The sequence below is a fragment of the Brassica napus genome, chromosome C2, assembly GCF_020379485.1.
Source record: "Brassica napus cultivar Da-Ae chromosome C2, Da-Ae, whole genome shotgun sequence".
Classification (NCBI taxonomy): domain Eukaryota; kingdom Viridiplantae; phylum Streptophyta; class Magnoliopsida; order Brassicales; family Brassicaceae; genus Brassica; species Brassica napus.
Genome location: NC_063445.1, coordinates 47,392,076 through 47,464,164, shown reverse-complemented (window position 1 = coordinate 47,464,164; position 72,089 = coordinate 47,392,076). Strand labels below are relative to the sequence as shown.

At 37.1% G+C, this 72,089-nt stretch overlaps 2 protein-coding genes, 1 long non-coding RNA gene, 1 other non-coding gene and 1 pseudogene across 4 annotated transcripts; 4 read left to right on the top strand and 1 right to left on the bottom strand.

Annotated features, from left to right (window-relative positions):
• The first annotated feature begins 8,452 nt into the window (after nt 1-8,452).
• On the top strand, nt 8,453-11,489 carry LOC111202691. The gene is made up of 2 exons (XR_007319990.1): nt 8,453-11,192; nt 11,260-11,489. It is a non-coding gene; the product is annotated as an uncharacterized LOC111202691 (long non-coding RNA).
• Nucleotides 11,490-28,095: 16,606 nt separating this feature from the next.
• Nucleotides 28,096-29,973, top strand: BNAC02G34250D. Its single transcript, XM_013839847.3, has 4 exons — nt 28,096-28,333; nt 28,499-28,680; nt 28,830-28,899; nt 29,378-29,973. The coding sequence occupies exons 1-4, from the start codon at nt 28,255-28,257 to the stop codon at nt 29,764-29,766; spliced, it is 720 nt and encodes a 239-aa protein (XP_013695301.1). The 5' UTR covers nt 28,096-28,254; the 3' UTR covers nt 29,767-29,973.
• Nucleotides 29,974-43,083: 13,110 nt separating this feature from the next.
• LOC125582534 lies at nt 43,084-46,461 on the bottom strand (annotated as a pseudogene).
• Nucleotides 46,462-46,974: 513 nt separating this feature from the next.
• LOC111203200 lies at nt 46,975-47,427 on the top strand. The gene has a single exon (XM_022696711.1). The coding sequence runs from the start codon at nt 46,975-46,977 to the stop codon at nt 47,425-47,427; it is 453 nt and encodes a 150-aa protein (XP_022552432.1).
• Nucleotides 47,428-68,713: 21,286 nt separating this feature from the next.
• Nucleotides 68,714-68,820, top strand: LOC125582695. The gene has a single exon (XR_007320151.1). It is a non-coding gene; the product is annotated as a small nucleolar RNA R71 (small nucleolar RNA).
• The last annotated feature ends 3,269 nt before the right edge of the window (nt 68,821-72,089 follow it).

Sequence of the window (72,089 nt, the reverse complement as noted above, 5' to 3'; positions counted from 1 at the left end):
GGAACCGGTGTTGGTGATGAAGGTGCCGGAGTCACGCACGGAGAGGTGGACCAGCCTGCGAGCTCGTTCGGGGTCTCTATGTCCGGGTTCTTCGACTTTGAGCTTTGAGGATTGTTGGGATTATTTCCCTTAGTTTTATTTCGAGGTTTGATGTATCTAGGCCGAGTGTGGCCGTATTTGATTTATGTGTGTTATGGCCTTGCGAGGCTATGTGAACTATGTGTTTGAGACCGGCCGTTTGGTGGCTTTGGGTCCTAGCCGTTTTTTGCGGCTTCTATATAATTATGAATGATTGACATTCTGTGCGTTTTAGTTTATACTTCTGCCAAGTGTGGGGGAAAGATACGAGTAGTCACTTCGTATCTTAACTCTTAGTTTATCGTCTTGTTCGTTTGCTCTTACTGAACGAGGGCGTTCAGAAACGTTTAGGAGTTTCGCGAACTTTCTTGAGCGTATTAGATAAAGACGATGGGACATGTTTTTAAGATCTCGTATCATGTCTTGAGATGTTAGTGGACCAGTAGGACTGGGTTTAGGGCAAAACCTAGGTTTACTTTCGGCTCTAAGGCTGTGCGACGACTGATCGGCTCTCGTTTTGCCTGTGGGCGATTTCCACCTGGTTCTTTCCGATTTAAAGTCCGTGACTTGGCACCGGCTTATATGACTTGTATGGAACGAACCGAGCACTCTCCAGAGACCATCTGGAGTGCTGACCAAAATTTCGGATTTCTTGTATAGCGCGCTATGGTATCCTCGTCGGATGTAAGAGAACCTTTACTTTTACGAAAGGTTAGACTACGAGTTCTTTTTTTAGAACGTTTTGGGTTTGTCCGTCGGGGCCAATCGATGGGCAATTTGGTTTGTTTTTTATTTTATTTTAGAGTCGCGAACGGACCGTGTGTTTGGATAATATCTCTCGAAAATATTTACGACGTCTCGCTTTTTCCGAAAGGTATATCCTTTGTAGTGAGAAAGTTACGATCTTCGTTTTTAGAGAAGATGTATTTGGTCTTGCTTGACCATTGATACGCAGTGATTGTTGTTTAAGTTAGTTCCCATCCAAGGACTGCTTGAAAGGTATGTGTGTTTGGAGACCCTTGTCTTGGGTGTTTCTCAGGTTAATCTCTGATTGTTGTGGCTTATTGCAAGTGAATCGGGAGACCGAAATCAAATGAGTTTTATTGGAAAAGTTTCGAAAATATCGAGTACATGTGTGGATACGTACCCACTCTCTCCCCCCCCCTTTTGGAGAGGGGGATAGCTGAATTTGTCAATAGGACAAGCTGCCTACGTACCTCTTTCGAGGATCAAGCCATCTCGTAGTTCTGCTTTGTTGTTGCGGGCGTTCCTACTCGTCGGATAGGGCCGTTTCTATTACTTCGACCGCTGAGGCTTTAGTTAAATCGGCGCCCGTTTCGTGAGTCGGGTTTTCCGCTGGTAAGGCGATGGACTCCGGGATCGCGTCGCTGTCTAGAGCCGTTGCCTGGGCGAGTGATTCTGAATCGCTCTTTGTGGAACCTTCGGGAGTACTCTGAGTTTTCTTGACACGCTTCGGGCTAATCGCAGGGGTGTTCCGAGTTTGTCGTAGCTTATGCTCGGCCAAAAAGCAGAGCCTAGATTGTTTCTGGCATCTCCAGATTACTGCTGTTCCGTTTGGTGTTGGGAACTTGATGCTAAGGTGGTAAGTCGACGGTACCGCCTTCAATGCGTTGATCCATGGGGTTCCCATGATAACATTATAGATGGTCGGGTTATCGACTACGGCGAAGTCAACGATTTTCGTGACTTCCCTTGCCATGACCGGAAGTTTGATCGATCCGAGGGTTATTGATGTTGTGCCCGAAAAACCGGTCAGGGGTTTTTGGTTCCGGGACGACTTCCCCGAGTTCGATGTTCATTCTCCGGAGAGTGTCGCGGAAAATGACGTTGACCGTGCTGCCTGTGTCGATGAGGATTCTTCCCACTTCGAGGTCTCGAATCACCAAGTCGATGACCAGCGGGTCGCAGTGAGGTTTATCGAGTCCGACGGTTTCCTCCTCCTCGAAAACAATCGTATCGTTTGAGGCGTTGTCGGTCGGAGACCGAGTCGTCCAGTTAGAACTTGTTTCCACCTTGCTTCCGTAGGCCTTGATGGATGAAACAGAGTCACGGTAGAATTGCGATTCTCCGATGATCATGTTTATCCTTCGGCGGGTACTATTGGCTCCATGGTCATCATGCCTTCTTCCGCATTTCTCACTAGACTGGTTTGCGCGTGCGTCCCTCTCAGGAGACTCTTTATCAGTCCTAGGAGGGCGGTCGGAATCCAAGCTGAGGTCTTTTATGCTAGTGACCTTCGAGAGGTCGCCAGCGAGGAGTTTTACGGCTAGCCTTGCGCCAAGAACTTTGAAGTTCGTAGTGGAATGACCTTTGGTCTGGTGGAACTCGCAGTAGGAGTTATCCTTGTACTGGTTCCTGGTCCTGGTGTTTCCGGAGGTCTTTCCTTGTTCGGAATTGATAGTGTAGTTGTGCTCGCCCTGGATGTCTTCTCCCTCGTGGTGGACATACTTGTCGTTTCGAGAGCTTTTCTTTTTTGTGGGCGTCTTCTGCGGGTTGTACTTCTGGGAGAGGATTTTCATCTCCTCTTCCATTACGATGAAGTCTGTTGCCTTATGAAGAACATCCTGAATCGTTCTCGGTTTTTCGAGGGATATCCATTGCCAGAATTTCGACCGGTACCAGAGAGTTTTCTTCAGAGCATCGATCGCCACTTTGTCGCTGATCCCGGTGACTCTTGCCATTACTAGCTTGAAGATGTTCATGAACTCGCGAAGTGGCTCATCTTCTCTTTGAGACAGGCTCCAGAGATCGACGTCCGAGGTTTCCCTGTCCATGAACATGGAATACTGCTTGAGAAACTCTGAAGCAAGTTGGCGGAAACTTCCGACGAAATTTCATTTTAGGCGAGAAAACCATTCGAGCGCGGCTCCTTTGAGGTTTTCGACGAAGAGGAGGCAGTAGCCAGCGTCTCTTTCACATTCCTTGAGTTTGCACCTCCCCATCATGATCTGGAAAGACTGCAGGTGCGCTTTCGGGTCGGTGGTGCCATCGTAGATGGAAATTTTGATCTTCCCTTGGTCCGAGACGTTGGTCTCAGTAATCCGGGCAGTGAACGGGGTTTTGCGTGCTTCCTCGAGAAGTCTGTCGATCTCGGGCGCAGCGCTTGTCGCGTGGTGGATTTGTGATTTCACCGCTTGCACCTCTGCTGTGGTTTTCGCGATGTACTCGTGGAGATCCTGGATCTCATCAGGATTTCTGGCAGCCTTGCGAGCTTGTCTGTGTTGGCTGCGGTGGATCATGGTCTGCTTTTCGGCCAGCTCCTCATGTTCTACCCAATAGAGGTTTTCTTCTTCCTCGGTCATGGGTCTTTCGAAGGACGCGTCTTGCCGAGCGGACTGGCTTCGCGTTCTTCTTGGGTGGATGTCAGCACCGTCGTCCGAGTGATCGGACTGGTCGCTTATATACAGGTCGATGCGCTCGATTTCTTCTCCTTCGTCGGTAGGAGGTGGAAGGTTCTCCGCAGTTGGTTGTGCACCTGGCTGGAGCGTTTAATCAGGGTTTTGGCCTGAGGAAGCCTTGTCCGCGTGTGCAGCTTGATTGCCCGGAGTCTCCAAATCAAGTCTTCTACCGCTGCAAGCTCTTGTGGTCCCGCGCGGGGCTTTGCTCCTGGCCTTCGCCGTTAAGGTTTCCACCTGTTTTGTGAGAGAGGCCACAAGTTTTCTTTGTTCGTCCGACTTTTTCTGAGCGGAGGCGAACATTTCCTTCATCTGGTCTAGTATCGCGGTGTCGGCAGTGACCGTTGATACGTTTCCAGCTGGAGTTTTATCAGCGTTGGCATCGACGGGAGTCCCGTCGTGCGTTTGCGGGTCTTTGTCAGCGTTGGTCGTCATATCGGACTGAGCGTGTGTGGTTGCGAGAGAGATAGATCTGTACCCCCCCTCCTTCTAGCGCCAAACTGTGGGAACCGAAATTCACACCGTCAAGTTTTGTTAATCGGAGGAAAGCCAAGTTAACCTAGCCTTCCCTGAAGGTCCCGGTTATCTGCTGGGCCATACACAACATGATCAATATGAAAGAATAAAATGAAAATAAGCAGAAAAAGAGAATAAGAGGATATTATTTCCGAATTCGCGTTTGAGCGTGAACAACAAGTAAAGACCTAGGCTACAAGAGCTGTCGGTACGTTCGCTAGTCTAGCGACCTAAATCTAAACTAGTTGAGTCGCAGCTCGATTAGTAAAAACAGAAAAAATGCCTAAATTGCTCTAAGTGCTAAGTTGCTCTGATGTGCTCTGCTCCTCCTCCCTCTTCGTCCTAGGTCCTCCTTATATACTCCTCCTTAGGTCGGTTTACCTCTTCTTGGGCCGGATTTGTCGCGAAGCAGGCTTTTCCATATTTCCTTCTTCTTTGTGATTATCATCGGAGATTTGACATTTATCTCTTCCCGCGGATGAGATAAACCGTCATACCAGTCTTTGGGCTCAAGTCTTTTGGGACCATAGATTGGCCGTTGTCCGCAATTCGGACCCTCTTTGGACCGTATCGAGACTTAAGCGTTTTTACGATTTTACTCGCGAAGTAGCCGTTGGTATAGGCATGGTTCTACCAACGGAACCCTGTTTCTTCGCATAGCCAAGGCAGTTGGTGTTAAGTTAACCATAACCTGCTCTACTACGAAAAATAAGAAACCGTTCGAGAGACATAACCTTCCCAACTTCCTGAATACTTTCGACGATGTTTTTTAGACGGAACATTGGTGTTGTATCCACGGACCCGAAGACTGAGTTACGGAAACTTCGGACGAAGATGCATGGTTATGGGATGGGACCGGGTTCGGAATGGTCCACGGAGAATTGGCCGCGCTCGCCGGGCGAGCTGATCCGTGCCACGGTCGAGCTCACCGGCGAGCCGACCGGCAACACGATCGTGCTCGCCAGGCGAGCTGGCTCGTGTCACGGCCGAGCTCGCCGGCGAGTCGACCGGCAACACGGTTGTGCTCGCCGGGCGAGATGGCACGTGTCGCGGCCGAGCTCGCCGGCGAGTCGACCGGCAACACGGTCGTGCTCGCCGGGCGAGCTGGCTCGTGTCGCGGCCGAGCTCGCCGGCGAGTCGACCGGCAACACGGTCATGCTCGCCGGGTGAGCTGGCTCGTGTCATGGTCAAGCTTGCCGGGCGATCCGTTTCGGCTATTCGTTTTCTCGGCTTTTGAAATTTTGACCGAGATTCGGTTTTTCTGAGGACTTTCGGACATCGATTCCGTCGTGAACGATTTTGACCCCAACAACATGTCCGACACACATTACTATGGAGAGGAGATATCAGCTGACACTTACGCCACACTTAGGAGACATCAGTTCAACCTGGAGAGTCTTGAAGAAAGATTGCAGAGGATGGAAAACACAACTGCAACAATGAAAGAAAAATGGCATAGAGGGGATGAAGCTATGAGAGACTTCACTGGTACATGGTTCAACAAGCACAAAGAAGAGATGGGTACTTGTTTTCCAACAAGTCCCAGTTCTCAACACTACTAGCCAAATCACCTCCAAAGTCAAGCTGAATGACTATAACAAAGCGCTGAGTGGGAGGCAACCCACTATTAGATAATATTCATTAAGTTTTTATTAATATACTATTTATGTTGGTTTTTAATTATTGCAGGTCATAAAAAAAAAAAAAAAGATCCAAGTAGACGATTGTCATGAGTATCGACCGTCGAGAAGCTGTCGACATCGATCGACATTGTCTAACCTGCCGTGACCGATAACAACATCCCTACTTCGGTCGACATCCATTCCGGTTTGGTATATCGTTCTTACTTGTTACATTGAGTCCTTATGATTTATTTCTCACCATAACTCCGACTGAGTTTACACTGGGGACAGTGTAGTTTAAGTCTAGGGGGAGGTTTACTGATATTTATTTACTTATTAGTTTTATTAAAATGTTTTCAAAATTAAGTTATTATTGAGTCAAGAAAGGGATTATGAACTTTTAGATTTTGCTAGATATCTAACCACTCTTTAGCACCATTCTAGACTTACTAATTGCAGATAGTACTAAAGATACTAAAGTGGATCAACCTGTCAACTATCCACTCTTGCTGAGATTATTTTGAAGGAACCAAAGTTGACCTCCAACACTAAACTTGACACAACTGCTTGCCTTGGGGCTTGGTATGCATGAGATCGGATTCTTCAAACAAGTCTGGAAGGTAAAGCCTTGTGTATATAGATTTATCACACTTTCTCTCTCTATTTTCGAAATTATAGATAGATAGAATAAAAACAAAATTATTATTATTATATATTAGAGATTTATTAGGAAGGAATTCGAACAGGACTTGGTGGCTACAACCATTAAGGCTTGATTCATAAGAATTCTATAGGTAAAAGATTAGAACATGACTTGGTGGCTACAACCATTAAGGCTTGCTTCACAAATAATCCTAGGATATAGGTCAAAAAGAAGTGAACATGACTTAGTGGCAACCACCATTAAGGCTTGATTCATGGAAGCCTGTCCAATCTTGGTCAATGATCTTGCTAATATAAGCAGACTTTGAATAGGAGAGAAAATTAGTAGAGAGAGAGGATAAGAACTAGTGTTTACCTGCAGGTCCAGATACTTGTTTGAAAGTCCTTGCATCCTGTGATCGATACCCCCAAGGTAAAGCCTGCACTTTTATTTATGCTAAGAAATGAGGTTGGTAGAGGGGAATGTCAGACAAGATTTGCTAAGTTGTTGGCTAGATGAATTTGGTTGCTAAGCTAGAACATGGTATAATGTGCTTTTGTGATTAGGACTTCCTAGATGTGGATTGCAATATTGCAGAGGTGATTCTATGTTTTAAATCATGTGAGTCTCTGCTGTTTTAAACCTCTTTCAGAGAGATTGCCTGTTTGTTTTGCTTGAGGACAAGCAAATGTGTAAGTCTGGGGGAGTTGATAGACTATGGATTTGACCCATTTTCATCCATAGTTTATAGGTGTTTTTACTAATAATTATTATATTATAGAGCCTATTTATTATATTTATAAGATCAGGAGTGTTTTGGAGATAAATGATGATTTTGGAGCATTTTGGAGATATTTGGAGCAAGCACCCGAGATGACCATCGAGCTCGACCATCGGTCGATATTGGAGATGAATAATCGATCGATACTCACATCTGTATATCGATCGACAGCGAAGCACGCAGAAAGCTTGTTTGGTCACAGCCTACTTGAAGCCCAAGTCTTCACCAGTTTACAAGATTACTCCTGACGAGTTTTACCCTATTTATATAAGTTTTACCGCCATGTTAGAGGCAGAGTGTGTTTTTCTTGATTTATTATTTTCACAGCAAGGTTTTTAGGATTTTGATAGATTGGAGAGAAGATCCAAAGTTATAATTTGTGATTGAAACTCCATTAATATATATTTACTATTCTAATGAAGTTTTCATACTTAATTGCTGTTGTGAATTGCTTAGCCATGTCTGAGTAGTTCCATTTTTAGATTTTAGGGTTTAAATAGGTTAGGAGGGATTAGCCCCAACTATAGTTGCTGAGTTGTGATAATCATTTTTAGGATTGTTCATTAATGCTGTGTCTAGATTAGCTACCTAGAACTTGCCCTTGGATTGATTGATAAAAGCGAGAGCTTTATTCTCATCCTGAAGACATTCTAATAGAACTATGTTTCTTGCTATGAGCAAGGCGATAGCCGATCTAGTGAGCTTAGTAAGCTATTATTTAACCCGCACATAGAGCTTGACTAGAGCGCGTCGATCGATATCACACTTGAATAATCGATTGACGGAGCAAAAGGTGTATCGATCGATATCCCTATAGCATTATAGATCGATATCCCTATAGGATTATCGATCGATATCCCTATAGGATTATCGATCGATATCCCTATAGGATTATCGATCGATATCCCTATAGGATTATCAATCGATATCCGTATAGGATTATCGATCGACACTTTATCGATCGACACTTTCTATTGATCAAAATACGACAGTTGAGATCAATAGATCTAGTTAATAGACAAGTCAATACATGCGAGAGCTGATTGACTTGTTGATCAAGTAGTTGATCTTTACATTATCATGCATGCACCTCATTAGGCATCTGTAAGATTATAATCCCAAGTTTCCTGAATAAAAACCCTAAGTCTAACTATTTCCTTTTTAAGCACCAAAACCTCAAACCAGCTATTGAACAAGTACTTGTTCAATATAAAACTACAATTTATATTTAAAAACTCTAAAACCATCTTACTTAACAAATCATATTAGATTTCTTAGCTTCCCTAGCTCCCTGTGAATTTGATCCCTAAGTACTACAACTCGGCCTCTTATTTGGGAGAGTATAAATCACCCCTTAGGGTAATTTGAGTGGTATCACCCTGGAACCGATTCGTTCGTATTCTCCGTCATATGGCTGATGGAGTATCGTATCTGCTAGATCTCTGGTAAGCAAAGGACTAATCAAAAGGGTGAGATCATGATCATCCATATCTGTATGGAACGATCCATGGCTCCCAACCACTCGCCCGAGACCAGCTAATAAAAACCAACATAATTATTATCTAGACCTCACAGTAGATTCTCTCATTGATTCTACTTCGCGAACTTGGAACTCGCAGGCACTCCAAACTTTGGTGGACCCACATGATGTGAAAATTATAGAAAACATACCACTGAGCAGAACCCAGATGGTAGATAGAGATGGATGGCATTTCACAAATAATGGGAAATATACTGTAAAATTAGGATATCAGGTAGAACGGGTTTACACAGACACGGAAAAACCACCATTAATGTTTGGACCTACAATTGATGCTTTGAAGGCGTTCTGTTGGAAAATATGGTGTCCACCAAAGATAAAACATTTTCTATGGCAATTGGTGACATGGTGTATAGCAGTCAAGAAAAATCTGCAAGCGTGTGGGATACAGGGGGATATATGTTGTGCAAGATGCGGAGACGATGAGGAATCGATAAACCATGTATTTTTTGAATGTCCTCCAGCACTTCAGGTTTGGGATCTCTCAAAGATATCATCAAATCCAGTCATTTTCCCAACAATCTCTCTTTTCACAAATATGGATCATCTATTCTGGAGAGTTTCCCCGCATATGGATGATCATCAATTTGCATGGATATTATGGTACATTTGGAAAGGAATGAATAATAAAGTTTTTAGTAATCTGGATATTGACCCTAGATACACGTTTAATTTGGCAGAAAGAGAATCAATACTTTGGGCTGAGACACAAATATTGAATGAACAGAGGAGAATACCACAAGTAGAGATTACGACTCTACCGTCAATCCCAAGAAGATGGTGTTTCACAGATGGTTCCTGGAAGGAGAATGATATTTTTTCCGGATAGGGTTGGTTCAGTACTTTAGAAGGTTTTGATGGGCTGATGGAGGCGAGGAATGTTCGGGCTAGTTTATCTCTTCTACATGCGGAGGTGGAAGCGCTACTCTGGGCAATGGAATGTATGAAAAACTTACGTCAATTTCAGGTTACGTTTGCAACGGATTGTTCTCAATTGGTAAAGATGGTTTCGAAACCAGAAGAATGACCAGCTTTTGTAAGTTATTTGGAAGATTTAGAAGTCCTGAAAGAAAATTTCTTTCGATCATAAATTATCTATGTACCAAGGACGCAAAATACGAAGGCGGATAGCCTAGCACGCAGTGTCAGGAAGCAACCGTCTTTTGTCATTCACATGGATCAAGATCTCCCGATTTGGTTCACAGAGTCAGTATGAGTTTGTATAAGTTGATGACAAAAAAAACAAAAACCCAACACTTAAAATATTAAATAGCTTAACTAAAATAAAGATCATAACAGCAAATCATATCCAACTGGAAAGTTCTAGCGTTTCCAAAAAAGAAACGCGAGTTTCCAAAATAGAAATGCAAGTTTTCAATAAGTTTCCAAACTAAGATTTTTTAAAACGAGTTTCCAATGCGTTTCCGCGAGTTTCCGAGAGATTCCGATTCTGAAACGTTTATGAAACGTGAAACGGACCTTCGGTTGAGTTTCCATGCGACATAGGTTTGTACAACTTCTTACTTCTAGATGTCAAAGGTTCAACGGATACAATTTTTTTTTGTTCTAGGCAGTCAGGACCGGATTTAAGACTTCTGGAAGTATAAACATCTTTTAAAATCTTTAATAAAAAGTATTTATAATTTAAGAATGTATACTTATGTAATTTTTTTTAATTTTTTTAAGAAGACCATTGTTTTTACTGGGGTTGCCAAGATCCGGACTTGTAGACTGTCCAATACATTAAGCCGAACCTAACAAAAATTATTCTAATCACGACCTATGATATAGTCGAATCATGTGAATGATCCGACTATAAATAAAAGAGTTCATTCAATTCCTTCCGACATTTTTTCCTTCCTAAACAAAAAAAACACTAATCACTGATATGTTCTTTGTTTTCTTCTTTTTATTTATAGCAGTTTATCAGACAAATAAATTATTATTTATAGTAATCATCGAACATATTGTTTCACATTATCAAAAGTTTTCAAACATTACATCATTATCTCTGGTTTTTCACATAGTTGATATCCATGTCCAACAAATCAACACCTTAATCATTGTTATAGGATGACAGCTATCGGCTTTTGAGCGGTGTGTCTCACATAAGCGACCTCGTTTTCTCTCAAACCAAATCACTTTTAAATGTTGTGGGTGGAAGCTCTCCGGACCGGCGACTTCTTCGGACCGAAAGTTGTTGTCTCACCTCTCTTTCTTTCGGTCATCTGGTCTAATTTGTCAAAACAGTTTCGGTCTTAGCGTTTCACAGAATCACAGTGGTACTCTTTATGTCTCTTTCTCAGCAATCCTGGAAAAGTTTTGTTTCAGTAACCTTTATGAAAAGTTCTGGACGAGATATGTAAGATCCAAAATCACACGTTAACTTTTTTCAAAAAAAAAAAAAAAAAAAAAAATCACAAGTTTACTATTAGGATCTAGGAATTTTGCTGGATCTTTGAAGGAAACCGCAGACGAAGGAACTATCTTTGGGATGGCGGTTCTCCAAGATTTTCTTTCCTTGGAAGCGGCTTCTTCTCGACACGGCGGGCGGGTGGAGACGTACGCCAGACTTGTGAATCAACGAAAATACAAGGTACGTAGTTACGGTAACTAGAGTTTCAGAATTCAGTTTCTATTTAATCCAGCGTTTTGGACCGCAGGTGTCCTCCGATGGTGGATATCAGATCCATGATGTTGCGATTTCCAAATTTGGAGACCTTTTGTATTCATCGGAGTTGGAAAAATAGATTCACTGAACTTTTTTCCCTCAGCTCATTTTTCTAGTTTCTACTCATGCTTGTTGTTGTTTCACCGGTTAGCAGGCGCTCATGTACATGTTTCTGTTCCCCTGGATGGGTTGAACTCATCTAAAATATAATTATTTAACAAATCATTCTTATAATTAACAAAATGTTGATGTAATTTGCTTACAATATTTCTTTCTACGTATGAAAAAGAACTCTGTAACAAAGAAAAAATCAAATTCATTCTTATTTAATTACTAGGTGATTTTTCCGTGTTATATAAATATTTATAAAGTAAATATACTATAATAATTGGTTGATATATTTTTTAATTTTAAATTAATTTATAATTTGTATTTATAATATTATATTACTTTAGTTAGACATATAATGTTAGATATGTTATATCTAGCCAGTTTTGTTATTTTTACAGTCGATTTAGTTATCATTTAGGTATATTAGATTGTATTTATTTCTCCGAATTTAACTATAATATTTTTATTCTACATATATTAAACTTTGATTAGTTTTAGTATTTGCATTTAAGTTGGTTGTTGTCTCAGATATGTAAATATATTTTAAGAAGATTATGTATAACTTAAGATATATTATGCTTAGAGAGAAATAAAAGATAAATTAAAGTGTCTGATTCCAAATTACATAAATTAATAAAACGATAATATTCTGAAGTCTCATGCATATATAAAATATTTTAAAAAAAAACTAAATTGTAACAATTAGTTAATATTTTATTTTCATTTTTAATATATTTTGAGTAATCGTATAATTTATATTTACCACATATATAAATTGTTATTATAAAATTATTTATTCTCATTACAGGTACATGTATGATTTTAGGTATAAGTTGGATTATTCGAGTTATTCATGTTGTGACAATATTGAGTTACACATATTCTTTTAAATTCAAACTTTAAGTATAATTATTTTTGATTATGGTTAAGTCAAATCAAATTAGTTTTATTTATCGCTTCCGTATGCATATATTTTCATAATACTTATCAAATTATATGTTGATTTTTAAAAAATATTATAAAATAAAGCGATAATCAATAAAAATTTACATACATAAATAACTAATAAAATTCTAGAAGCTCATGAACACATATCAATATTTATAATAATTAAAATATTTCATAAATTCGAATTTTTTTAATACTTTTAGATTTATTGAAAGGTAAACTAAAACTTTTTTTAAATAATATTAAAAATGAAATTAGATTTGCTTGGGTATTTTATATTAAGTACCACAAACATAAAAGTTGATAAAACCATAAAATTAAAAAGCAAACTAAATATTACGAAAATGAATAATTTTAATAATGATAAAATATAATATATCTACCTTGTTTAAATATATAGTGTTATGCTATTTCAAAATATTTTTTAATTATTTGACAAAAGATATTTGTTGTTAAAAATATTTTATTTATTTTTGACTATATATTTTTCAATTAGAGCAAAAAATATAAATTAAATTTTACTTATATAATATGATTTCTCAAAAAAATCATAATTGTTTTACTGCTTATTTTTAAGAGATATAAAACATTTCAATAAAGATAAAATATTATATTGACTCAGATTCAATAATTACGAAAAATAGTTTTAATAATGATAAAATATAATATATCTACCTCGTTAGGATATACAGTGTTATGCTATTTTTAATTATTTGATCAAAAGATGTTTATTGTTAAAATTTATTTTTAGTTTTTTATATCTCTTAAAAATAAGCAATAGAAAAATTTATTATTGTTATTGAGAAATTATATTATATAAGTAAAATTTAATTTATAGATTTTTTTCTTTAATTGAATGATATTATAACCAACTAAATATCTGAAAAAATAAATAAAAGATTTCAATAGTACTAATTATAAAATATTTTCAGTCAATTAAACATATATCAGTTTATGTTATTATTTTATGTAATCATCTAGAAAATAGATAGATATAAAAAAAATATTTCTTTGACTTTGAAAATAAATTTTCTGTATTTTTAAATTATGTTTTAAAATAAATAATATTTTATTTTCTAATATCAAGATTATATGTGTGAATTTATTTTATGATATCACATTATGTACAAATATATATTTTCATCTAAGAAAATATAGATATAAGAAAGTATTTTATTACTTAGAAGTATATTGTATGTTATTTAAAAATATTTTGTAAATAGAATATTACTATTTTGTGAATTTTCTTTTTCAATGAATTCATATTATATATACATATATTTTCGTTTTAAATTCGTTTTTAAAACTTTATAATTTTTTCCTTTTTATTATATTTTATATTTAGAAATATTCTATTTAAAAAATATTTTTAAATAACATACAATTTTTGTAATTTCTTTTTTAATGAAATTATATTATATATACATATATTTTCGTTTTAAATTCGTTTTTTCAACTTTATAATTTTTTTCCTTTTTATTATATATGTTATTCAGAAAATTTAAAAAAAGGAAACTAAATAAAAAATAAACAATAGTTTTTAAATGTAAAATTTTAATTTATTAAAGATACCTTGGTAATTAACGTTAGGAGGACGTATATGAAACCGAATTCTCAAATAGTATTACAAATATTAGAAGGGAGATCAAGTTGTGTTAAAAAAAAAAAAATAAGAAGCCAAGTAAGGATGTGGGTCCCGTAAATAATACCGGCGCAATCTTTCGTCTTTTCTTTATGGCCCCACAAGCGTGCCTACATTTGGGCTCACTTATAAAATCATACTCGAGGGAACATATGTCTATAAATTAATAAATCGAGGAAGTAAATATGTACTTACCAACAATAGAGGAAAAAAAAATACAAATCGTGTTAGAAATATGAGAGAAGTGTTGTTGTGAAAGTTGTGTCTTTCTCATTAGCTCTCACTATCAATATATAGTGGAGGTTCCAAGGGTTTACAACAAATGAGAGAATCTACATATTTAATACATTTGACTACAAATATCTAGACTTGGTCAAAGCTCATAAATGCTCCGGTTGAATGAGTCTTCATCTTGACTAGTCTCGGGCGGATGTAGACGAACCGGAGACGGGTGTAGACGGACCGGATAGTCTGGTCGGATGTAAACCTCCCTGATGGTTAATGGCAATCCACATATCCATATCATGGATTTATAACACTCCCCCTTGGATGCCATAACCATATCGAGCTTGTAATGTGCTAACGTTGCCTCATTAAAACCTCTCCCGGAAAACCCAAAACCCAATGTGGTAAAAAGGGAAACCAAGGACAGGAAAAAGAGTACAACACACATTACTCCCCCTGATTTGGACATCACTGAAGGTCCTTGAGTCTCCGCATGCCAATCTGCTGCGTGAGCTTCCTGAATGTGCTGGTGGGAAGTGACTTGGTGAAGAGGTCGGCTGAGTTCTCACTTGACCGGATTTGAGTGATGCTGACCTCCTTGGCTTTCTGCAACTCATGTGTGAAGAAGAACTTGGGTAGTATATGTTTGGTTCGGTCACCTTTGATATACCCATCTTTGAGTTGAGCAATGCAGGCTGCATTATCCTCATATATGATGGTCGGACCATTGTCCTCGACCATTCCACTATCTGATCGGATGTGTTGAGTCATAGACCTCAACCATACACACTCACGACTTGCCTCATGCATGGCTAAGATTTCTGAGTGATTAGATGATGTGGCTACTATAGTTTGTTTCATGGAACGCCATGATATTGCAGTACCACCATGAGTGAACACATATCCGGTTTGGGACCGAGCATGGTGTGGATCAGATAAGTAGCCTGCATCAGCAAAGCCTACTAAACCATCTTTGGTTTCATTGGTATAAAATAGACCCAAATCCTTAGTTCCTTGAAGGTAAAGTAGGATATGTTTAATTCCATTCCAGTGCCTTTGGGTCGGACATGAACTAAAACGGGCTAGGAGGTTAACGGCAAAACATATATCTGGTCTAGTGTGGCTAGCCAAATACAGTAACGCTCCTATGGCACTGAGGTAAGGCACTTCTGGACCCAGGACATTCTCATTCTCGTCCTTAGGACGAAATGGGCCAGTGTCCACTCCAAGGGACCTCACGACCATTGGGCTGGTCAATGGGTGAGCCTGGTCCATGTTAAATCTCTTGAGTACCTTTTCTGTATATGCCTTTTGATGCACAAGGATTCCTCCTTTTATGTACTCAAGTTGTAACCCCAAACAGACTTTAGTTTTACCTAGGTCTTTCATTTCAAACTCTTTCTTGAGATATTCAACTGTTTGGGCGATTTCCCCAGGGGTTCCAATGATGTTCAAATCATCAACATACACTGCTATGATAACAAATCCTTTGTTTGCAAACTTCTTTATAAAGATACATGGACTGATAGGGTCGTTCTTATAGCCAACTTTGGCAAGGTATTCGCTTAAGCGATTATACCACATTCGACCACTTTGCTTAAGTCCATATAAGGATTTGTTCAGCCTTATGCAGTGTTCTTCTCGAGAACCTTTATTAGCTTTGAGCTCAACACCCTCTGGTAATCTCATATATATTTCGTTATCCAGTGGACCATAAAGGTATGCGGTTACAACATCCATTAACCGCATATCCAAATTTTCTTTGATGGCCAGACTTATTAAAAATCGAAATGTAGTTGCATCCACCACAGGGGAGTATGTCTCCTCATAATCGATGCCTGGTATTTGTGAGAATCCTTGTGCAACAAGCCGTGCTTTGTATCTTACAATTTCACCATGTTCATTTCTCTTCCTCACAAATACCCACTTATATCCCACTGGATTAACATTATAAGGTGTCCGGATAATCGATCCAAAGACATTCCTTTTCTTAAATGATTCTAACTCCACGTTTATGGCTTCTTTCCATTTGAGCCAATCTGATCTTTGAGTGCACTCTAGTATAGACGTGGGTTCATGATCCTCATCTAAGTCCATAACATCAAGGGCTACTTGGTATGCAAATATATCATTGATGTCGACATCATTCCGGTTCCATCTTGTCCCAGACATTAAATAATTAATTGAGATCTCATCATTAGCACCTTCAGTACCATGAGGCTCGGCGTCCCGAGTCTCATTGGTTGGTACCTTAGGCATGGCCATTTCGGCCTTGTCTGGACAATCTATGACCTCGGTTTCTTTTGCACCTTTCTTTAGTTTCCGAGGTCTTTTATCTTTGGAACCAATTGGTCTACCACGCTTAAGACGTGCTTTAGACTCTGTAGCCACTTGATTGTGTCCATCTTGGACATCAATACTTATTGGTGCATTACAAGCTGGTATATAGGACTTAGTCACTCTTTTCGGGTCAGCAAAGGAATCAGGCAATTGATTAGCTAGCTTTTGCATATGAATTATTTTCTGGACCTCTAAATCACATGATTGAGTCCGAGGATCTTGCCATGATAAGGATGTTTGATTCCATACAATTTCTTTGCCCAGCTTGTTATTTTCTCCCCCTAATGTTGGGTACTCTGATTCATCAAAATGACAATCAGCATATCTGGCCTTAAATAAATCTCCAGTAGTAGGCTCAAGATATTTAATAATGGTTGGAGAATCAAAACCAACATATATTCCCATCCTCCTTTGAGGTCCCATTTTTGTTCTCTGTGGTGGTGCAATAGGGACGTACACAGAACATCCAAATGTTTTGATATGGGATACGTCTGGCTCATGACCCGAGAGTAATTGGGATGGAGAATATTTATGTTCACTGGATGGCCTTATGCGTATTAATTCAGCAGCATGTAATACCGCATGTCCCCAAGCTGATACTGGTAGCTTCGACCTCATGAGTAATGGTCGAGCAATCAACTGGATTCTTTTAATGAAGGATTCGGCCAATCCGTTCTGTGTATGTACATGTGCCACGGAGTGTTCCACACTTACCCCCATGGACATACAGTAATCATTAAAAGCTTGGGAACTGAATTCACTTGCATTGTCAAGACGTATAGTCTTTAGTGGAAAATCTGGAAAATGGGCTCGCAGTCTTATGATCTGTGCCAATAGTCTTGCCAATGCTAAGTTTCTAGATGATAATAGACAAACATGCGACCATCTGGTCGATGCGTCAATGAGGACCATAAAATATCGAAATGTCCCACAAGGTGGGTGTATTGGTCCACATATATCACCATGTATTCTTTCCAGAAAGTTTAATGTTTCCTTACTCACCTTTCCAGGTGATGGCCTTATTATTAATTTTCCTTGTGAGCATGGAATACATGTAATGCTCATAGGGATAGTTATCCTATCTTTCAAGGAATGGCCAGTTGAGCTCGAGATTATTTTGCGCATCATGGATCTGCCAGGATGGCCAAGCCTTTCATGCCATTGTTTAAAGGCTTCTCTGAACTCATTAGGAATTGAAGTGTTAGCCTCACTCGATTTTATATTGGCACAATAGAGGCCTATTGATATAGCAGGGATAGTCTCTAGGACTTTCTTATGGCCTTGGGCATTTTCATAAATCAAGAGGAATTCTTTCTTTCCCTCGCCCCTACTTTCAACATGTAGATCATTCATGCGAATGTCTTTGAAACTTAACAGATTTCTCTTTGATTTAGGAGAATATAATGCATTAGAAATTTCTAAATGCGTGCCTTTAGGCATCACTAAGTGAGCCGGGACATGGCCTTCAATAAGGTTGGCCGTGCCTGCTATAGTATTGATATTGGCACTCTTTAAAATGAGGTTAACAAAATATCTTTTGTCTTTTAATATAGTGTGACTTTGTATAAGGCATATATATAAAGTAAAAAAAAAACTTTATTTCATAAATGGAATTGCCAAAGTCATAGAACATAGGAAAAATACATAAAGCCAAATCAGGAATGCAAAGACAAAAGCAATATGATATCAAAATCTTCATATTCAGCCACTTGTAAGGAGGTCTGAAGTCTCAAAGTCCTCATGATCATCTTTGTCATGGGCTTGATCATCCTCATGATCCAGATCATTCTCATTATCATAATGGACCAAATTTGCCTCAATGTTCTTGCCCTTTATGCTCTCCTGGTAGAGCTTAACAAGGTGTTGGGGAGTTTTGCATTTATTAGCCCAATGATTGGTCATCCCACAACGATGGCAAGCAGATTTGGTCGAGCTCGAACCATGGGTTTTGAAGTCGGACTTATACCCACGGGTAGCTTGATGACCTTGGCTATAGCCTCGGCCTCGGCTGCGACCAAGATGGTCTCGTGGTTGAAATCCACGGCCACGTGGTTGAAACCCACGGTTACGACCTTGCCATCTACCACGGCCTCTCATGCGACCATGGTATGACTCTCTTGGAGTCTCATCCTTTGGCTCTACGGCCGCATGTGCCTCAGGCAATGCTTTAGCACCAGGAGGCCTTAGCTCACTGTTCATCATGAGCAACTCATTGTTTTGCTCAGCTAGCAACAAACAAGAGATTAAGGCAGCATAAGTGGAGAAACCCTTCTCTCGGTACTGTTGCTGAAGCACAACATTGCTGGTGTGGAATGTGGAGAATGTTTTCTCCAACATATCAGCATCAGTAATAGTCTCACCACAAAGTTTCAACTTTGAGACTATTTTGAACAAAGCCGAGTTATACTCTTCCACAGACTTATAGTCTTGGATTCTCAGGTTTCTCCAATCATAAAGGGCTTTTGGCAATATCACAGTTTTCTGATGATTAAATCTGGTTTTCAACTCTGTCCAAAGTTCCAGAGGATTCTCAATTGTGAGATACTGGTCCTTGAGACCTTCAGCAAGGTGATGGCGAATGACAACAAGTGCCTTGTAATTATCCTTGTCTGATGGCTCAGTGCCTTCAGTGATAGTATCACCAAGGTTTCTGGACCTTAAGAGGATTTTGGTATCAAGCTCCCATTGGAGGTAATTATCTCCGGAGAGATTGAGGGAAGCATATTCAAGGTTGTTGATTTTCGACATCTGAATCAAATATCCATAAAGGAGTAAGGATTCATAATATAATTCAGGATTTGAATTTATATGCCAAGGAGATTGATGATTTATTATGCATTTTATTTTCAGAAAATATTTTATATGCATTAAGATAAAAATTTTGTCAATCAATATGGATGGATTTAAAATGCATCATGGACAAGACAAATAACTTTTATAATGTTCAAGATATTTGTAAACCAAAGTAGATTTTCAAAATCGGTTAAAACTTGGTTTATAATTTTGAATAAAGCAAATGTACTAAATTTTAAATGGAAACCGATTTTGTCTAACTATATGCAAACAGTGTGAATCATTTAGATGCAAACAACATGAACCACTTCAGACGCACTAGTATCATCATTGCTAAAGCTATGCGAACATGTATGTTTGGTTTCAATTATGTGATACCTATGTCCAGTTTTAACAATATGATAGTTGGATGCATGCAAAGGTCAGTTCATGGATGATTCAAGTTCGATCTAATGATTTACTAAATGATACTATCAGGTATACAAATGATCAGTTCATAATTTAATCATAGAATCAGGTTCAAGGATGAAACTAGATCAAGTTTTATTTTAACTAGCAAACTTATGTGATCAAAATTCAGTATGATATAAAATCTGTTCATTGTTGGTTTAATTAACAATGTGATCAAATGATTTCAACCAGATTTTATTCTACCTTATGACATATCAATTTTAAAACAAGACTGTGGCTTATAAAACTTTAGAAATAATTTTCAGTCAAAGATATGCACTTAATAAATTCAAACAAGCATTTATAAAATCGATTATGCATTTATAAAAATCATAAAAGGTTTTTAAAACTTTGATAGTTACAAAACAAATATTATTAGTCAAGGATATGCAATGAATGATTTTAATTTTGATTTTATTGATGGGTTGACTGATTTTTAGGGGATCTGGCCGAAAATGACACAGCAAGGATTTGATGGAGTTTTGTTTTGGCCAGATTATACACTTATGTTTATCACATCTGGTAAAATGGCCAAACAAAAGGATTGAATCAAAAGGTTTAAGCTTTCTCTAATAATTTTATGATTCATAAGTTTTTATAAACAAGATTCATGTAGATCTTTAGGTATTTTGATAAGTTTATAAGTTTTTAGAGAAACATAGAACCTTTAGAGAATTTTAAGTTTTATGGATTCAAGATACTTTTAGAATCAAGTTTCATATGGATCATATGGATCATAGAAACAAGATCAATATTTTAAATCCATAGATTGTTTATAAGTTATGGATTCATATAGATCATAGATTTGTTTCATATATAATGGTGTTCTATAGATTTCAAGGTTTTGATTTGTTTACCTTTTTCACCACAAGAATCTGAGAGGACCACCGTGAGAGTTGGCCGGAATTTGAGAGAGAGAGGAGTTTTCCGGCGGAGAGAGAGAGGTGGCCTGGTGGAGAGGAGGCTGAGCGCCGGTGGAGCAAAGGCTGAGCACCGGAGGAGCTGGCCGGAAAGAGGATCGCCGGCTGAGAGAGATTTCTCAGGTGGAGAGCACAATCGTGCTGATAACGTGTTAGAAATATGAGAGAAGTGTTGTTGTGAAAGTTGTGTCTTTCTCATTAGCTCTCACTATCAATATATAGTGGAGGTTCCAAGGGTTTACAACAAATGAGAGAATCTACATATTTAATACATTTGACTACAAATATCTAGACTTGGTCAAAGCTCATAAATGCTCCGGTTGAATGAGTCTTCATCTTGACTAGTCTCGGGCGGATGTAGACGGACCGGAGACGGGTGTAGACGGACCGGATAGTCTGGTCGGATGTAAACCTCCCTGATGGTTAATGGCAATCCACATATCCATATCATGGATTTATAACAAATCGATGATAATTGTTTTTCTTACAAAGCGATGAAATTCTTTTCAAATAAAAGATAGCCACTTCGTAAACAATTCACAAAAATACACAAAATAAAATAAATATTTTTATTATGTAAACTATATATAAAAATAAAAGAATTAATATATGACAGAAAAATTATAAATTAAATTTAGGCTTTCACCTTAAGATTTATGTAAATATTTTATCTCTACTTTTCTTTTTAAAATTTACTTGTGTCACTGATTTTTATTTTTCAAAGAATATGTCTTGTATCATAATCTTATTTTAATTTGATAAACTAGATTTTGATCCGCGCTTAGAAAACGCGAGTTTGTTTGTTTTTCATTTATTGACCGAAAACTGATTTACAAACTACCATTATTTTTGTTTCGAATTATAACAATTGAGTATTTAGGTTTTTATCATTTGTTTTTTTCTCTCTTCAAGATATGGTAGTTGTTATATAATAATGTTCGATTTGTTTTAGATTTGTTTTCATATCCGACCAAAATTCGTGGTTGAACCTATAGACCCGATACATTGTATATAATCTGGTTAGCATTTAATTAAAAATTCGTTAATTAAAAATCCAATATAACCGGTAAAAATCCAAAAACTCATTATTAACTTGCGATCTGATACCATTAATCTGATAAAAACACAAAATATCTGATAATATTGTTTTTAAAAATTGATTAAATTACTCATATATTTTTTAATATTACATAAATTTGTGATTCTTTAAAATTTGATGAAATTTTATTATGTTATCCAAATAAAAAATGATAATATAAAAAACTTATTGATATGACAATATTAGTTTATTTTCGTTATTAATAACCTATTATAAGTTTGTAGTTTTGTTTTAGATTCAAAAATTGATTTTAAGATAGTTTTTAAAATATTCTTAAACACTCGTAATTGCCATATTAATATTATGTACAAAATGACATTATAAATGGAAAAATAATATTCAAATATGTATATGATATATGGTGTAAGATATAGGGTTTTGGTTGTTATTGAAAATCTGTATAATATTCGAATGATTTATTTTGAATATTGATACGTAGATTTAAGAAAATAATATTTTCATGTTTGTTAATATATTTATACTTCATAATATATTTATACTTAAATTAAATTTTAAGTTAGTATATCTTTTAAATATATATATATGCTCATTATTTATATATCTATTTAGGTATATTTGTATGCCCAAAACCAAAAGAATTAAATGCCATTAATAAATTTTATTAATACATTGTAAAAATAAGAATATTTTTGAAAAAACTACAATTTTTATTAAGAATATAATTTTGCAATGATACACTTTTAATGGTATTGATTACAAATGATTCTCTGATCAAAGTGAATATAGAAATCATGTGAAATGTCATTACAGATATCATGTGGTGAGGTAATTGTAAATATTTAAGTTAAAGTCATTTAGAGGATCTTACATTTTTCGGAAATACATAGTATAAAATAATCTTTTTGGAAAAAACATAGTATAAAATAAACGCAACATAGTATAAAAAATTATGATCAAGATCGAAATAGTTGTGTTTTTTCTGTCAAATCAGGATGCTTGATGCATATGCCTCTTAACAGTCAAGCCTTTAAAGCACAGTCATCAGTATTTGCTTGCCGATATAAAACTCTACCACCATAATACCACTCACGTTGTTAGGTTTGAGATAATCAGCGCAATAATAGCACAAGCGCAATAATAGCACAAGGCTCTCTATGAGGAATGACACATCAGCTTTCTAAAGCATTGAAAAGTTGCAATATCAATTAATGAAAAAAATTGAAGTACCAATCAAAACATTTTATTCATACACATCATAAAATTGTTATTGTCCACCTGTTTTTCCATATTCTTTATTTCGTCAAAAAATCTGTGTTTAATATTGCTGATGATCCCAAAGCGCTTTTTTCCTCTCATGCAAGCGAAGACGGAGTCACTAAGGCGACACAGATCAAAGCAAAGATCTTTAAAGAACTATGATGGGTTTTAGGATCATTAAGTGAGTTTGTTATATCTTCTATTTATCTTTCATCTTCATTGTTTTGCTTATCATCTTCCATCTTCTCCAATTATTTAATATCCAACTGAAATCTGAGGATTGATACGATACTTTTCAAAAATGCATCATTGTAGAGATCCATAAAATATTGTCTTCTCAAGAACAAGAAGAAAGCTCATAAAAAAATGGTTTCCACTTTCTAGGTAACATGAGATCACTTCTTCATGAGCAAAAGCCAATGAAAGAAATAGCTTTGTTCTTAACGGAACAAAAAATTGCTTGGTTTGTCTCATTTCTCCCCTGTTATAGTGGTTGCGATAGCAGTGAAATAAAAGTGTTTTTTTCCTGTATGGAATCGAATGACAGGTAACTAAACGCATTAGAAACAATACAACTAAAAGGAAAATGGTTGTCACTATTTTTTTTTTTTGCGTCACTTCACCAAATCCGTTTGATTTTCTACGTCGATGTTTCTCTATTAAACCTTCCGGCAACAATGCTGAGGAAATTTGGAGAACGAAATTGTTTTTTCCATCTGATCAGGCTTGATTGTATCCGGTAGCACTTATTGGTGACTGTTTACGTTGGTGACTATATTTATGTTGATTATGAGTTTACCATTTAGCTAAAGTGGACTTGAATCTAATTTTGACCAGACCTTTGAAATATCGTTGGTGGAAATGTAAAGATTTGGAAAAAAATCAACGACTAGATATCGACGATGTATATGGGTTTTGACTCCGCTATGTTACACGAAATTGACATTTGGGATCGTGAAAGATGGCTGAAGAATATGTTTAAAAATAGCTGATGTTTATCTCTAAGACTTTCAACGGATGTTCCTAATAGTCATCAGTAAGAGTTTATGATTGCTTTATTTATAAGCGTGATTAGTTTATATGAATCTGCGAAGTTGATATTATTTGTTCCTTTTAAGTACTTTGTGACTTAGATTTTCTTTATAAGAAATAAAGTGTCTTAGTACACTTTTCAGAGAAAGAATGACCAAATGGAATATTAAAATCAAGGCCACAACAGTTACACATCTCTAATTAACGTGTAAACACATAAGAATTGTGAATTCAAGACACATTTTACGCCACGGTTATTTATATTTGGTATCATCTACGATCAACGAGTGAGAAACATATTGTTTTAAATAATCTTTTAGTACAATGACGTAAACCAGAACAATATATGAGTTTCATGTAAATGTCAAAAGAAGAATTGGAAAAAGGAAACACATCCATAACTCGGTAAAAAGGAACAAGTTGTCGACATGAAAAGAAGAATAACTGAATGAGTCATTAAACTTTGGAAGTTTTTTTCGTTTTTTTTAAAAGAAAATTCAACTTTGGAAGTTTATTACTCGACCAAAATAACTCTAGTTTTTTTGGGTTCACTCCCCTAGGGTAAACCTGTAGGTTCACCAACCAATATGATTTTTTTGTTTCAGATTTAATATCTTTTAAAAAAAGAAAAGAAAATATTAAGAATTTGTCGAGTAATATTATGATTTTAAAATAAATAAAAATAAATAATAATTACCAAATTTTTTTTTAATATTGTTAACACTATCAACAAAACATTAAACCTTAGACCCTAAATCTTAAACTCTAAACCCTTGGATAAACTTTAAATCATTTGGTAAATCATAAACCCTAAATCATAAACATTAAAAACTAAATCTTAAAAACTCTAAATCCTAAACATTAAACCCTAAATTCTTGAGTAAACCCTGAACTCTTGGGGTTTAAGATTTACCCAAGAGTTCATGGTTTAGGATTAAGGATTTATGATTTAGGATTTAGTGTTTTTAAGATTTAGTTTTAATATTTATGATTTAGAGTTTAGGATTTGTCTAAAGGTTTAAATTTTATCCAAAGGTTTAGGGTTTAGTGTTTTTCTGACGGTGTTAACAATAGTAAAAAAATTGGTAATTATTACTATTTTTATTTATTTTAAAAACATAATATAACTTGACAAATTCTTATTATTTTTTATTTTTTTTTAATATTGAATCTTAAATAAATAAATCTTATTGGTTGGTGAACCTAAAAATAACCCTAGGGATGAACCAAAGAAAAACTCAAATAACTCGACATGGTGGTATATTATAAAAAAAATTCTGCAGCGTAACGCGGATAATCACCTAGTTAGTTTTAAATGTACAAGAAAATTATGTCATGAATCAAAAAAAGCCAATTACTATAATATTATTTAAATATGTAAGTAATTCATCATCTAAACAGTTTATTTATCTCGTAAGAATTACTCATAATTATTCTAACAATATTCAAAACTAAAGAAATACTAACAATTTCATTTCATTATTCAGTTCTATCACAACGATTGGTCTGATTGCACGACCATACTTATTCTACAGTGATTACATCGCTTCGACTAGTGGAACCATTCCGAATAATTACATCAACCTATCAAATCAAATCAGATCGTTAAATTAAAAAGGAATTATAAAATGAAATAAAGGCATGTAATAATGGAAGAAAGTAAACGTGAAAGGACGTGACAATCCCCACCATTGTGAAGAATGAAGAAAACAACCAAAAGAGCATCCAAAAGAAGAACGGTTGTTCACCAAATCAGAAGCAAAGTAGAATCAGGATTTAACGAATGGATTAAAAATCAAAAGGAAGTTCTCCTATACGTCCAAAGAACACAAAATTCTTCAGAGATGACTTTGTGGTTCGCAGAGAAAAAAAAGAAGAAGTAGATATTGCATTTGTTGTTGATTAAAATGGTTTTATGAGCTGTGGAATACATCGCTTCTTAATTTTTTATAACAATATCCAGGCTTAGCGCTATCCATTACGAAATGCATTGTCTGTCAGCTACAATTAAATCAAAATTGTTCTAGAAACTAGAACCGGAAACCATAGTTTACATTATATATACTCTCTCCGTTTTTTAATGGTAGACTTTTTTTTAAAAAGTTTGTTTCAAAAAAATGTATTTTTTGTGTTTTCTATGAAAAAATTGTAAACTTCAAAAAAATTAATTAATTTTATTGAATTACTATTGGTTAAAAGTTATTGAATATTGAAAATTACAGAAAACGATACATTTATTATGGTAGTTTAATGTGTTTTCTTAATATATGTGAAAATACTAAAAAATTTATCTTTGTGGAACGAATGGAGTATTAACTAGGATAAGACCTGCACCTTTGCGCATGATAAATTTATATAAAAATTATTTAAAAAATATTTTACAGAAGAATAAATTTATAAACTTTTCAATATATGTTCAATGCAAATATCAAAATATAAGTATACATTTTCATACAATGCATAGTTTAATTTAAACGATATGAAATATATATATATATTAACATAGAAACCTATTAAAATAAAATTATTTCTTCATATGGTCTTATAATCATTGTATCTTAATATAGAAAAAATTTAAACCTTGATCATAAAAGTTTATGAGAGACTTTTAATAATTTTAGTAATTTATACCGTTTTGAAAAATTCAAAATACAACATGTACAAAAAAAAAATCTAGATTTTTATTATATGATTAATGAAATTTATTTTAATAATAAAGAAATAAACAAAAAAATGATAAAAAGTATACAGATTGTTATCAAATCTTTATTGTTTAAAATCATTAATTTCTATATATATTTTAATCACATTAGGTAATTCCGTAGGTTTTATTTAAGGAAAACCTGCGAAACAATAAAGAATTGATATATGCGACCAACTATAGCCTTCGAAATATTATTTTGCTAGACTATAGTTTATATAAGGTGCTCTAGAAATTTTTGAAATATGATTTAAAAAGCATACACAAGTGCCACATATGATAAATTTTTTTTTTTAATTTTTACAAAATTTTGGTTATAACAATTTAAAAGATCTTCAATTAATATTATAGGGGATTTTAAAATGTCTTTTTTGTAAAACTTTTAAAATGTCCTTAATGTTGGTCAACCTGTTTTTAATCTTTGGAACTATTTTAATGTTGTCACCAATGTTTTATCATATAATCTTTCGGTCAAAAACAATGTTTTATCATTGAACTAACAGTAACAAAACAAACACAACATCATCGTCTTAACTGGATAAACTTTGAAATGAACGTGTCTACTGTCTTATCCATTTCTCAACTGTCATAAAAAGCGATCATATATTATATGATCTACAATTTGCAACAACCAAATCTAATTAATCGCGCATAGATTATCAATTCTCTAAGTACATGATATATTAAGAATATATATGCATATATAATTATATTTCAGACCTGGTAGTAGCTAACTGTAGTTAAAAAGAAACTTTTGCTTTGGTGTTAGATCATTTCAATTACTTAATCAAATACGTTTATATCTAATGCGTTTTGAAATTGCTGACATTTTTTTACAATCCACATGTGATAGTTTCTGATTCTAGTATACATTGACTGAGTCAAGTTATTAAGATTGTTTACTAAATTTGCTTAAAGGTCGACAGTAAGAAAAGAACATATAACAGCATGATGTGATATCATCACCTTTAGCCATTATTAGGTCCCCCACCTAACCAAACTCTAACAAAAATTCAAACACCTTCTTCTACATAAAAATCTCATATTAATTTTCCAATTAACTATGCTATTATTTCACGGACTAAATGACATAATTATTTAACGAAAAAAAATTAATTTTGTTTCTAACAGAATGACTTTGAATTCATTTTAGCTGCACAATTACGTTTTGAATTAATTAAACTCGCGAAACAGCTTATATTATATAGATCATTTGGCGAAAAAGTATTTGAGTAATCATAAATCGTGTTCATATCCCAAAGAGAAAAAGACACTATCCAACAACTGTTCTTTTGCTTTATTTTTTCTACCGTTGACTGTATTAGTACAATCTCTTCTTCATCTTCTAAAACTATCCACTGCTTTTTAACTTTATCTTCCAAATTCTATTGTTTTATTTGAATTTACTTTCACTTTCCACACACAACACCAAGATAAATAGGCAACCATATAGGTTTTCGTTTTACAAAACACTCAGCAAATCATTCAGAAAGAAAAAAACACAAAACATGAGTGAGCTTCTCTACTCTTTACCCACTTGGGATCTACATAACCTTGGATCACTCTTCAAGCCTGACTTCAATCCTGGTATCTACATAGATATATGTTATTTATCTCTCTCTCTCTGCTAAATTATATATATCTTTGTATAGACGTGCATGTAGTTATTTACGATTATGCGATGAAAAATATAGAAGTGAAATGTGTGTTATAAATTTACTCAGAAAAAAAAATGTGTGTTATAAATTGCAGATGCATGTGGATACATAAATGGATCGCCGCAACATATTTACAGATCACCGGAGATGGATTATTCCGACGTCTCCACAGGTTACCTTGAGGACGCACTTATCGAGTCTTGTGAGAGAAGCAAAAGAAGACGTCTTTTGTTCGAGGATCCATCAAAATCTCTTAACGATGGCTACTTATCGCAGGTTTGAGTTTGATAATTTATTTTATTATATCTGTCTAATGATTTATTGAATTATTTCCTAATATTCTATACATATTCTCCTTGATTATCATTTCCAAATGATTTTGTAATATAAATTAAATTTAAAAATGTTGATCGTTGAAAATGCAGAACGATTGGGGCCTGCATAAGAGTTATAGCTGTTTGGAAAGTCAGTTTGTCACTCCACCTGTTATCACAGGTGAGACCTACTTTATTATGTTTTTATACTTTTTTTTTGAAGAAACTAATATTTTAACTAATTGTCGGATTTTTACCAAAAAAAGAAAAAAAAAACTAATTGTCGGATCTTTTTCCCAAAAAACTAATTGTCGGATAGTAAAATAATTTTTAAAAAATCAGCAGGATGATGTTATTTATTTTATTTTAGTTTTTTAATAAAATGTTAAATTTTATTCAAAAGAAAATCAGCAGGATGATGTTATTCTTTTACTGGGATGACTTTTGAATAGTTCTAAAATTTGAAATAACAATGCATTTCTAAATTCCGCAATAAAAAATAAAGGAAATAATTTCATGCGGTCCATATGACAATACGTGTTTAGAAGTTAGTTTGCTGGATTTCTAGCCAACACGTCGATTCTATTTGCAAACTTTATGGTCTCATTTCAAAGTAACCTACTAACATAAAACTTGTTGATTAATCTTCTGATGTACAGATGAACGTACGAAAGGAAAACGTAGCCTTGAGGAGCCGATAATGACCGAGTCTCCCGATTTTTCTGTTTCTCCTGACAAAATCTATCTCCGAGAAAAATCTAAAACCGAACCATCTTCGTCTAATTGTAGTAATAAGAACAAAATACTAGTCTATCCATTTGGATTGGTGAAACCAGGTGGTCGAGAAGAAGACATAACCCTAAATGACGTAAATAAGAGGATTCTAATGCCACCGGCTCGACCTGTTCGACATCCCGTTGGAGACTTTGCCTCTAGACCGTGCATCTCGACACATGGGCCAGGTCTCTCCGGTAAAACCGTGGTGGCTCTTACTAGGATCCAAACACAAGGAAGGGGTACAATTACCATAATCAGAACTACGGGGTGAATTATTTAATATTAATTAGTAGTCAGTTGTGGTTGTATGTGTAATATAATTGAGGTTAATTGTAGAATAGAAAGCCAAAGTAATCATTGGCTATGAGAGAAACTTTCAAATTTTGTAAAAAGAAAATAGGGAGGTAAACTTCGAAAAATGCTGTACAATATAACCGGTGGATTTTTCAGATATGAACACTCACATTACCTTCTTGAATTTCTTGATATTGATATTGAGTTTTTAAAACTTTTTTATCATATTTTCCAAAACATGTTATTTATAAAAAGAATTATCACAGGCTAAATATTTAAAGTATGATACGTACAAAAGAATAAAGAAAAAAACAAAGAACAATTAAATAAAGCAAAAGATGAAATTCTAAAATGAAAAAAATAAAAGAGTAAAAGGTTAAAAAGATAAATAATATGATATATTTAAATGTTTTTGGTTAAATATTGTTATTTGTTAGTTATAAACAATTCTTAATGATTTTTAATTATAAATTATTGATACTCTGTTTTGGAACTCACCTTAGTATAACATAACAACATATTAATTACAAGAAAATATAAAACTCTCGAGTCTAGAATTAATGACTAGAAGAAAATATCAGAATTTTATCGAATGAGGTCAGTACTCTAGTGTTGAAATAAAGTTCGCTAGTGTTTGACAAAAGATGAAAGTTCGTCAGTATTATAATAGCCTCATCTCGTTTAGGTCCAATTTTTATCAGCTTTAGATCACCACCGTTGTTTGATGTATATATTGACGAAACCAAACGACGAGGATCAAAGCTCATGACGTCGTGGGTTTTTTTTTTCATGACGTCGTGCTTGTGTTATGCTACGTATGTCGGCATGAGTTAATACGACAAACAAAAATTGTATAAGAAAAGTGGTATGTGACCTATATCCATATTGATAGTGCATGCATGTGTCTCATCGTGGATTTGGTTAAAAGTTAAAACTAGTGATATTTTTGTAATACATTAGCTACTAACATTTTTTTCTTCTTATACTTGAAGACCTTGAACCGAATGCAAAGACTACTTGTCTACTCCAACGTATCCGAAAAGTCGGTTATTATTTTATTTTTATTTTTGCTAAGAAAACCGGTTATTATTTGAAACGTTAATATTAGCTAAACATGCCAAACTCGTATAAAGAATTACGTGAATTTATATTTTTCAACTCTGAGATACATTATTACACAACTGGTCATCATAAGAGTTCGACGGTTAACCATATTTTGTTTCTAATGCGAACATGACTTATAGTTCAAAAAGAAAACTAACATAAGTTTTGACGTCATTAGGAAAATAAACTCAACGCGCCCCCAATTTCTCTCTCAACCCTAACTTTCGAAACTTTTTTTTTTTGGATCCGATCGCCTCTCCGGCGCGTTCGGCGCTGTGAGAGGGTTTTTGCCGACCCCGCCATATCCAAATCCATCTCCGGCGTGAAGGTTTGTCGGTGAGTGATTCTGTTTCGGGTCGTCGTCTTCGCAGAGGACGTCGTTAGATTCGTCGAAGCTGAGAGGGTTTTGCGATGCGGTGCCTCTAGCGACTGCCGCCGCTTCATCCTCCTCACCACCGAAGCAATCTCCTCCCCCGACACCTAAATCTTTTCGCAGGACTGGAAGAAAAGATCGCTTTTTGCCGCTACCTTCAAAGGCTATCCGGGTACGCGTCGTCTGAGCTAGAGGTCTCGGGACCTCGGACTGAATGCGATAGGGTCATCTCTGTCACTCCGTTGAGTCAAGATTAGGCGATTAGCTACTGAGTGATGCATTAACTTAGCTCCTCTCCCCTCCTTTGTTGTTGGTATTGGCGTTTCTTGTTAGTATGGATTGGTATTGCAGATTTAATTGAGTTGGGTTGTGGAGGTTCTTCGTTTCCTTGGAGCTCTTGGTAACACTTTGCAGTTGGAGGAGGTAGTAAGACTCGGGAGTTGGTGATGCTGCCCCTTTCTCTGTACCGACTTAGAGGGCGAGTGCGGTAGAGTTAGTTGAGCGCTATTAAGCACCCGTAGTGTGTGTTGTCCCGTCTTTTGCTGAATCCGAGTTTAGTTCTTTCCCAGCCCGGACCTAGAGGACTGTCCTTGAGCGGAATCGTTTCTGTCTCTCGGAGTAAAGCAAGTTGTGCAGGCAGCCGTTGAATCCGCTTCCTACTAGTGTTATGTTCCTTGCGTTCTAGTTTCTCGGGTCTCTCCTTTCAAGCCCGTCTCGGCTCAACCTTCCATCCGGCTACTACAAGCTTGTATCGATACTTGAAGTCCTGTTCGCTCCAAAGCAGAACGGTTTCAAGTTCGATTGATTTCTGCTTCCATGTTTTTTACCTTTTTTTGCCTTGGAAGTATGTTTTAAAGGTTTTACAGTTTGTTCATCACATCTTGTAAACCTCAACAATTCATTTTTGAAATGATATTTACAATTTAGCAAAAAAAAAAAGTTTTGACGTCATTTCAGTGGAGTCGGGTCCATTTGTTTGACAACCAACCTATTAAAGAAAGAAAACTTGACCGTAGCCAAAGGGGAAAAAAAGAGAGGAGAAAATGAGCAGAAATTGGGTTTCAAATTGGCAGCAAAGGGTAAACATGAATTGAATACAATAAGAATTTGGTTTCAAATTGGCAGAAATTGTTAAACAAATTTTATTTTTGTAAGAAACCGGAAAACCGAATTTACATAAACGATTAAATAAAAATGATGTTAAGAAAATAGAGAATGAAAGACGACAAAAAATGGTTTTGTAAACATTACTAGTCGAGATATGATATCTATTTATTTAACTTTTTATATTATCTCCGTAAATGTGATGAATCATAGCGGATATGAGTTTTTAGATAAAACCATGATAGACTTTCATGCGAGACTCATGAACAGTCCTACAAACTATAATACTAGCTACAAACACTCTCAAATTAGAAACTTACATTGGGATATTTTTGTTGGTTTATAATAAGAAAAGTATTGGTGAAGAAAGAGAGACTGATATTTAAAGAGACGAGGAGCGACTTTCCATAACGGTTGCAGAACGTGTGTGCATGTTATCAAAGATTTTGCGAAGATCTCAGGAAGTTTATGTTATAAAAAATTATTCCCCAAGATTCGTTTACTCTCTCTTATTGTTTAAAAATCTCAGCGAGAGGGCAAATTTGTGTGACATATTTTTTTCTTTTGAGACAAACTACTTGTCGTTTTAAAACGAAATACATGTTGTTTTTGGGTACATATTAGTTTTCCATTTTGAATCAAAATCTGATGTATAGTCTTGTATTAAGGCAACATGTATAGACTTTAACTGAAGCAGTGGGTACAATTATTATACTCCAACTAACTAACGAAAACAAACCCAGTCTTTGTCTAAAGAGTTCATTATGGATCTTTGAATCTGTCTAAAAACTAAATTCAAATCCGTGGGTACAACTTATGTTTCAGTGAATCAAAATCCGCCACTATCTTTGTCTTAAGACTTCACTCAAGCTGTGGGTACACAGTTGACTTACACATTTTCTTTAGTCTAAAGACTTCATTAAAATCCGTGGGTAGAGGGGGTGTTCCTTCCAACCAACCAAAACATGGTCCATAGTCTTTGTCGTAAAGGATCTGTTTTTAGAGCTCCAGCCTCCGTCTAAAGACTAAACTTAAATTAATCAAAAACTGTCCTATAGTCTTTGTCTAGAGACTTCATATAAAGTTGGGGGTACATTTCAGTGAATCCAAATCCGATCAGTGTTTTACTTCATCATAAGCTGTGGGTACATTTCAACGAATTCAAGCCAACCAGTCTTGTCTAATGACTTCACTATAAGCTGTAGGATTGATGTATTATGTAGATGTACGAGTTGACTTCTTTTATTTAGGGTTAAGAACCCCATATTTATAGTAGAAGTCGTGCATTTCTCTTACGATTAGGAAATATTCACTATATTCATATAATATTTTCATTTATCTTGAAGATAACCATATATATTAGAATACTTCCATTTTCCCTTGGATTTAAGGAGATCCGACCATATCATGAAATATGTGGATGTTCATATTTATCTGAAATTTTTCATCTTTAACCGGAGGCAAGAAGAATCATCTTACCCGGAACCCGGAAGTCGGAACACGGAGGCAGGAAGCCGGATGCCGGAACCAATATATCGGCATCCTTCTCTAACCTGAAGATTCTTGCTCCCGGATTAATTTCCCCCAATACTATTTACCTTTATAGTTTAATCATGTTAGGCAGAAGAGAACCAGAGATCGGTAAACCTATGTTGGATTCTCTCGGATGGAACATCAACAAAAGCCTGGAGAACAATGGCTCGAAACACATAAAAAACAATCCACAGAGTTAGAGTATTAGACCAAATTTTTACTTGGAAAACTACAACACCACATGAGCAACTATAACATGTCATTGCTACATCATTGACAATCGATATGACACATGTTAGCTAGTGTTACAAGCAAATGATCAAGTTTGTTTTCTTCGTTTTAGTAGAATATGTATCCTCATCCTCTCTGTTTTCTATTTCGCGTTTCATAATAAATTATAGTCATGAATATTCTTTGACAAAAACCAACAAGAAATAGAAGCTACATTTACTGTATAATATTGGTAACTTAACCGTGACTAAGAATAAATATAAACCACTTCAAACAGGAAAAAAATCAATATCTAGATCAACATATGCGACAACTCAAGTTTCTAATTCCCCTAAACAATACACACTGATATGAAGATCATGTCTGAAGTAACATGAAATTAACTCCAAACACGAACACACAATCTCACAAATAAACTTACAAATCCGGCAAAGAGCGGATCCCCCTAGCTAGTAATAAGACTAACTTACACCAAAAAATTAGCTTTTAAGCGGAGGATCGTGTAACGACCCGCTCTCGGAGTATTTTTATTTTCGAAAGAAATGGATCGTATGAGGTTTTGTTCTGCAAGGAGCTTGATTTTTGAAGTTTGGAAACACTTATATTCGTGAATGTTGGGATGAATAGGTTAAAATTTGATTAAGTGTCGGATGTTCAGTGAGCACAGGAGATATTTTTGTATCTAGCAGTGACGATCATGTAACAATCGAGCATATGTAAGGAAGCAACGGAACCGAAAAACCAGTTAAGGAAAGTTTGGCTATTGGAAAATGCAAGTTCTAAGTAGGACAAGTTCAACTAGATATTGCTGCGGGATTACAAGAAAGGCAAGTCGGGTCTGCAGGAATCAGATTAGGAAAATATCGTAGAGAAGATGGAGATCTTTGATATCACTCAAATTACTCTAAGGAATAAATTACTCTCTCAAATAAGAGGTTCAGTTGTAGTACTTAGGGATCAAATTCACAATGAGCTAGGGAACCTAATAAATCTAATCAGATTGGTTAAGCTAGATTGATTTTATGTTTAAATGTAAATAGCAGGTTTGTGAGCAAAGTAATTGCTCCATTGATTGATTGAGATTTTGGTACTTAGATGAAAGTAGCTAGATTTAGAGCTTTTATTCAGGAAATCAGGATTATAATCCTACATATGCTTAATAAGTTGCATGCATGATATTGTAGAGCTCAACACTTATAAACAAACCACTAGGCTCAGAATCAACACCTTAGACAGTTCTAGTCTCAGAAGCACACTATACCATATCCTAGTCTAGCAACCAAGTTCATCTAGTCAACAACTTAGCAAATCATGTCTGACAATCCCCTCTACGAACCTCAATTTTTACATAAATAAAGTGTAGCTTTTACCTTGGGAGTATCGATCACAGGATGTAAGGATGCTCAAACAAGTATCTGGACCTGCAGGTAAACAATAGTTCTTATCCTTTCTCTCTACTAATTTTTTCTCTCAGTCAAAGTTTGCTTATATTGCAAGATCATTGACCAAGATTGGACAGGCTTCCATGAATCAAGCTTTAGTAGTTGTACCCACCAAAGCATGTTCACTTCTTTTTGACCTATATCCTAGGATTATTTGTGAATCAAGCCTTAATGGTTGTATCCACCAAGTCATGTTCTAATCCTTTACCTATAGAATTCTTATGAAACAAGCCTTAATGGTTGTACCCATTAAGTCATGTTCGAATCTCTTCCTAATAAATATATCTATATTATATATATATATATATATATATATTAGATAACTATATCTATAATTTTATCTATATATCGAAATTAGAGAGAGAAATGGTGATAAATCTACACAAGGCTTTACCTTCCAGACTTGTTTGAAGAATCCAATCTCATGTATACCAAGCCCCAAGACAAGCAGAGTTGAGCTCAATTAGGTTGGAGGTCAGCTTTGGTTCCTTCAAACACTCTCAGCAAGTGTAACATAGTGGACATGTTGATCCACTTTGGTAGCTTTAGTACTATCTACAACTAGTAAGTCTAGAATGGTGTGGTTAGATAACAAGCAAAATCAATAAGTTCATCATCCCCTTCTTGACTCAGTAAAAACTTTTTTTTTAAACATTTTAATAAGACTCGTGAATAAACTACTATCAGTAAACCTCCCCCCAGACTTAAACAACACTGTCCCTAGTGTAAATCCAGTCGGAGTTATGGTGATAACTAAATCATAAGGACTAAATGTAACAAGTTAGAACGATATACCAGACCGGAATGGATGTCGATCGATGTAAAGGTGTTGATATCGGTCGCGGCAGGTGATGTTCTGTCGATCGATGTCGGCAGTGTTTCGTCGGTCGATACTCACGGCAATCGTCTACTCAGATCTCTTTTTTTTATGACGTGCAATAATTAAAAACCAACATAAATACTAAATTAATAAAAACTAATTAAATATTATATATTAGTGGGTTGCCTCCCACTCAGCGCTTTGTTATAGTCATTTAGCTTGACTTTGGAGGTGATTTGGCTAGTAATGATGAAAGCTGGAGCTTGATGGGAAACAAGTGTCCATCTCTTCTCTGCGCTTGTTGAACCATGTACCAGTGAAGTCTCGCATTGCTTCATCTCCTCTGTTCCATTTGTCCTTCATTGTTGCAGTTGTGTTCTCTAATTCCTGCAATCTGTCTCCAAGACTCTCAAGGTTGAACTGATGTCTCATAAGTGTGGCGTAAGTGTCAGGTGAGATCTCCTCTCCATGGTTGTGTGTATCAGACGTGTCTGATTTCACCTTTGGTACTAGCCTGCCTCGGTTTGTAGCTTCGTCGGCCGATGTATGTCTTTGATTGTCGGTCGATTTGTTGTTGCGTCTGTCGATCGATGCTGATGCTTCTGGTCGACGAGCGATGCATCTCTAAATCTCTACTATCTCCCTCTGTATTGCTTCTATCTGAGAAGTTAAAGAACTCATTGTAAGGTCCATTGGGAAATATATGTCATCACATCTCCTATCAAGCCTCTCTTCTGTTGTTTCCAGAGTTCTGTAGATCTCTTCTACCAACTGATCAATCTCTGCTCTGGTGTGAAAATCTGGTTCAGACTTCATTGGATGTGAGTTTCGTGGGTCATCGTCGATCGATGTTGGGTGATGTCTGTCGATCGACGCTGGTGCGGTTCCTTCGGCTGCACGCTGTGTTTGGATCCTGGCGATGTCTTGCCTCATCTCCTCCATGCATGTAGTCAACCAACTGACGCTATCGTTCAGTGGATAGTAGACACCATCAAGCTTCATCTGGTTCATTCTTTTCTTGGGTTTGACAGACTCCATAGAACATCTCATTGATCTCGTCCTTGGCGTAGATCTCTGGTACCAACTTGGTCTGTGTGAATGAGCTAGCATGTTCTGGAAGACATATGTAGCTGTACTCATCTCTTGAAGATCTCTCCAGAAGACTACTGATATCATCCTTGGATACTCTGATGATGTGTCAGTCTACATCTCTGGCATGTCCCTGATCATCTCTGTAGACTTCATACTCATCTCTCTCTTCCCAGTAGAATCTCCTAGTTCCATAACGGTCATAGGCTCTTTTTCCAAATTCTGGACGTCTGTCGATCGATGAAGGGATGTCAACGTCGATCGACGGTTGAGTAGGATGTCTATACTTCTGCTTGAGACGATTGTCTATGCCACCAGCTGTGTCATAGAACTCGTTTGTAACCCTCAGTTGATGTGCTGGACTGTTGCATTGTTGCGTGAAGATATTATCTGCTCCATTAGCCATCTGAAGGATGTCTGCAATGTCCTCTCTGGATATTTGCAGTGCATGTCCATCTATTGCTCTTGCATAGCCATCTGGGTCCCTGAAAATACCAAACTCATCTTGTGTTAGATACTGATTATCATAATTAGGTTTTTCACTTACAGTGGATGGTGGTTTCGGACGGATGTCGATCGATGATTGATGTTTGTCGTCGATCGACGGGCGGTTGATTCTCGAGTAAGGATGGCTGAAATGTGTTCTTTCCCAACAGGTTTCTGCTTGGTGTTGATCTGCTACATCTTTGGATGTTGAGAAGTTCCTCATATGTGAAACCCTCATGAATTTCATCTGCTTCTTGCTCATGTACTGCCGTTTCTACTGCATAGCTTTCATGATGGTGATCATCTGCCCAACTTCCAATTGAGTAATCTCCTTCTCGTACACGGTCGACTCCAGTGTCGATCGATGGATAGTAGGCAATGTCGGTCGATGTTTGTTTTCGGCTTGTCTGATGAAGATGAGTGTCGATCGATGTTGAGTTGGTTTTGTCGATCGATGGTGCATTCGTTTTCCAAGAGAAATGATGGAGAAGTCTATATTCCTCATCAAGAATGGTTATGTACTCTATAGCTCTTTCCTCCTCATAATCTTCATCATACTCCTTTGTATGCATGGTGTCTTTGGTGTGTGCTGCCATGGAGGGATTGTATTAGTCGTTCTCATAATTGCGTGGACTACTGTCGACCGATTCTTCCTTTGGATTGTCGATCGATTTCTGGTGGGCAATGTCGATCGATGCGGCGGTGTGAGTTTCGATCGACGCCGAATATTCTGTCTCATACTCAGCTCCACATTGGCATGCTGCGATGAGTCCTGGATCATCGATTCTTCTGGAGGACGCCTGTGACTTCTTGACAGGAATGGGGTTGTAGTGGACATGTGGATCTATGAGCGTCAGACACAACTGGTTGGTTTGCATGTTACACACTGCTCCTACTGTTGACAAGAATGCTCTCCCAAGTAAAAGAGAAGAGTTCCAGTTTAGCTTGATATCCAAGACATGGAAATCAACTGGAACCAGGGCATTACCAATCTGCACCTCTAGGTCTCTTACAATTCCTCCTGAGCTCCTCTGAGAACAATCCACAAAAGTGAATGACTCCTTGGAAAGCTCCACCTTCAGACCCAGATGGTCTGCCATAACTCTAGGTAGGATGCTGACTGAAGCTCCTGTGTCACACAAGGCATGTGGGAATTCAATACCCTTCACCGTACATGATATTGCAAATTTCCCAGGATCATTCTTCTTCTTCTTCTTCAGTGTGATCCTATTATTCATCTTTTCTCTGGCCTCATAGAACATTCTCCTAATGCCCTCTTCAGTATCTCTGGTATCTCTGAAGAACATTCACAATATGTGGGTAAAATAGGCCTCCTCGAATGGTTTTTCTAATGGAATCCTGAAGACTCTCTTTTGGAGACTTTCCATCTCCTTATCATTAGCTTCCCTTTTCAGATGATTAGCAACCTTTCCTTTTCTTTTCCTCAAGGTTCTCCCCATAGGAGCCTTATCAACTTCCATTGGCTCTGCTGCATCATCTGAATGTGGACTGGTGTCCTCTGGTGGGTTATCTGAAGGTTTGGGTTGTGGCATGAGTGCATTTAGACGGGCGACGTCTATCTTTGGCATCTGCACTCGGTACGCGAGAGGTGTACGGCGATCGATGGGAGCTGGAGGTTGTCGATCGATTGCGGTCTCTCTCTGTCGATCGATGGCAGGACCAGTGTGTCGTTCGATATTGACATAAACAGGGCTGCGCGGATGTGGGTGTCTTGCTGCGAACTACTCGTGAGTCATAATCCTCACGGCATTGCAAGATGTGGTCGACTCCGTAGGCGTCGTTGATCGATGCTTTGGAGAGCCTGTCGGTCGGTTTTGATTAAAGTCTGTCAATCGATGTTCGAAGCCTAGCGTCGATCGACACCAATGCGATCCACCGAAGATCATCGAGCTTTCCACTTCGAAATCTCCTTCTTGCAGCTTCTCCTGCTTCACCACTTGCCAAAAATCATCATCTATGATGGCATTCACGTGGTGCTTCATCACATCATCTCCTACCCCTCTTGTTAAGGTTTATTGTCTCTTAACAGCTTCTCCTGTCTGAACAACTTGCATCTCCAGCTTCTTCACATGAGTGCTCAGAGTCTCAAACTTTGTGCTCAGGTTGGTGTAGACAGAATCAATCTTCCCATTGAAGTCCACCGTCATGCTTTGCTGTCCCTCAAGAACCTTATCAATCATGGCTTCAATCTTGCTCTCTTGAGTAGGTGGTGGTGGCTTCTGGTAGAATGAGTTTTCATAACTCATGTTGTTGTTGTAGGGTTTCTGGTTCTGTGAACCTTGGTTGAAATTACTTCTCTGTCCATAGAAGTTTCCATTCTGGTTTCCAGACCTCTGAAATCCAGTTCCACCAATGAAGTTCACATCTTCTTCTACTTCTGCTCTACCCTCTGTGTCTTAAGCTTCTACATCCTCAACTAGGCAAGCTTGCTTTCTGAGAAGCTTGTGAACATTGTCCAGCTTTGCCTTCACCTCATCCATCTGGTCATTCCTAAGGATGGTTGTAGATCTCTTCCTCTTAAAATCAGTGTTCTTGGTGTTGTTGCTGGATGCCAAGTTCTCAATAACTCTCACAACCTCCTCTGGATTCCTGGTATTGAAGTTCCCATCGCTGGAAGCATCAAGAGCCATCTGGTACTGCACTGCGATGCCTTTGAAGAAAGTACTGCATAGTTGTACTTTGTTGAATCCACGGTGTGGACAATCTCTCTGATAAGACTTGAATCTGATCCATGAGCTTCTGAATGATTCTGCAGGCTCCTACGCAAATGTAGCAATCTTGCTCCTCAAGTCTTCAGCACGCGCTTCATCAAAGAAGTTGCATAGGAATACATTCTTGATGTCGCTCCAAGACGTGAGAAATCCTGGTGGTAACTGCTTAAGCCAGTGTGAAGCCTCTCCAGCAAGTGAGTACTTGAAGAGTAGGTAGTCCTCAGAGACTCCCTCTACTTTAATAGCAGATATGAGATCCTCGAACCTCTCCAGATGGTCTATAGGATGCTTGTGAGATAACCCTTAGTAGGGTCTCTATCCCACGAGTGTGTAGTCTTGCGGCTTCAACTCGAAATCCCCTCTCTGGATAGTTGGAGGACGAATAGCTGATCTGTTGGTGTAGAACTGATCTGGACGGTTGTAATCATCTAGCGTTCTGGGTCGAGTGGCCTCATCTACAGGTTGAGCAGCTCCTATAGCATCAGTCTCATGGATTGCAGCCCCCTGAGCATCTATCCTCTGACCTGCTGCATTACGCCGATGACCGATCTCCCTTATCATCACGTACAAGTATCGAAGTCGCAACCATGTCTCGCGGCTCAGTATCGATCGATGTTCGGACTGGAGTATAGATCGATGTCGGATGGAGAATGTCGGTCAACGAAAGAAGAGTGTCTTCGGTCGACGGTGGTGAGCGAGGGTCGGTCGACAAAACTGGTGTTTGGGTCGACGGTGGTTGACGAGAATCGAGCGACAAACTGTTGTTGTTGTCGATCGATGAGGAGAGTCTTCCTTTGCGGATTGAATGTTCCAAACATGCAGGGTCTGATGAGAATAACAGTTGAGTTTCCTTGTTGCTTCTGGTACTGCTGGGCATGTACCTGAAAAGACAAGAAAAAAATTTGTGTCAAAAAGTGGTTTTAAGAAGTAACCTAGACTAAACCAGACTAAATCTATAAGGCGATCAAAGCTCCCCGGCAACGGCGCCAAATTTGATATCACTCAAATTACCCAAGGAGTGAATTACTCTCTCAAATAAGAGGTTCAGTTGTAGTACTTAGGGATCGAATTCACAAGGAGCTAGGGAACCTAATAAATCTAATCAGATTGGTTAAGCTAGATTGATTTTATGTTTAAATGTAAATAGCAGGTTTGTGAGCAAAGTAATTGCTCGATTGATTGATTGGGGTTTTGGTACTTAGATGAAAGTAGCTAGACTTAGGGCTCTTATTCAGGTAATCATGATTATAATCCTACATATACTTAATAAGTTGCATGCATGATATTGTAGAGATCAACACTTATAAACAAACCACTAGGCTCTCACTTTCTAGGTTTGCCAATTGACCAGTGTCGATAGATGATTCTATAGGAATATCGATCGATACACTTTCTGAAACGTCGACCGATTATTCTATTGGAATATCGATCGACGCTTTTGGTCAAGCGTTAATGCGCGGGTTGAATGTGCTCACTAAGCTTACTAGATCAGGTCTCGCCTTACTCTTAGCAAGACTTAGCTCAATTAAGATGGTTTCAGGGTGAGATGCAAGCTATCGCTTATGTCTACAACTCCTAGGGCAAGTTCTAGGTAGCTAATCTAGAAACATACATTAATGACAATCCTAAAGATGAATATCACAACTTAGCAATCTATAGTTGGGGCTAATCCCTCATAACCTATTTAAACCCTAAATCTAACAAAGAGAACTACTCAGACATGGTCAAACAATTCATAACATCAATTAGATATAAAAACTGCATTAGATAAATAGATAGATATCAATGGAGTTCCAATCACAAATCTCTTTGGATCTTCTCTCCAATCTACTAAAAATCCTAAAAACCTTTTGCTGTGAAATCAGTAAAACAAGAAAGCACACTTTTGCCTCTAACATGTTGGCAAAGCTTATATAATTACGTGAAAACTCGTCAGGGGTAATCTTGTAAATAGGTGAAGACTTGAGCTATAAGTCAGCTGAGACCAAACGGGCTTTCTGCGCGCTTTGCTGTCGATCGATGTCACGAGGTGAACATCGATTGATTATTCCTCTTCAATGTCGACTGATGGTCGTGTTCGATGGTCATCTCAGATGCTTACTCCAAATATCTCCAAAATGCTCAAAAATCATCACTTTCCTCCAAATCACTCATGATCCTATAAATATACTAAATAGACTATATTATATAATAATTAGTGGTTAAAACACTTATAAACCATGGGTAAAAGTGGGTCAAATCCATGGTCTATCAATCTTTAAACTAACCAAATAAGGAAACTTACATTAAGTAACCGACTTGGTAAGCAAGTCCATTAATCTTATTAAAAGGGACTTTGGGTTCTTATTTATCTCCCAACCAAAAGAAAGGAGTCCTATAGAGAAGTCAGAGTAAGAACAAAATTCTAGAGAAAAAGGTCAACAAGGGAGGATCGAGCAAGGATGATGGCATGAATTCTCGTAGCAAAGTTCAGAGACTTCGATCTTTTAAGATAAATCAAGATGATTTGTGGCAATCCGATAGTAGGTGTTAAGCAAGTTTGATCATTATATTTGAGAGTATGCGAATGAATAATGTGGTTTATGGAAAGTTTGTTCATCGAAGTGATTTTTTAAGGTGAGAAAAACGTTTTTCGCATTGTTGAAATTTAGATTTTGTGTGATAATGGCATGGTTAGATCGAATTTTTATGTAAAGAACGCATAATTTAATCTAGACATACATGTATTTGCATGTTTAATGAAAAATGCTAAGGAACATATTAAGAAGGAGAAAAATAAGGAAAGTATGGGATTAAGCGAATGAACTCAAATAAGAAAATTATGTTTTGGTTTTAGGCCGTAAAAGATATTATGTTGGTATTTTGGTTTCGGGTCGTATGTTGGTTCAGCCGTAAGAGTAAATATTTGATCAACTAGGTTGCGTAACTTCGTTTTCTGTATTATTTATTTGGTTTCAGGACCATTGAGGCAAATGCGAGCTAAGACTGGCAACCAAGTTACGCATATAGAACATAATTTTTTGTTTTGATCAAACCTATCTTCATAAAACAAAACATAAAGAATGAAGTCACAAATTAACGTTGTTGTGAGGAGGAAACACCAAAGAAAACTAGTTAGGATAATAGTTACTTGAACGGTGGGAAGAGCCAATTTTCTCATCGCCGATGGAAAAGTACTCACCAAGGTCCCCTTTACGTGACTCGTACAATTTGTTCCTCTCCTTCGAGGAGAGACTAGCTCTTGTAAAAGAGGCATGACTAAAAATGAGTAAAATCCATGGTATATAGGTGTTTTAGGAACTATTTATTTGTTTTAGAGTCTTTTTAGTATATTTACAGGTTCAGGAGCGGTTTGGAGGAAACTGGTGATTTGGTGCATTTTAGAGATAAAATGAGAGGAAGCCCGTAGCTGACCATCAAACCATTCCGAAGGTCGACAAACAGAGACAAACATCGATCGATGCACATCTTGTGTCGTCGATCGACAGCGAAGCGCGCGAGACCCGACTAGGTTTCCAGCCGACTTAATTCCCAAGTCACACACATTTACAGAAATATCCCTGGCCGATTTTAACCTAATATTTATGTTCTCTGCCATCGTTCTAGGTAACACACGCTTTCATACTTTTCTACTTTTCGCAGCAAACAATACTTAGGGATTTTAGTAGATTTGGAGAGAAGATCCAAGACTCATTCAGAGATTTATATTGGAACTCCAGTATTTCTAACTCTATTCTATTTATTCATTTTATTCAGATTATGTTTATGAACTGCTTTGCTATGTCTGAGTAATTCACCTGTTAGATTTAAAGTTCAAATATGCTAGGAGGGATTAGCCCAAAATATAGAATTGCTAAGGTGATAAATATCCTTTAAAGAATTATGGTTAATGCTTGTGTTCTAGAGTAGCTAACTAGAACCTTGAACTTAGGATTGTGGACAACTATGACGGTAGGTTCTGCACCATAACTAATTCCTTTGTGCTAGTACTGCTAGAAACAAGCGAAAGCTGATTTAGACAATACTGGTGAACTTATCGATCAACTCGCTAAAGCATGTCTAAGAGAACATCGATTGACGTTCTTACCATAACATCGCTAGAAACAAGCGAAAGCTGATTTAGACAATACTGGTGAACTTATCGATCAACTCGCTAAAGCATGTCTAAGAGAACATCGATTGACGTTCTTACCATAACATCGATTGACGTTCGATCTGTATCAACAAGCGACAGCTGAGATATTGGACTTAGTCAATACATAAGAATCACATGCGAAAGCTGGATATCTTTACACTAAGTCGAGTTCTAGGATTGACAACCTAAGTATTCTACGCCCATGTAATCATGATTACCTGAATAGAAACCCTAGATCTAGCGCTTTCGAATAACTGTTTACAAACCTCAAACCAATCAACTGAACAACTGCCTTGTTCGCTTTACTTGCAATTTACTATTTTTTCATTATTTACCTAGCTTGATCAAAAACTGTTTAGATCTATTGTGTGCCCTAGCTCTTTGTGGATTCAATCCCTAAGTACTACAATTAAACCTCTTATTTGAGAGAGTAAAATCACTCCTTAGGATAATTTGAGTGATATCAACCGGCGACTTCTTATAGAAACTAGTACACACAACAAAGATGTCTCCTTCATGCTCCGTCATCAGCATTCTCCTAGTGAGATCTACCTGACGAAAGGCGATACATGGTTTCACTGGTAGAATTTTCCAGGTTTCTTTGGGCGGGTCGAAAGCCCCAAGAATGCCGCAGGTACTGAAACAATAGAAGATACCATTCGAGAAGACACAATAGTTCCATGTACGTCGACCAGGTAACTGGTTCTTAAATTCATGGGTGGTCCATACGGTTTCACCAGGCCGCCAAGTGTCAATCACAATATATGAGAGGATACTTGTATAGTCAAACGAGGTTACCAAAGAACTACTTGATGTAGGAGTGGCTGAGAAGGCTAAGCAACAACCAGTTGTAGGTGACAACTTGGGTAAGTATATGTGATCCCAGTTAAATCGGTTAAATAAGAATATAAAATAAGAAGGGGCACTTGTTACCACAAGTAACCAACCATCCCTAGAATAAGAGTATCCATAGTCCTTTAACTTTGGGAAATTTAGCTTATACGTTTGAGATTGTGATGGATAAAAAAATGTAGTGTCCCGGTACTCTCAGTGGATAAAAAAGCCAAGGGTGAGGCTGTAACTTCCTGACAGAAACAGCTGCTTCACACCATGTCTTGCAGACAGTGGAAGCTTGTATGTTGTCTTTTAAACCGAGGCAGGACAGTATCTGTTGCAGGAGCTCTGAGGGAATATTCATATTCCACATTCCTGTAATACACTTCTTTTTTTTATACACGATCTCTTTTAGCGCTTATACTTGTTTGAATCTAGAACTGTCAGAAACTAGTAAGAATGACGAGAACTCGTCGGTGGATCAGAGAATGTTCAGTCGAATGTTTTATTAGATCAGAGAATGTTCAGTCGGTTTACAAATAAGGAAATGTGCGGTGGAAATCAAATTGGCGAAAGCTAGTTCGCCGGAAAATACAAGTCGGCGAGAAAGAGAAAATGAAACTCTAGTTCTTGCCACTGAAAGTTTGTGTAGTCGATTTCGAATCCGCTTTTTGTTACCTCTACCCCTCCTTATATAGTCGATTGGTCGTCCTTCGGTGATCTAATCCACTTTTTTCAATGGGCTTTCGACTCGTTGGGCCGGACCGCTAAGTTAAGCCACCGAGTCGACTTCTTTTAGTCGCTCGTTCATGCGGCTAAAAGCAGTCTCGAGTCAAGCCGACAGATCAATCCGTAATCCGGCAAGCCGAGTCTCTTTCAAATGGTTATAGGCCACTGTAGGCCTTGTGGGAGGATTAGATCCATATCCAACAATAATGTGTCTGACAATTAGCAAAAGCAAGCAGAAAAAGAATGTTGACCTAAGCTTGTAGATAGCTTTAGTTATAAGTTATAGTTATCCTAATGAGATTAGGTTAGATTGAGAGTTATCTATAAGATATGTTTCCTAATGAGTTTAGGAAAGTTAAAAGTAGTATATAAGGAGATGTTATGATTGTGGCATAACTTATGAGTTTGAGTTTGAGTCTTTGAGAAGTAATTAATAAAGTGAGTACTTATTGAGACATTGAGCTTATACTCTTGATTCATAGTGTTACGATTCAATAGTTGGTATCAGAGCTTTATTGAAATCGTTAGACACAAAAAAAATCGAGATACTAAGGTTCTGAGAGGAATCAAAACATGGATGATAAGAGTTTAGCCGTGACGATAGGCAAACCAAAGGAAAGCCATCTCTCGACGATCAAATGTCCTATGCTCACCACCACTAACTACACGGTGTGGAGCATGAGAATGAAGGTAGCGCTAAGGGTGCATAAAGTGTGGGAAACGATAGACCCCGGGCTGGATGATAGTGACAAAAACGATATGGCGCGAGCACTGCTGTTTCAGTCCATACCAGAGAGTCTAATTCTACAAGTTGGTGATCTTGATACATCAAAGCTAGTATGGGATGCAATAAAAGCCAGGCATGTGGGAGCTGATAGAGTTCGAGAAGCAAGGTTACAAACACTCATGGACGATTTCAATAGACTGAAGATGAAAGACACGGAAACTATTGATGACTTCTCGGGAAAACTTGCGGAGATGGCATCAAAATCTTCAGCTCTAGGAGAAATCATCGAAGAATCTTAACTTGTGAAGAAATTCCTGCACAGTCTCCCAAGAAAGAAATACATTCACATCATAGCAGCCCTCGAACAAGTGCTTGATCTCAACACCACAAGCTTTGAGGACATGGTTGGTAGATTGAAAGCTTATGAGGAGAGAATCCAAGATGAGGATCCACAGGAAGAGTAAGGGAAGCTCATGTATGCCAATATGGATTATCAAAGCTCTCACGAAGGATATGGAAGAGCAAGAGGACAAGGCGGTCGAAACACCAGCAGAGGTAGAGGTCTAGGACGGTATAACAATCAGCGTGATTGGAAACAAGGGAGAGACACGTCGAGAGTAGTGTGCTTTCGTTGCGACAAAACCGGACATTATGCTTACCTGTGTCCTGACCGACTTCTCAAGCTTCAAGAAGCTCTAGAGAATGAGAATGAGAGCACGGAAGAAGCCGAGGAGTTGATGATGCATGAGGTGGTATATCTCAACGAAGAAAACGTGATGCCAAGCAAGTTCGAGACAAACTCCGATCAAGACAATATATGGTACTTAGACAATGGAGCGAGCAATCATATGACTGGAAACCGAGAGTATTTCTCTGAGCTTGATGAGAAATTAAGTGGAAAAGTAATGTTTGGTGATGATTCGAGGATAGACATCAAGGGAAAAGGTTCGATACTCTTCTTGAGCAAAGATGGTAAACGCAAGATTCTAGCCAATGTGTACTTCATACCCGACTTAAGAAGCAACATAATCAGCCTTGGTCAAGCAACGGAGTCCGGCTGTGACGTTCGTATGAAGGAAGACTATCTAACCTTATATGATCGTGAGGGAAATTTGTTGGTGAAAGCAAACAGATCGAGGAACCGGTTATACAAAGTAACCATGGAAGTTGATAGCATCAAGTGTCTTCAACTCAAAAGAGTAGATGATTCAACTACGTGGCATGCAAGGCTTGGACATGTCGGTTCCGAGACCATGAAATCAATGATCAACAAAACAATTGTAACAGGTATACCGAGAGTTGTTGTTGGAAGGGAAACATGTGCATCATGTCTTTTGGGAAAACAAACGAGACAGAGCTTCCCGAAGACAACAAGCTATCGAGCATCAGGTGTGCTTGAGCTAGTACACGGATATCTTTGCGGTCCAATTTCACCATCAACAGCCTCCAACAACAGATATATATTCGTCATGATCGATGATCACTCACGCTATATGTGGACTATCCTATTAAAAGAAAAGAGTGAAGCTTTCGACAAGTTCAAGAAGTTCAAAAACGTTGTTGAGAAAGAAACATGAGCTGTTATCAAGACGTTTCGCACAGACAGAGTTGGTGAGTTTACCTCTAAGGACTTTCAAGAGTTTTGTGATCAACAGGGGATAAAGAGACATCTGACTGCACCGTACTCGCCACAGCAAAACGGAGTTGTCAAAAGAAGAAACAGGACGTTGATGGAGATGACGAGAAGTATTATGAAGCACATGAGTGTACCAAATTATCTGTGGGGCGAAGCAGTGGAACATTCAACATATCTCATCAACCGTATCGCGACGAGAACCTTGACGAATCAAACGCCGTATGAAGTCTATAAGAAGAAGAAGCCTAACGTTGAGCATTTACGCGTTTTCGGATGTGTATGTTACACTAAGAACGAAGCTCCACACCTTAGAAAACTTGACGACCGATCACGAGCTCTGGTGCATCTGGGAATCGAACCAGGGTCGAAGGCCTATCGCCTCCTTGAGCCAACAAAGCGTCAGATTACAGTGAGTAGAGACGTAGTCTTTGATGAGAAAACCAGTTGGGATTGGAGATTCACAAGGAAGGAGACAAGTATAGAACAAGAGTTGATTACGTTTCCAACGCTTAAAGACAAAGGTGGTGAGAGTAACGACGAGGACGAAGGAGTTCATGACGATACAGAGCAAGGTGTCGAGGTCGAAACAGAGGAAACAGAGGAGCTCGATGAAACAGAGAAGCTCGATGAGTTCGAAGAAGATGACAATCAAACACTTCGACGATCTACAAGACAAAGCACGAAACCATCATACTTAGACGATTACGTGCTAATGTCGGAGATACTAGAGACATAGCGGATTCTTCTTATGATAAATGAAGAACCTTTTGGAATGAGGCAAAAGATGATAAAGTATGGAGAGAGGCTTGTGAAGATGAGATATCTTCAATAAGGAAGAATAAAACATGGACGCTTGTTGAACTTCCTGAAGGATGCAAAGCAATTGGTCTTAAATGGATTTTCAAGATCAAACTCAATGCAGATGGGAGTATAAGTAAATACAAAGCGAGACTTGTAGCGAAAGGCTATGTTCAACGTCAAGGGATCGATTTTGAGGAGGTCTTTGCTCCAGTGGCTTGAATAGAGACTGTACGTGTGATCATTGCGTTAGCAGCATCGAATGGATGGGAGATCCATCATCTCGATGTAATAACGGCGTTTCTACATGGTGACTTGCAGGAGGAGGTGTATGTTTCCCAACCAGAAGGGTTTAAAGCAAAGGGCAGCGAGCATAAAGTGTATAAACTACACAAGGCTCTCTATGGATTGAGACAAGCTCCTAGAGCATGGAGCATCAAACTGAATTCGATCTTGAGAGAGCTGAGTTTCGCAAAGTGTTCTAAGGAGCCATCACTCTTTCAGAAGCAAACTAAAAGAGCCATACTTATTGTAGCGGTTTATGTTGATGATTTACTCATCACAGGGTCAAGCCTTAACGCCATACAAGACTTCAAGGAAGAGATGGCAGCAAAATTCGAGATGAGCGATCTAGGGAAGCTTACCTATTATCTTGGGATTGAAGTAACACAGCTTGAGGATGCTATAATACTAAAACAAGAAAGATATTCTGTGAAAATCTTGGAAGAGGAGGGAATGAGTGAGTGTAACTCGACGCACATTTCTATGGATCCCAGATTGAAGCTAGCGAGATCGATACATGAAGATGGAACTAATGCAAAGGAGTTTAGAAGGAACATTGGCTGTCTACGGTATTTGATACATACCAGACCGGATCTTGCTCAGTGTGTTGGGGTTCTTAGTCGCTATATGCATGATCCTAAGACATCACATGCAGTGGCATTGAAGCAAGTCATGCGATATTTGAAGGGTAGGTGCTCGCTTGGTCTGCGCTATGTGAAAGACTGCAAGAAGGGGTTAGTTGGCTACAGTGACAGTAGTTACAATGTCGATCAAGACGATGGGAAGAGTACAACAGGACACGTCTTCTATCTAAACGAGTGTCCGGTTACTTGGTGTTCGCAGAAACAAGAAGTCGTTGCTTTATCTTCTTGTGAGGCAGAATACATGGCGGCTACAGACACAGCAAAGCAGACAATATGGCTACAAGAGCTCCTTGAAGAGATCACGAGTGATGGAGTTCAAAAGGTGCTCATTCGTATTGATAATAAGTCTGCAATCGCACTCTCGAAGAATCCAGTATTTCATGGACGTAGTAAACATATTCACACAAGGTTCCATTTTATTAGAGAGTGTGTTGAGAAAGGTCCGGTGGACGTGGAGCATGTAGCCGGAAGAGTTCAAAAGGCTGATATTCTAACCAAAACACTTGGAAGGATTAAGTTGAAAGAGATGAGAGATCTCATAGGAGTTCAAAATGAGAGGGAGAATGTTGACCTAAGCTTGTAGATAGCTTTAGTTATAAGTTATAGTTATCCTAATGAGATTAGGTTAGATTGAGAGTTATCTATAAGATATGTTTCCTAATGAGTTTAGGAAAGTTAAAAGTAGTATATAAGGAGATGCTATGATTGTGGCATAACTTATGAGTTTGAGTTTGAGTCTTTGAGAAGTAATTAATAAAGTGAGTACTTATTGAGACATTGAGCTTATACTCTTGATTCATAGTGTTACGATTCAATAAAGAACTCATCAGAGTATTAAAGAAAGCTATACGGCATGATCTCATAGATGTTCGAATGTTGGTATCATGAGAAACCTACAAACTTTAATAAGTGAAATAATTCATCCATGCAACTTTAATAACATATATATAAATAAATAACATATATTCAGACGCTTACTTCTAAATAAAAGAACTAAAGAGATTACGCTTGAAGTTTTATCTTTTCTTTTATGCGTTGAAGAGGTGTTGCTTTATTTATATTGAATGAATTGCGTGATGCACAAGACTAATCATAACGTAAAAGGAGAAAAAAAATTTAGAATATTTTCGTTTATTTTACATGTCGGATAAACAAAAATATTCTATAATTTTCTTTGTCATCGACATAAATAGAATCATGTAGACTCGGCAAACCAAACTGGTATCTCCGCATTCATATGATAACAAATGAGAATTTTTTTTTTTTACATTATTTACGCAAGACTGTCCACCCTTAAATTTTACGTCTATAGTATATAAATGAGCTCTGAACTGTTAAAACTTATCTTCAAGACTTTTATGTCTTCTAAGTAACTTGCAAAGACTGGCCGTTCTTCTGGTTCTGAAACCATCTTCACCAGTTGAGAACAATCTGTTGCAAATGTAACCATAAACTGTCGAGATTCCTCATACACTCCATTGTCCAAATGAAAGCCTCTATCTTCGAGTTAAGTGGCGACTGACCCGCTCTTGTATTCATCGCTTCCATTAAACAATCAAAATTTTCTAGTGTGCTATACCACCCTTGTCCTGAAAATACATCTTGATCTTTCTATGATCCATCCGTAAAACACCATCGTCCTCGGATATATGATACTATCGCTTTTACGGGTAATCGAGATTGCTCAATTCCCCGTAAAAGTGAATTATGCGCCTCAGCCCAAAGTAAAGACTCCGTTTCTACCAGTTTAAAAGTATCTCTAGGATCCATGTCTAAGTTACTAAAAACTTTATAGTTTCTTCCTTTGCATATGTACCATAAGATCCATGCAAATTGATGGTCTTTCAATTCCGGAAAATCTCTCCAAAATAAATGATCCATGTTCGCAAAAAGTGACTGAGTGGGAAAGATGTTTGGATTCGAAGAAATTCGTGAAAGTGCCCAAACCTGAACCGCCGGTTGAAATTCAAAGAACACATGATTTATGGATTCCTTAGATGCTCCACATCATGCACAAAATGCATCCCCTTGTAATCTTGTATTCCTCTTGCTCTTTAAGTTTTTCTTAACCGCTATACATCATGATACCAGTTTCCATAAAAAAATGTTTCATCTTAGGTGGACAACGAACCTTCCAGCTAAAAGCCTTCTGAGGAGAAACCGACGGACCATATTCTGGTAGCATTTTTCTCTGTCCGGGTACACTCGTTCTACTTGGTATACAGATTTAACCGTGTATCTTACATTATTTGTAAAATTCCATCCATCGCGATCTGCAGTTTAAATTCGGCTTAATGGTATACTTTCAATTATTTTCACATCTTAAGGATTCACTAGAGTCCGAATGATCTGCAAATTCTATGTCCTCGATGTTACATTGATGAGAGAATCCACTGTAAGATCTGAGTAAAGATTGTGCTGATTTTTATTTGCTGATCTCGGGCGAGTGGATGAGAGCCAAAGATCATTCCACACGGAGATAGATGATCATGATCCTACACTTTTGATTAGTTCTTTGCTAAGCAGAGACAATATTACGCCAACCGTAGGACGACGAGTACGATCTAATTGGTTCTAGGTAGGGGTGGGCACTTTACCCGATATCCGAAGCCGCACCCAAACCCGATCCGAAAAACCCGAACCGAAATCTGAGCCGAAGTAGCAAAATATCCGAACGGGTATTGAATTAGGAGAGATTGGATATCCGGACCCGAACGGGTAATATCCAAACCCGAATGGATATCCGAAGATAACCGAACATAAGTATAATTAACCTTGTATTTCTAGTTTACATCTCTCATTTTATTTAAAATATTTATATTGATACTGCACATACTTTAAGTTCATATGATATAGATACAATTACGGAAAAAATGATTTGATACTCGCTTAAAATGCATGCCAAACTATTTATTTCAAGAATTAACAAAAAGTTACCTCCAAAATTTAAAAACAATAACCAAATTAATGTCTTGTTAGTTTCAAAATATTATGTCCAAATCTATTAACCATTCAATCTATTAAAAATAAAAAAATAGTTAAGTGAAAGTTATATTTTTAAATACAAAAAAATTTGAGAAATGAATTTTTTTTTTCAAAATCTAAATATTCGAACCTGATCCGAAATAACCGAATCCGGACTAAAAATACCCGAACCCGACCCGAAGTACAAAAATACCCGAACGGGTACTACACCTCTATACCAAAATACCCAAAAATCTGAAATACCCGACCCGAACCCGAACGGGTACCCGAACACCCACCCCTAATTCTAGGGGTGATACATTCCTGAAATAGCTTCTTTTGAACACAAGAGAGAAAAGTGTGTTCGGTTTTCTATCAATCTCCAAAATTGCTTCTCAAGCATGGTTGTATTAAATCTGTGAAGTATTTAAAACCCAAACCTCCTTCCTCCTTAGGACCACTTAGTTTATACCATGATTTTCAGTGCATACTTCTAGTGAACTCCACCAAAATTGTGCCACTGCACTTGTTAGCTTCTTCATTAACTTTTTTGGTATGCGAAAACATGACATTACATGGTTTGGCAGAACCGTTACCACTGATTTTATAATCACTTCCTTCCCCCACCCCCCCTTGGTAAAAAACTTGAAAGTCCATCCATTTACTCTATCATTCAAACGATCCTAAACAAAACCAAACACCTGTATTTTTTATCATCCCAAATTTTCAGGAATTCCCAAATAAGATTCCTTACCGCCTAAATTTTGTATCACTAAAATATCTCGTGGTTTCTGTGTGATAGGTTCCTCAATCTTGTGACCAAATTGAATCGAAGATTTTTCAATATTTATTTTGCTGACCTGATACCACTTCGTAGTCTTTTAGAATCCTGAGAATTGCTTGACATTCCTCTCTTTTTGCTTTGCAAAAGAAAAAACTATCGTCTACAAATAGCATATGAGATATCAAGCCCTTGCAACCTTTATGCCCGTTATTTGTTTCTCTCTCTCCGCCTTTTTTATATTTGCCACCAATGCTTCCGTACACGTAATAAATAAGAAAGGAGGTAAGGGGTCCCCTTGGCGTAGATCTCTCTGTGGACTTATGTGTCCCTTTGGTTGACCATTCAATGAGACTTTGTACTGTACCGAGGATATATATTCCATCATTAATTATTTCCATTGACGATCAAACCCCATTTTGGACAGAAGCTCTTGTATAAAAATCCATTCAACTCTATCATAAGCTTTACTCATATCCGTCTTTATGGCCATAAATTTGTCCTGACATGATTTGTTTGTCCTCAAACCATGAAACATCTCCTGAGCTATGAGGATATTGTCAGAGACCAATCTTACAGGCACAAAGGCCGGTTGTGTTTCTGAAATAAGTGAGGGAAAAAAAGCCTTTAATCTTTGGCATAAAACCTAAGATATAATCTTATATCCTACATTACATAAGCTTATGGGTCTAACCTCTTTCATCCTGGTAGGCCTCTCCATTTTAGGATCCAAACAAATATTTGAAAGATTTAACCTTTTATCCGGTTTCCCTGAGACCAAAAAATCATTTACCATTTCCAGTAGATCTTTTTTATTACATGCTAAGAGTGTTGAAAAAATAGAACTGTCATTCTATCTGGCACATGAGATTTTTCTGGATGCATCATAAACAGAGTTTGTCTTATTTCGTCCTCAGTTGCTAGACTGATTAACCGCTTATTCATTTGGGTGTGATGGTAGGTGTAATCTCATCCAAAAAACCTTCAAAATCAGAGGGAGAAGTTGTCTGAAACAAATCATCAAAATAGTCCACTACAATTTTTTCTACACATGGTTCCTCAATTATCCAGTTTCCCTCAGTAACATAAAGACCCACAATTCTATTACGAGCACGTCGTTGTTTTGTAATGGCATGATAGAATTTAGTATTCAGATCCCCTGATGTGTATGACATATTCCGACTTTTTTTGTTGCAAAAAATCATTCTCATCCTTATATGCTTCTTGTAACTTCCTAGATACTTCCAGTATATCTTCATGTGTTCTATTGTTATTAGTTTGAACTTCTTCCAGTGCTTTTTGAAGCTCACTAATTCGCTCCTTTCCATAGAATGGATTATTCTTTCGCCATGTAGCGATCTCATGGCGACAATTAATGATTTTTGATACAAAATCCTTTGAATTTTCCGCTTTCGAGTCACCCCAACCTCTCCCAATTGGTTCCAACAGCCATCCTGTCCAATCCATCTTTTGTGAAACCGAAACTGTCCCTGTCTCCTTGGTACTTTATTCTCAAGGTAAGCCACTACTGGCTGATGGTCAGAGCTCGCCATCCCTAAATATTTTGTATAAGAGCATGGAAAAAGTGCATGCCAGTCTTCGTTTGCTAGTGCTCGGTCCAACTGACATCTAACCATAATTTTACTTCTTCTTCCTTGTCAAGACATTTGATTCTCCCGTGCCGGAAATTCCATTAATCCAATATTCTTGATCATGTTAATGAAAGATAGATAAGACCCAGGACTCCGTAAAGCACCACCTACTTTTCATGATTACCAGTTATTTCATTCAAATCTCCAATAATAAAACACGGGTCAGATCTTGTCAGACCATATCTATTTAATGTTTCCATACTTGATCTCTCAATTTATGTACTGGTTCTTCGTATACAAATGCCATGAAGACTTTTTTCCAAGTGATACTGCTTCCACATCAATCATCCGGTTGCTTGTGTACAAAATATTAACTTGGTACTCATTATTATAATATAGAGCTAATCCTCCACTCGCACCAATCAGATCCACCGTAATCAAATTGTCAAAACCGAAATGAGACTGGAACCTTTGAACAAAATTAAAAGCTTGTTTCGTTTCCGATAAAAATAAAAAATCTGGTTTGTGTTTATGCTATATATCTATGAGATAAGTGATTGTCCATTTACTTCTCCAGCTGAATGCTTTCATAAAATAATATCTAGTTTTGCTCATGGGAGCTGGAGATCGAGTGTAATGAAACTCTTGGTAACCATTCTTGTACTGAATATCATTGCCTTAAATATTCTATAATTATTTGGACAAAATATGTAAATCTTTAGATTTATTTCATACTAGTGGTTTGTCGATGATATGCGAGATTTTTGTTGATTGTGCAACACAATGAGTAGTATGTGTTTGAAGTTGTTGTTTGTGTTGATATTGGTACTTTAGACATCGATTTTTTTTACTCCAAAATGATGGTGAAATTTTTTTGTTTTGTTTAGTAGTAGTACTTATCTGATGCTTTCGACATATGAACAGTGCAAAGACGTTGATTGTGTGTGAAATTTAGCAATCATTTAGCCCAATTATTTTTTTTGAAAGGTTTACGGTTGAGCAAAAAATCCAAATCCAAAAAACCGAACCGAATTCGATCTAAAAAAATAGTATCGAATCCGAATCAAAATTGGGTAAATAACGAAAATGGTTCAAATTTTGGCATTTAGAGAATCGGAACTGAATCTGACCCGAACCGAAATTTAGATACTTAAATATATTAATTATTTTACATTTTTCTACATTTAATATAAAAATATCTAAAACATATAAAATATTCTAAAGTTGTACAAAATACTTGAAATATATACAAATAGTCAAAATTAAATGTCTAAAATAGCTAAACGATACTCAAAATACCAAAAATATATGATATATCTATTGATTTTCTATCCAAATATTTAAGCAAAGCCAGACTTTATGTTACGTTTAGGTATTTTGGTATACATTATTCAAATGTATATGTTATATATGATTTTTATTTTAGATTTTGAAAAATTTAAAGTATATATGAATTTTATTTTATTTTTTAAATAATTTAAACGAGTTATTGGAACCAAACCGAATCTGCAAATATTCGAACATAATCCAGACCAAAATTTATAAATACATGAGTGAGACTGAAATCTTTAACCCCGAAATTCCAAATCCTGAATAGACCGGATTGAACTCTATTGGGTACAGGGACACCCATCCCCAGAAAGGCATTGCATTATTTGTGAAAATGCTATTTAGGTTTTTTATTTTATAAGGAAAGCGAATTTCTTATGAACCACTATTACCTTTATTATTGTTAATTAAATCCAACAAAATGTGGATGATGTTTAAAACCATGTTTAATTTTCAAACTAAGACTTTGTATGCCATGAGATAACTTTATAAAGATAACTTTATAATCAAGTAATTGTTTTTAAAATTGCCATTTATCGAAGAACATTAAGATAAAAAGAGTTTTGTAATATAAAATACTAAATGAAGAGAGAAAGAACTTTGTTTCGTGGAACATAGTCAATAGTCTGATGAAGTATAGAACGGAAGAAAGGCTACACTCAACGAAGCAAAATCTCATTAGAGCTCTATGGAGAAGATGAGATTCATGTTTTACTGATAAAAATTATTTCCGAGCAATTATCAGTCGGTCTGGTATGAGGCAGGCAAGCACATCAGTTGACACTTGGTGTTGCTCCGTTTCACCCTGAACATGAATATTTCCACGGATTTTTTCAGCATAATACAAAGAAACTACATTTCAAAGATTCAAAATTTGCAAGACTTACTGATATTTGAGGAGGAAATGGTGAAAATGATTGAGTCCCAGGCTCAGGGAGATCATTTTTTTTTCAACACTTGATTTGAATATCAAAATGAAAGAGTTACAGAATGGTGAGAATGTTCTCCACATACGGAGAAATCCAAAAAGGAACCAACTCTATAAAAGAGAACATGAAAAAACACATAGAGAGTGAAGGTTAGAAAGTAACATCAGTAGATGTCATACGATAGCTTCATAGTAAGGAACAACAATACAATGACCACTCCAAACCAAGAGCCAGAATAGCGTAAAAACAACGCAGCACTGCCAGGCCATTGTTTGAGACTGCTTCCTTCTTGAGCTCCAACACCAGCATAGAAACCTGAGAAGACTTTTTTAGTTTACGGTCATAACCGAAGTTGAAATCATCTCTATACTGAGAAACAACACTAAGAACCATTCGCTTTCATTTCGATAATAGTATGAAGCAATCGAAGTCCACCTTACGACTTCCTATGAAAATTAAACATAAGCCAAATTTCAAACCATTGGACTAGAGCCGGAGAAACTCAGCCAAAACTTACGATTCACAACGATCAACCAGGAAGATCATATTTCTTGGCGTAAATGGCTTCCAGCACCAAAAGGAAGGCACCAGCTTTGGGTATGAAGCCCTTCTGAAAAACATAACCATATTGTGTTAGTTCTTGCGACAAATATTCAAATGAAACAAACAAATTTTGGAACGAACACAAGCTGAGAAATCTGACTTACATCCCATCTAGAAGGATCAAATTTTCTTGGATCTAGGTAGACTTCAGGGTCCATGTGGACATTCCTAAACCATGTCAAAACTTTCCAACCTTTTGGTATCAAATAGCCTGAATGGTTAATCGAATTACGCAAAATATTGCAATTAGAAAGGTGTTTGATGTTTCATATTAGTCTTGTATTTGAATTATATTTTATGTTGAAACCATTTTTACTAACAATTCATTTCGACGTCAGTATTTGCTTCCCGAGAAACGGTAAGTGGGAATGTTATGACCCGAAGTGTCTCATCAACAACCTAGTGAAAGAAACACATCTCTTTCGATCAGTACAAATATACTGCAAATACAAACTCTGTTGCGATAAACTAATATGAGACAACAATATCTTACCTGCGACAAGAACTCCACTTGTCGGGTTCCTTTTAGCGCCAAACCTTTTTGTCCCTTAGGCCTATTTCAAGATCATCTCTTTTTGGGTCTATGCAAACAGCACCATAGATGTTGACGTTTTAATGAAGGTCTTAAGATCTGCACATATATAGTCATATCACTTTTGAAACATCTTATCAGGCCTAACTTTCAGGAGCAAAAATATCCCAAAGCTCACCTGGATGAGTGCCACAGCATAATCTTCTATAAGCAATGTGTTTAACATCAATCTGGATAAACCTGATGTTGTAGTGATTGTATGACACTAAAAATCCAAGATCCAATATATTAAGATTAGGTGAGTTAGGTGGTTGGCACATCAGTCATATATCAAACCCATATTGTGATGCAGCTGCTTGAAAAACTTCATCCCTAGTATCAAACATGTGTTTTGTATTATCTTGTTAAATAAAAATAGTTTTTCAAAAATCTTTGTGAGATCACCTTTCACGAATTCTAGGAATCACTTTTTCAAATAAGCATTTTCTTATATCTTCTCTTTTGGTGGAGACTAGCTTCAATTCCATTGTTCTCGCTGCTCTATTTCTACTACGTCTTTGAGCTGATTGCATAGTAACAAATGGAAACACCCCTATTTTCTGGAAAATGTTTTGTTCCTTCTTCGTCAAATCTTGGTCGAGCCGTAGCAGCTAAAAACATTACTTTTCTAATGTAGTTGTTATTTCTCTGACATAAACGTGGCGGCCCTTCTTCAACAGGATGTAGATAATAAGTCTCTAGATGATGCGAGTGATCTTATAGTTGTTCGGCGATGTAGTGGAATGTTAACAACTCGATTCAAATCAACATGAATTCGTTTTATGTGACATTTTTATTCTTTGCCCGTTGCCAAATCCTTTGTACTGTGTGTATAGGCACCGAGAATATATTAGAAACCTCTCTTGTAACATGCTTTTTCAATTTCCCATAAAAACTCCTCTCAAGCAAAGCAGCTAAATATTCCATCTTTCTTCATTCGACACTTCTTCTTTTTTATTTTGTTCGAACTGCGGCTTCTCAGCATTTTCTGTTTTCAAATAAAAAAAATGTCAGTGAGTAATGAACAAGAGTGGATCATGGACACATGTTGTTCTTACCACATGACAAGAATGTGATCACCAACTATCAAACTGTATAAAAAACTGCTGCAGACAAACGACACTTAGCTATGTTTACAAAACAAGAATGTGATCACCAACTATCAAACTGATAATAGGTTTTTCTGCCTATTACAAATGTTGTAGTATAGTGGGGTGAATGTCGAACCAGTCCTAGTGATGTGAATCAGTGAGAGTACAAGTCATTTCTTAAGCTAAGCAGATTCAATAGTGGTGAGTGTGTGACAAGTAACAATAGCAAACAGAGCAATACAACAAGGTTTTAATCAATTTAGACAAGTGAATCCATGGGTATTGGGAATTGACTTCAAGTAACTAAGATCCAATCTAGGTGACAAGCTTTCAATCAAAGTAATCTCTTAAGTCTAAACACAATTTTAGTCAAGTCCTATGTCTAGGTAAATGTCCATTTGCTTAGAAATCATTAAACATCAAATGTCTTTGGCTTAATTCAATCAAGCAATCTTTAAGTTCAAGTTTAATAACTATCTAGCAATTTTAACATCAAGTGTCCTTGGCTAATCTCACTAGAGCTTAGTTGAGTTGATTCAAACACTTCATCTAATCATGTCTGATGAGAAGTGTTTAGAAATCAGGTTTAGAGTGATCAAGACTAAACAAGCATTAAAAATACTCAACAAGCAAGTTCATACAAGGATCTAATACAATAACACCATAGATCTTCACTAAGTTACTCTAATCTCCCTAACCCATGAATTCTTAAGGAAACTACTCACTAATCTCCATGAAAACACTTAATCTCATAATAGATTGAAGCATATTCAAGTAGATACAACAGAGAATAAAGATAAACAAGGATTAAACAAGCAAAACGAAATTAAAACTCAAGAATAGATGATGAACAATGAAGAACAGCTCAAGAACAAATGTTTTCTCTCAAACTCTCAAAATACAAAATATGAAACTATAAAACTTTCACTCTCTACTCTTTGTTGTATTGTACTCTGTGTATTGTGTGTCTTCCTCCTTCCCCTTGCAGTCTCTTTTATAGCCTAAGTAAAGGAGGATGACAACACATCCATCATGTGAAAGCATAAAGCATAAAACACACTCATAAAAGTTATTCTCCACTTTCTTCCATTATAGAACACCTTTTGCCCCTTCATATGGCCAAAGTAGTCTTGCCTCTTCAGAAAAGGTAGAGAAAGTTAGGCCAAAAGAGCCACCAAACTCATGATAGACAACCCATCCCCCATGTTGCAAGCTTTAAAGAGATAAAACTCACTCATTAAAGTTTTCTCCACTTTCTCCATGTTGCACACACTGATATGTGTGTAGTATTTTGATCATAAATCCCTCAATACAGCTCCAAACGACTTGAAACCACCTCCATTGTAAAGCTAACTCAATTTACCATGTCTTCCCAAAAGACAAGTTTCAAAAGATATCTTTAAGACCTTCATCCATGCTTGTCTTTCACACGTTCGGTTCAAGACTCCTCGAAAGCTCCTTTTGTGCTCTAATCACCTCCAAAACTCCAAACAATTCATCCAACACCTACAAGATGCAAATGTACATGCAATAGACTCTAAATGCAAATAAATGTAAGGTTAATGCATGAATATATATGAAATAACAAAGCTAAAACTATGCAAAATCACAACACATCAACTCCCCCACACTAGTCATTTACTTGTCCTCAAGTAAACTTTCAAGAACATGGGAAGTGATGTTTCAATACACAAATGGAAATTCATGACCTTAAGAAACTCTTCAATGCCATCGTTGTGATATCCTTACAAAATCATACCAAATAGCAAGAGCAAGATGTTTTTATTAGCTCTAACTTCTCTAGGCCTATCAATTCCTTTGATCTTTTAACTCATTATCATGAATCCTCAAATCAACCAACTCTCACATTCAATAAGAAATATCATAAGTGAATTCTCGCAAATTGCCAATTGGTCCAAATCATTTGGTTTGGTGAGAAAAAATGGCTTAATGTGAAGAATGAGAAGGGTCCAAATACATTTTGCTATGGTGACTTACACTCAAGAATAGGAGCTTGATCATTATGCAAAATTTATCTAAGAAAAGGAGCAATTAATGCATACATAAATCGGTTCTCATCATTGTACCCTTTTCCTAGACAATTTTTAAGTTCTACCCTTTCTTTTCTTCATCTCAAATCCCAAATGTACACCCATTTTCATCTCTTACCCAATGAACACTATTTTCTTTTCTTTTCTTTGTCTTAACAACTATGTATCTTAGCTCAAAAATTTGTTATCCCCATTCTCTTATTTTTTTTCTTCTTTTTCTTTTCTTTTTGGGGTTTTTATTGACACAATCTGAGTTTTTTTTTTTTTTTTTTTTTTTTTTTTTTTTTAAGACACACTTTTTTGATTCATTTCCTTTACATAATCTTTCCCAATTTAATCCTCAAGATCAAAATAATTAAAGCACATCATTCCAACCACCATCCTAGATTCTAGCCCAAAAGAGGTCCTAATGCTAGCAAGAGATGAGAACAAATCAATGTCGCTCCTAATACTCTCAAGATTTTGCACATGACAAGCTTTCACAAAAAGACCTCACTCAACAATTAATGATGGTTTGAAAGAAGGGAAGGGTTTAGGGTATGGACTACCACTTGAGTTGTCAAAAAGATTGGTAAAACGGTTTATACAAGCTCAAGTGTGTGTAAAGCCATGATTTAGTACTCAAGAGACCATAAGCAAGAAGCATTAAGTTCATTTTAGTCAATTAAGATCGGAGTTGGTTTCAAAGAGTAAGATTCAATGAGTCTTAAGAGGAGTTTTCAAGGCTCGAAGTCTACAAGAAATTCAGAAGAAGCTCAAGCTACTTATTATGATTCAAAAGGGTATCAACAATGAGTTCATTGCATGAGTCCTTTGTAGGGATTTTACCTATGCATTCTATATGATCTAGACTCAAACCTAAAGATGCAAATGATATAACTAAATGTTTTTTTTTTTTTTTTTTTTTGGAATTTTGCAAATTTTTATGGATTTTCTATGCAAATGGATATGCAATGCTTATGACAAGTAAACAAAACAGAAAACATGTGAGATAAGTAGACTCTCCCCCCACACTTACTTCACACAGTCTCTTGTGTGAGAGCAAGGTGAAAGAAGAGGTCTAGAAGAAACAAACAAGAAAACTATATATTTACAATGGTTGTAGAGACACTTAGCTTGGAGTTGCTAGATGGAGTTGAATAATTTTAACACTTGTAGCTTTGCTGGATGGCCATCTTTCTCTTTGATTAAGTGGAGAATCACCTGAAAATTTTAAACACACTTATCAAACACACAAAAGAAAAACCACACAAGTAAAACAATAATATATATAGGGATAGACATGGGACTTCCTCCCAAGTGAGCTTGTTTTAAGTCTCTAGCTTGACTACCCCTTTTTGGTTTAGGCTGGTTTGGGATCGGAAAGTGGAACCGAGGTTCCTTCCTTCTCAGGTGTGGCCGCCATGTACAGCTTGACTCTTTGCCCATTCACTGCAAATTCCTCACCAGTCTTGTTCCAAAGCACAATTGCTCCATATGGCCTCACTTCTTTGATCTTGAAAGGGCCGGACCATCTTGACTTAAGTTTTCCAGGGAACAACTTCAATCGAGAGTTGAAGAGCAACACTTGATCTCCAATGTTGAACTCCCTCTTCAGGATCTTCTTGTCATGGAATGCCTTGGTCTTTTCTTTGTAAATTCTTGAGTTCTCAAAAGCATCAAGTCGAATCTCATCAAGCTCATGGAGTTGGAAAAGTCTTTTCTCTTTGGCACTCTTGATGTCAAAGTTCAGCATCTTAACAGCCCATAATGCCTTGTACTCAAGCTCCACTGGCAGATGGCAAGCTTTCCCATAGACAAGATTGAAGGGAGTGGTTCCCAAGGGTGTCTTGAAAGCAGTCCTATAGGCCCAAAGTGCATCATCAAGCTTTGTAGACCAATCCTTCCTTGTTGTCCCCACAGTCTTCTCCAAAATGGACTTGATCTCCCTGTTGGAAATCTCAACCTGACCACTTGTTTGGGGGTGGTAAGGAGTTGCAACCTTGTGCTTCACACCATTCTTCTTAAGGAGGTTTGCAAACAGTTTGTTGATGAAGTGAGACCCTCCATCACTGATCACAACTCTTGGAATCCCAAACCTTGGAAAGATTATGCTCTTGAACATTTTTAGAACCACCTTTGCATCATTGGTTGGACTTGCAATTGCTTCAACCCACTTAGAGACATAATCTACAGCCACCAGTATGTACTTGTTGCTATAAGATGAAGGAAAAGGCCCCATGAAGTCAATACCCCAGACATCAAACACTTCAACTTCTAGGATGGGGTTTTGAGGCATTTCATTCCTCTTGGTGATGTTTCCTCTTCTTTGACAAGAGTCACACCTTGAGACAAAGTCTTGGGTGTCTTTAAACATGTGAGGCCACCAAAATCCAGCTTGTAGCACCTTTGCAACTGTCTTAAATGTAGCAAAGTGGCCTCCATAGGATGATCCATGACAATGTGTAAGGATCCCATCAATTTCTTCTTCAGCCACTGCCCTTCTATAGAGTTGATCTCTACAAAGTATGTAGAGGTAAGGCTCATCCCAATAATATCTCTTCACATCCTTATAGAACTTCTTCTTGGCATAACCTTCAAGGTTCAATGGCTCTTTTCCACTAGCTAAGTAGTTGACTATATCAGCATACCAAGGACCCTTCTCATCAGCTGCCTTCACCTCTTCAAGTTTCTTTCCTGTCTCACAAACAGCTACCACTGCATGAATAGCCATCATTTGCTCTTCTGGAAGTCTGTCATCAATAGGGATTCCACACTCCACCTTCAACCTGGACAGGTGATCAGCTACTCCATTCTCAACTCCAGGCCTGTCCTTGATCTCAAGATCAAACTCTTGTAGCAGCAGAATCCACCTCAACAGTCTTGGTTTTGCATCTTTCTTGGCTAAGAGGTGTCTCAATGCAGCATGATCAGTGTAGACAGTCACCTTTGACCCAACCAAGTAGCTTCTGAACTTCTCAAATGCAAAGACAATGGCCAATAGCTCCTTCTCAGTTGTAGAGTATTTAGCTTGAGCTTCATCAAGGGTTCTACTTGCATAGTAGATCACATGTGTCTTCTTGTCCTTCTTTTGCCCCAAGACTGCCCCCACAGCATAGTCACTGGCGTCGCACATGATTTCGAAGGGTAGACTCCAATCTGGTGGTTGAACTATTGGGGCACTGGTGAGCTCCTCCTTCAGCTTCTTAAAGGCTTCTAGGCATTCTTCATCAAAGTTGAAGATGATCTCCTTGCACAGCAGCTTGGTCAATGGTCTAGGTATTTTGGAGAAGTCTTTGATGAACCTTCTGTAGAAACCAGCATGGCCAAGGAAGCTTCTAATGTCTTTCACTGTTTTTGGTGGAGCCAACCTCGCCATCACCTCGATCTTGGCTTGGTCCACTTCAATGCCTCTCTCTGAAATCTTGTGCCCAAGCACAATCCCTTCTTTAACCATGAAGTGGCACTTCTCCCAATTCAGCACAAGGTTAGTATCTTCACATCTCTGTAGGACCCTGCACAAATTTGACAAACAAGTAGCAAACGAAGAACCGTATACAGAAAAATCATCCATAAACACCTCCATTACATCCTCAATAAGATCAGAGAAAATCGACATCATTGCTCTTTGGAATGTTGCTGGTGCATTGCACAGTCCAAATGGCATCCTTCGATATGCAAAGGTACCATAAGGACAAGTGAATGTCGTTTTCTCTTGGTCATTTGGGTGTATAGGGATTTGGAAAAATCCAGAGTATCCATCAAGAAAACAATAATAGGGATGGTTAGCTAGCCTCTCTAACATCTGATCAATGAATGGTAAAGGGAAATGATCCTTTCTAGAGGCTGCATTCAGTTTTCGATAGTCAATGCACATCCTATGTCCAGTTATTGTTCTTGTTGGTATTAACTCATCATTTTCGTTCTTAACAACTGTTATGCCACCTTTTTTAGGAACTACATGCACAGGTGAAACCCAATTGCTATCAGAGATAGGATAGATCACACCAGCATCTAACAATTTGATTATCTCTTTTTTAACAACATCTTTCAAATTAGGATTTAATCTTCTTTGGTGTTCAATTGAAGTTTTAGATTCATCCTCTAGATGTATCCTATGCATGCACAAAGATGGTGAGATTCCTTTAATGTCATCAAGTGAGTATCCTAGTGCTTTTCTATACTTTTTAAGTTCATTTAAAAGCATAGACAATTCATTCTCAGTCAGCTCACTACTCACAATGACAGGATATGTCTCATTAGGTCCAAGGAAAGCGTACCTTACACCATGGGGAAGAGGTTTAAGCTCCACTTTTGGTGCCTTGAGCTCACTCCAATCAGCTTCATGGAGGTTCTCTTGAATGTCTGCTGAGGCAGCATGTTGAGTCATTTGTGGCAACTCCATGAACTCATCTTCTCCATCCTTCTCAAGGTGAACATCTAGCCTTCTTACTAGCTCATCACTATCCTTGTTTTCAATCATTTGGGTCTCTCTTTCAATGGTCAGGGCATGTTGAAGAGAGTCCTCAATCGCTAACTCCTCAAGGAAATTATCAGCCAAGGCATCCATCTCATCAATGTAGAATATTTCTCCTTGAGTTGTGGGCTTCTTCATCATCTCCTTGATATCAAAATGGAGAATGTGATCTTTTCCAAGGTGGAGATCAATTGTGCCATCTCTCACATTCACCATTGCTCCAGCAGTTGCCAAGAAAGGTCTTCCAAAGATCAAAGGATCTCTAGGCTCTTCATCCATCTCAAGCACTACAAAGTCAGTAGGCACTTCACAATTTCCTATCTTGACAGGAAGATCTTCTAGGATGCCAATGGGGAGCTTGACAGATCGATCAGCTAGCACCAAAGAGATCTTGCACTTTTTATATTGTGTAAACCCAAGCTTCTTGGCAATGGATAGTGGCATGAGGCTGACACTTGCTCCCAAATCACATAGACATCTCTCAAATGTCAAAGGTCCAATGGCGCATGGCAGGGTGAAACTACCAGGGTCTTCTAGCTTCCTTGGGACAGTCAGTCTCTGAATAATGGCACTGCACTCATGAGTAAGAATCACCATCCCTTCCATCTCTTTCTTCTTTTGTTCTACAGCATCTTTCAAGAACTTGCTGTATTGTGGAACCAGCATAAATGCATCAATTATGGGCATGGTGAGTTGAACTTCACTCATTTGCTTGTCAAACAAGGCTTTGTACTTCTCTAGGAGTTGCTTCTTGAATCTTCCAGGAAAGGGAAGCTTTGGCTCATAGGGAGGAGGAGTGAACAATTTCTCTTTTGTTGATGTAGCAGCCTCATTTTTGTTCTCAACTTTCTCCTCTCCAATCTTTCTCTTGCCCTTAGCTTCAACTATCTTCTCCAAGATTTCCTCATTAGTCTTCTCATCCACAATCACCACATCATCATCTACATTGATGACCACCTCCCCACCTTGTTTCTCATTATCCTTAATGAGAACTTTAGGAGGCAACTCTCTTCCACTCCTTAGGGTGATTGCCTTCATTGTCTCCTTTGGGTTTTGTTCAGGCTTTCCAGGTAGGGAACCTTGTTGGCGACTTGAGCTGGCTGTCATAGAGACAAACTGGTTCTCCAAGGCTTTGAACTTGTTGTTTAGATCATGGTAATTCCCATCAATCTTGTTGTGGAGATTTTTCAGCTCATACCCTAATTGTTTCTCACTTCTTGCTTGTCCCTCCAATAATTGTTTCAGCATAGCTTCAGTACTACTCTCTTGTGGAGGTTGTGTTGATGATCCAGCTTGGTCTTGTGCAGGTTGACTTGGTTTTGGTGAGAATCCCGGAGGGAAGTTCTGTTTGGGTTGGTAACCACCTTGGTTGTTGTTGTAGAATGGCTTAGGCTGATTGTTGTAGAATGGTCTTGGCTGGTAGTTGTTGAATGGCTTCTGTTGGTTGTTGTAGAAGGGTTTCTGTTGGTAGTTGTTCTGGTATTGATAGTCAGGCTCCTTCTTGTACCATGTACCCTGAGCATTGACATAGTACATATCTTCTTGGCATTCTACTCCATCAACTTCAGCAACCATATGTAACTCCTCTTTCTTGGTCTTTTCTGATAGTAGCATGTCAATCTTGTCTTGAAGTGCTTTCAGCTCTCTCTTTGTGGTCATATCTTCTCCTCCACCACCTCTGTCTCTTCTATCATATTCATCATTGTAGACAGAGTCACTCTGTGCCATGTTCTCCAAGAGTTCTAATGCATCTTCGACAGTCCTCCCCAAGAAGTTTCCATTGCTTGCAGTGTCAAGCTGGCTTTTGAATTTAGGCAAGACTCCTCTGTAGAAAGTGCTTAGCAAGCTCTCATTGTTGAAGCCATGGTGGGGACATTGAGACAAGTAGCTTCTGAATCTCTCCCATGCCTCTGAAAATCCTTCAAGTCCTCTTTGTTGAAAACCAGAGATCTGATTTCTAAGGTTGGCAGTCCTTGTAGCAGAGAAGAACTTGTTGAGGAAGGCCTTCTTGCATTCATCCCAAGTGGTGATAGTATCACTTGAGATGTTTTTCTCCCAAGTGTGAGCCTTGTCTCCCAAAGAGAAGGGAAACAATCTGAGCTTGAAAGCATCCTCTGAAACTCCATTTGTTTTTGACAAGCCACAGTACTTATCAAATCTGTCAAGGTGATCTAGTGGGTCTTCCAAGGCAAGTCCATGGTACTTGTTGTTTTCAATCATGTTGATGAGGCTGGACTTGATCTCGAAATTGTTGTTGGCAACTGGCGGTGCCCTAATGCCCAACCTATTCCCATTTATGTTAGGTTGATCATATGTACCGATGGCCCTAGCTTGGCGTTGTGGTTGTCTAGGTCGAAGGTTGGCAGCTCCTTGACCATTGCCCTCTTCAGCTTGAGGTTGTTCTGGAACTGGTTCCATCATAGGTTCTGATCTTTGTATCTGAGCCTCTTGCTCTTCTTGTCTTAACCTTCTCCTGTTCTCTCTTTCAAGTGTTTTGATATCTGTCAAGGGAGTAAGATGTGTAGTGCCTCTACTTCTTAGGTTCATGCACCTGCGATCACAAGTAGATGAAGAAGTAGAATTAGTAACTTTAAAACAAAGTAAAACTCAGTCTCAAGCAAAGACTCAAACTCAATGTCACAATCAGACTAGGATTGGCAACGGCGCCAATTTGATAATAGGTTTTTCTGCCTATTGCAAATGTTGTAGTATAGTGGGGTGAATGTCGAACCAGTCCTAGTGATGTGAATCAGTGAGAGTACAAGTCATTTCTTAAGCTAAGCAGATTCAATAGTGGTGAGTGTGTGACAAGTAACAATAGCAAACAGAGCAATACAACAAGGTTTTAATCAATTTAGACAAGTGAATCCATGGGTATTGGGAATTGACTTCAAGTAACTAAGATCCAATCTAGGTGACAAGCTTTCAATCAAAGTAATCTCTTAAGTCTAAACACAATTTTAGACAAGTCCTATGTCTAGGTAAATGTCCATTTGCTTAGAAATCATTAAACATCAAATGTCTTTGGCTTAATTCAATCAAGCAATCTTTAAGTTCAAGTTTAATAACTATCTAGCAATTTTAACATCAAGTGTCCTTGGCTAATCTCACTAGAGCTTAGTTGAGTTGATTCAAACACTTCATCTAATCATGTCTGATGAGAAGTGTTTAGAAATCAGGTTTAGAGTGATCAAGACTAAACAAGCATTAAAAATACTCAACAAGCAAGTTCATACAAGGATCTAATACAATAACACCATAGATCTTCACTAAGTTACTCTAATCTCCCTAACCCATGAATTCTTAAGGAAACTACTCACTAATCTCCATGAAAACACTTAATCTCATAATAGATTGAAGCATATTCAAGTAGATACAACAGAGAATAAAGATAAACAAGGATTAAACAAGCAAAACGAAATTAAAACTCAAGAATAGATGATGAACAATGAAGAACAGCTCAAGAACAAATGTTTTCTCTCAAACTCTCAAAATACAAAATATGAAACTATAAAACTTTCACTCTCTACTCTTTGTTGTATTGTACTATGTGTATTGTGTGTCTTCCTCCTTCCCCTTGCAGTTTCTTTTATAGCCTAAGTAAAGGAGGATGACAACACATCCATCATGTGAAAGCATAAAGCATAAAACACACTCATAAAAGTTATTCTCCACTTTCTTCCATTATAGAACACCTTTTGCCCCTTCATATGGCCAAAGTAGTCTTGCCTCTTCAGAAAAGGTAGAGAAAGTTAGGCCAAAAGAGCCGCCAAACTCATGATAGACAACCCATCCCCCATGTTGCAAGCTTTAAAGAGATAAAACTCACTCATTAAAGTTTTCTCCACTTTCTCCATGTTGCACACACTGATATGTGTGTAGTATTTTGATCATAAATCCCTCAATACAGCTCCAAACGACTTGAAACCACCTCCATTGTAAAGCTAACTCAATTTACCATGTCTTCCCAAAAGACAAGTTTCAAAAGATATCTTTAAGACCTTCATCCATGCTTGTCTTTCACACGTTCGGTTCAAGACTCCTCGAAAGCTCCTTTTGTGCTCTAATCACCTCCAAAACTCCAAACAATTCATCCAACACCTAAAAGATGCAAATGTACATGCAATAGACTCTAAATGCAAATAAATGTAAGGTTAATGCATGAATATATATGAAATAACAAAGCTAAAACTATGCAAAATCACAACACATCACAAACTGTATAAAAAATCACGAAAATAAAACGAGAGCACTGTTACTAAAGTTTTTGCTGCATTACAACTTAAAGTCATAAAAGAGACTGTTACATTGTTTCTTAGGAATTATTAGAATATAACAATAAACATGTTATGTAAAGATTCTCTACTCCTAGAAAAATAAACAAACTACGTCATACATACTGTACATGTATCAAAAAAAGTAGATAGAACTTACCAGAGTTCAGAGTAGGGGAACTTTTCGATTCATCTTGAAATGGAACGCCTAAACCAGTCTCCAAAGGCAAACTTTCACTTGGACTATAACAAGCTTCAGGAGTTGTTCGGGTTTTATCTATACTATTAAAGCAGAATCCCTAATAGGATTTCGCCCTTGGTTTTTCAAGTTATTTACAATATCATACACTGACATTTAATTTTAATATATATATACTACGTATTTAAACTAACAATAGAATATTCCCTATGATAATTAATGCTTTCCATATTTTGTGAATGATAATAATTCTATTTTTTATTTAAATTATACTTTCCATTTAATTTGAATATTATCTTTAATGCATAGTATTATTTAACGATTAAATATGAATATATACATGAAAATTAAAAAACATTATTAACTATGTCGTTTTGTACATAATAATGATATGCCAATTTTGAGTGTTCAAAAATACCGTAAAACTTATCATGAAATTAAATTTAAGATCTAAAATAAATATAATACAAACTTATCACAGTTTATTAACAAAAAAGAAACTAATATTGTCATATCCATAAAAAAAAAATCTATTACCATTGTTTCATTTTCTTCAAATGACATGATACAAATTTCATTAAAGTCTAAATTATTACAAGTTTTTTCAATTTTATATAATATTAAAAATTATGAATTATTTAATAAAAATATCAAAAAAATATTATTATATATTTTTGGGTTTTCAACGAATCATAGATTTTTGGATTTTATAGAATTTTGAGTTTTTTTTACCAAGTTTTATAGGATTTTAAGTAATTTAT

Excerpts from the sequence above, each read along its gene's own strand:
- BNAC02G34250D (XM_013839847.3), top strand. The coding sequence starts at position 28,255 with ATGAGTGAGCTTCTCTACTCTTTACCCACTTGGGATCTACATAACCTT. Across the intron at positions 28,681-28,829 it reads ACGATGGCTACTTATCGCAG|AACGATTGGGGCCTGCATAA; the intron begins GTTTGAGTTTGA and ends TTGAAAATGCAG. Across the intron at positions 28,900-29,377 it reads CACTCCACCTGTTATCACAG|ATGAACGTACGAAAGGAAAA; the intron begins GTGAGACCTACT and ends TCTGATGTACAG.
- LOC111203200 (XM_022696711.1), top strand. The coding sequence starts at position 46,975 with ATGGATGATAAGAGTTTAGCCGTGACGATAGGCAAACCAAAGGAAAGC.